The 71,177-nt window shown below is 49.3% G+C and overlaps 1 protein-coding gene across 2 annotated transcripts; it reads right to left on the bottom strand.

Annotated features, from left to right (window-relative positions):
* Positions 1 to 43,647: 43,647 nt before the first annotated feature.
* On the bottom strand, positions 43,648 to 56,168 carry Tbx3 (T-box transcription factor 3). Of its 2 annotated transcripts, XM_028878795.2 has the most exons (8): positions 55,665 to 56,168; positions 53,745 to 54,012; positions 52,770 to 52,829; positions 52,302 to 52,448; positions 50,405 to 50,481; positions 49,211 to 49,368; positions 47,159 to 47,829; positions 43,648 to 45,754 (listed from the first exon to the last, which is right to left on the bottom strand). In XM_028878795.2, exons 1-8 carry the CDS (start codon positions 56,051 to 56,053, stop codon positions 45,293 to 45,295), a joined length of 2,232 nt encoding a protein of 743 aa, XP_028734628.1. In that variant the 5' UTR covers positions 56,054 to 56,168; the 3' UTR covers positions 43,648 to 45,292. The 2 variants fall into 2 exon arrangements, with proteins under 2 accessions (XP_028734628.1, XP_028734629.1); XM_028878796.2 differs by lacking the exon at positions 52,770 to 52,829.
* Between the last annotated feature and the right edge of the window lie 15,009 nt (positions 56,169 to 71,177).

The raw sequence follows: 71,177 nt of genomic DNA, 5'->3' as shown, positions 1-71,177 counted from the left end.
AAAGAGGAGGCCAGGAGAGTCAGCTCAGTGGTTAAGAGTACTTGTCTGCTCTTCCAGAGTATTTAGATGCTGTTCCCAGCACCTACATGGTGGCTCACAACTGTCTGTAACTCCAGTTCCAGCGCATCCAACACCTTCTTCTGGCCTCTGTTATCACTAGGCACACATGTGGCACACAGACATATAGGCAGGTGAGACACCCATGCACATAAAATAAAAATAAATAAATCTTTAAAAAGAGAAAGAAAAAGAAAGGAAGGAAGGAAGGAAGGAAGGAAGGAAGGAAGAGAGAGAGGGGGGAGGGAGGGCTGGAGAGATGGCTCAGAGGTTAAGAGCACTGACTGCTCCTGAGTTCAATTCCCAGCAACCACATGGTGGCTCACAGCCATCTGTAATGAGATCTGGTGCCCTCTTCTGGCCTGCAGACATACATGCTGTATACATAATAAATAAATAAATCTTTAAAGAGAGAGAGAGAGAGAGAGAGAGAGAGAGAGAGAGAGAGAGAGAGAGATAGTGGGGCATGGTGGCACACACCTTTAATCCCAGCACTTGCAGAGGCAGGTGGATCTCTGAGTTGATGGCCAGCCTGGTCTACAGAGTGAGTTTCAGAATAGCCAGAGCTATACAAGAGAAACCCTGTCTCACACCAAAACAAACCACAGAGGAGCTCGGCTGCTTGCTCTCTGGCTCACATTCAGCCTGCTTTCTTGCAGTCTGATTGTTCTTTGCTTTATATCTAAAATTCACTTATGAGTGAGTACATACCATGTTTGTCCTTCTGGGATTGGGTTACCTCACTCAGGATGATTTTTTCTAGTTCCATCCATTTGCCTGCAAATGTCATGCTGTCACTGTTTTTCTCTGCTGAGTAGTACTCCACTGTGTAGATGTACCACATTTTCTTAGTCCATTCTTCATTTGACAGGCATCTAGGTTGTTTCCAGGTTCTGGCTATTACAAATAGTTCAGTCTGCTTTCTTATACAACCCAAGACTATCCACTCAGAGATGGTCCCATCCACAGTGGCCTAGACCCTCTACATTAATCATCAATGAAGACAGTTGCACACAGTCATGCTCACAGGCCAGTGTGATGGAGGCAATTCCCCAGCTGAGGTTCCCTCTTCCCGGGTGACTCTAGGTTGTATCCATTGGATGATAAAAACTAGCTAGCACAGGGTAGTATCACCCCATGGCCTGGGAGCATGGATAAAATTGAGGGGACAACAAAAAAAGCTGTTGGGTTCTGGCTGGCCTCTCTCTCTCTCTCCTTCCTGGGCCAATGACACATGATCCAACTCCCACACATACTCCAGCTGCTTGATATGGAGTTCCGCCCACCACTACCTGCTCTGCAACAGACTGAGATCTTCAGAAACCGTGAGCCAAATGAGCCCTCTTCTAAGGGTGTCCATCTTCTAAGATGTTTGAGTCCACCATACTCTCTTGGATATATTGATCCTACCTGCCACTGATCGCAGGGCTATTAAGGTGGCTTGGGGCTACATCATTATCCCATGCACATGCAAGGACATTAGAACAGAGAGGTGTCATGGATACCACACGATCGGGGCCAGCTGAATGGACACTCCTCACTTGTGTGTGTGTGTGAATGTAACATGAGTATGCATGTTTTTTAAAGTTATAGTCATTTATTATTGTGTGAGTGTGTGTCCCTGTACCACTCACCCACATAGAGGTCACGGAACTATTTTCAGAAATTGGTTCTCTATTTCTACCCTGCAGGTCCAGGAGATTGAACCCGGGTCATCATGTTCGGCAGCAGGTGCCTTTACCTACTGAGCCATCTCACTGGCCCCACATGTCTGTGATTTTTCCTGCTGTTGTTTGTTGGTTTTGCTTTATTGATTTTGAGACAAGGTTTCTCTGTGTAGCCCTGGCTGCCCTGGAACTCGCTCTGTAGACCAGGCTGGCCTCGAACTCACAGAGGTCCGCCTGCTTCTGCCTTCCGAGTGCTGGTATTAAACGTGTGCGCCGCCGCCGCCGCTGCCCCTGCCGCCGCCACTGTCCCATGTGTGTGCATCTTGTAAAAGACGGAGGCTCTCAAGCTAGCCGCGGCCTCGGTAAAGTGACGTATGGATTTGACACTCAGCAACTCGGCTAACACTCCGTGTTTCTCTTTTCATCTCTGTTGAAGGAATTTAATTTTCTCAGGCATGTCCCTTTCTGCCACCAGGAAACCACAAGGTGACAGAACTTTGGCAGATAGGCCTGAAGGCCCCGGTAGCTGTGACTGGTTTCAGCCTGACACCACAAAGGGCAGGGGAGTCCTGAAAGTCAGGTACAGCAGGCATCCGATGCTGGCCTCGGGCCAAAGCTCCTTGTCAAAGCCCAGGGCCCCTGTGGCTGACTCTCATCTTCCTTCCAACTGTACCCCGCTATCCATCATCGCTCCTGTCACCGGCTGCCTCTCCCCGCTCGCAGCATTCCTACCAAGTTGTCTATTCTAAATCCACCCACGCCACCCCCCACCCAAACCAATGATTCCATAATTACATAATCCATGGCCATCAGAGGAATCCAGGGCGCTCTATGAATGCTGTCAGGAAACCTCAGGCTTTCTGCTGTTCCGTGATGGTCTTCTTGGGTCGGGGGTAGCAGGGCCAGTCTATAAACCCTGAGCTCCTGCTGTGAGATGGGACAGACACTAGAAGCCTTTGGGCCAGCTAAGTGTGGTGTTCACAGCAGGCAACAGCAAATGACTCTGTCTCAGGTAAGGTAGAAGGGGAAGACCCACGTTGGAGTTGTCCTCTGACCTCCACATGGGCACCTTGGCATTCAAATTCTTTCTCTTTCTTTCTCTCTCTCTCTCTCTTTCTCTCTCTCTCTCCCTCCCTCCCTCCTCTCTCTCTCTCTCTCTCTCTCTCTCTCTCTGTCACACACACACACACACACACACACACACACACACACACACACACACAGATATGGCTCAGTTGTTAAGGGGCTTGCCTTGCACATACAAAGTCCTGGTTTTCCATTCCCAGCACTACATTCAGGCATGAAGGAGCCTCTGATCCCAGCACTCATGAGGTGGAGGCAGGAGGATCGGGAATTCAGGGTCATCCTTGACTACATATGGAATTCAAGGCTAGCCTGGGCTATGTGAGATCGTTCGTGATGTAAGGAGCATGCTGGCTCCTAGCAACTAGAAGACGTCTTGGTGGGAAGCCCTCTCTTTTTAAGACTGGGTTCTTCTAGAAAACCTACTGTCTACACACTAAAACTGTATGGAAATTGTTACCACTGTAGGTAAACAATATTCACATGTCAACAATTTCAGACAGTGTGTCCTAGGTGGACTTTTTACAAGTTGGGAGGAAGTGGTAGAAGAGTTGAGAAATGAGAAGTCGAGTCTCTTGATGGCCGGGGGAAAGTTGTTTTGCTGTGATATTTTTGCTCAGAGTCTGCAGTCCGGATGTTTCCCAATACCCCCTGTGCAGCTGCAGAAAACCCAACATTTAAACCTCAAGAAAGGAAAGACCAGTGCCTTTAAGAGTGTCACAACTTGATTTTATGTGGCCGCAACCAACCCCGAGTCAATGGTGGGGTTTTGGTGGTGGTCTGCATGCATCTTTTTTTTTTTTTTTTTTTTTTTTTGAGACAGGGTTTTTCTGTGTAGCTTTGTGCCTTTCCTCGAACTCACTTGGTAGACCAGGCTGGCCTCGAACTCACAGAGATCCGCCTGCCTCTGCCTGCCGAGTGCTGGGATTAAAGGCGAGCACTACCATGCCCCGCACACTCAGTCATTGTATACAAGATGGACATTGAATACACTGATCCCTATACCTCCTATGAACCTTTGCTTTCTCTTTTACATCCTGGAGTGAAGACTTAGAACCCCGCCCATGGGCGGTGAAAGGGTTAATGAATGGCACTGTGAGTAGGAAATGCTCAGTATAAAGGGGTTAACCATGAACTCAGCATCTGCTGTATCTGGAGCCATGGCCCAAACTTCATATGTATCTGTCTGTTACTCCTTCCAGCAACTCCATAAAGCATAAAGTTTCTCTCTGTCTCTGTCTCTGTCTCTCCCTCTCTCCCTCCCTCCCACACCCCCTCTGCTCTATGTGAAGACACTGCATTCAGAAAGGTTAAGTCGCCAGTCTGGCATCGCACAGCAAGAAGAGGACCAGCTGGCCTTTGACTCGTAGGTGAGGGTATGGCTTCCTTAGATCAATATGAACTGAATTCATCTCATCGTCTTTGTGACTCTGGGTGCCGATCCAGGGGCTCCTAAACAGTTTCTCCTGTCTGGACACACTGCCAGGTTTCCTGTTAGATGGATACAAGGTAACACTCGGGCCTTACTTTCCTCTCTCTTTTGTGGCAGGGCCAGGGATGAATCCCAGAGCCTCACACACGCTAGACAAGGGCTCTGCAGCTGAGCCCTGCCCCAACCCTTCCAACTTGATATTTTTACCACTTTCTCTGACTGGTGAGCAAAAAAATTTTTTTAAAAAAAGACCGAACCTAAACGAAGCGTGAAGGATGTCTCCATGTGTCCCCATAGTCCCATGAGAGAGCTTTGGAATGTTCTAGGGAGGAGGATTTTCAGTGGCCGTTGCCACCCGCCTGCTCTCTATGGAAAGAAAAGAAAAACCTCTAGCCTGTTGGAGAAAGTCCTAAGTCTTTATTCAGTTTGCTTTTATAAAACGAATTTTCAGAGGCGTTGGCTTGACCTAAGTGAGGTTACTCCCGACTCTGGTGTGCAAACGCAGGGCCAGGACAGTCATTAACCGAAGCTGCTCTGCCCACCGCAGTCACTAAAACAGGCAGAGATACACAAGCAAACCGCTTGCCTCAACACCCACCCCGCACATACCCCCTGCTTCTCACACCTGCAGAATTACAACCAGGAACCGTGGACTCTTAAACCACCCACACACCAAGTCAATTTCTTATGCCTACCTGTCAGACCGCCACCCCTGGTTCCCCCATCTCACCTTCCTGCAGGGACAGAAGAGGACGGAAACTCCCTTTTGGCCACCTCACTCCAAGATATATAGCATTAGAAAGGAAATCTGGTCTCCTACCATCAAAACCTTTTAGTAAGGAGAATGCCACATTCCCAGTTTTATACATGGATTTTTTTTTTAACTTCCTTCAGTGCATATTTTTATAGAGTCAGGGTCGGTTATATACACATCTGTGTGTATGTATACACACATATATAGAATTCACTGCAGTTATATATGTGTCTATAACATTAATTGGCATTATTATACATTTAGGTGTATAGTATGATAACCTGATACCCATACTTACCATGTAAGTGTAGAGTCGGGCGAACAGGAGTTCTTTGTATTAGGAAACCATGATTTCCTCTTTCCTGGTTATTTCAAGATTCATGATAAACTATTATAAGTTTAACACAGTGGTACAAACCTATAATTCCAGCAATCAGGAGCCTGAGGCAGGGGGATTGTGAGTTCAAAGGACCAAATAAATATAGAAATAATAAAACTAAAAAAGTAAATCAAAGAGAGTTTTGTTTTGTCATTTGATTTTTTTTCTTTTTCTTTTTGTTTTCCTGTTTTTTGAGATAGGATCTCTCTATACAGCCCTGGCTGTCCTAGAACTCACTAAGTAGAGCAGGCTGGCCTTGAACTCGTAGAGATCTACCTGCCTCTGCCTCCCGAGTGTTGGGATTAAAGGAGTGTGCCACCACTCCTGCCTGGGGGAGTTTTCTGTTGAAAGCGTCCATTTTTGTAACAAAAGATGCCGTAGGCACCATCCCTCTGTAGCTGCTAATACAGAAACTCCACCCAGCCACCGTCAGCAGCAACTGGCAAACTGGTTTCATGAAAACCTTAGGGTGAGCTTTGTCACGGAGTCAGACTTCTGAAATCCAAAATAAGACAACACAGTGGGTCAAGGTCCTTGCCATCAAGTCCGATGGCCTGGCTTGAGGTCCATCTCTGAGACCCACAGGGCAAGGAGGAAAGAGCCAGCTCTTCCAAGATGTCCTCTGATCGCCATGTGCATGCCTCGCGCCCCTCCCCCCCACACAAATGAATAAGAAGCGTTGTGCACACTAGCCCAGACATGTGCAATAATGATTAGCCCATACTAGCGGAAGGGTGGAAGTGAGAGTTTGCAGCAGCTGATAACCTAAAGAAGGGCGAAGGAAGTGGGTAAAGAGAATGGACTTGACCCACGAAGAAGGGGCCAGCTATTGGCTATATAAGAGTGTATCATCTTCCTCAAGGACACAGGAGATGATCAAACTCGAGGATGCTTTGTGTGGAAGGAAAAGACTCTTCTGGTCGGGGTGGGGTGGGGGTGTCTGTGTGTGCATGCATATGTACGTGTGTGCACATGCCTTTATGTGCACGGAAGCCAGATGGGAGCATCAGGGGTCCTGATCCATCCCTCTCTAGCTTATTACTCTGAGACAAGGTCTCTTCACTGAGCCTGGAGCTAGACTAGCAAGCCGAGTGAGCGATCCTCTTGTCCCCACCCACCCACAGCCCTGGGGTGACTAGCAGGACCATGCGTGACTTTTTACTAGGTGCCTGGATCCAAACTCAGGCCCTTACGGTTGTGCAGCAAGCAGGCTGTAAGCCACCGAGCTCCTCTTCCCTTTGGGGAATTCCTGATGGTGATGGTGGTGCACGTTAGCACAGAGCTATGTCACTATGAGGGCATACACCATAGAGACCGAAAGTTAGCAGCTGGACGGTTCCCAGGAGACTATGTCCACTGGGCCCCGCAACAGAGGTTCAGCTAGACCCAGCAGCATCTGCCGGCGATGCTCACCAACCATCTCCCCAACTGACTCAAGGAGACACCAGACAGAACATCCCACTGAACCTGTCCACCCACCCACCCCTTTCTCTTGGCTTTTTCTTTTCCAGCTTCCCCCACTGTGGCTTGGCTTTGGCGCTTGTGGGGACGAATCCTGTATTTAACAAACCTGTCATCGGACACGGCCTACCTTGATAGGCACCTGGGAGATGGTGGCTATCGGAGGTCACAGAGAAAAATATGAGGTTTCGGGATATGGTGGGAGTTTCTGGGCATCGTGATGGGCGAGACTCCTTCCTGGGCAGTGAACACAGGTGGGTGGATGGAGTGAGTGTTTATTTCAGGGGAGTCCTTTTTTTTTTTTTTTTTTCTCCAGGCATGAAGTTTATACAGCTTCGGAGATTTATTTAGAAGGAAACAGGACCTGCAGCCTGCTGTGCCTACGGGCCTTACCCACCTCGCTCAGCTCTGCCCAGCTATGTAAAGGAGAAGGCGTGCCCACCTCCTCGATGGACCCGCCCCCGCCAGAGCCACCACCCACCTTCACACCTCCCTAGTAAAAGCAAAGCCCGCACAGAGGCAGTTGTGCTTGCAAAGGCCTCTGTGTCACAGGCTCACGTGGCCCCAGTAAAGGATGAAAGTAACTTTCTGGAGGTGTGGACAAGTCGGAGAAGCCAGGGGGTCTGGCGGTAAGGCCGGGACACACACACTGTGGGATGCTAAGGTGGAAGAGAGATCTCATCTGCTCAGCGTCCTGCGCCTGTGGTGTGATCCTGACCCTCAGTGCTCCCCACTCAGAAACAGAACAGAGGACCGAATATTCCCCCCAAGGTTCCTCCCAACTCTCACCCTGCATTTCAGGGAAAAAAAAATCCAACAGGGGGAGGGGCAGCAAAATGGTTTGGTGAGCTAAAGGAGCTTGATGCCAGGTCTAAGGATCCGAGTTCTGTGCCCTTGACTCACATGGTAGGAGAGAGCTGACTTCTGATGAAAGCTTTCCTCTGGCTGCTACCCAATCTCTACACGGTGTCAACCTCTACACGGCTGACACACACACATACACACTCATGCACACACTCATAAATGCACACACATTCATGCATGCACACACACTCATTCTCACACATGCACATATGCACACACATACACAAATGTGCACATACACTGACTCGCTAATAAATACATAAAAACAAAAAAACCTAAGCAATTACCCCACCCCATGGAAGGCTGTTGCTCACATTTAAGGTGGATCATCAATGAACCTAATCCAGAAAATCCCTCACAGACACAGCCAGAGACTGGTCTCCAAGATGAGTCCACATCCAGTCACGTTTAGTGTTAGCCCATGACAAGCCATGCTCTGGCTTTAATTTGAATGTCCCCACCCCCCATCCCACATACACAGGCTCATGTGTTTGCACTGGGACTCTGTGGAACCTTCTGGAATTGGGGCAGTACTGGAGGAAGGGGGTCATTGGGGTCCAAACTTGTATTGCTTCTTCAAGTGTGCACTGCCTAGTTCCTCTGTTTCCCAATCCACCAAGATGTCCCAGCTCCACGCTCCAGCCCCTTGGAAACTGACATGCCTTCTTTGCCTTGATGGACGGCTGCCTCTAACCCTGAACCAGAATAAACCCTCCCTTCTCTAAGCCGCTTCCAAGTCAGGCATGTTGTCATAGCAACAAGAAGAGTCAGCTGTAGTATGCAGGACGGGCCCTCGAACACCTCCGTGTTCCTGGTTGTGAGTTGACAACACACAAATGAGGGCATCGATAGGGACATCCAGGAACCTGGCTGCTCTTGCAGAGGACCCGAGTTCTGTCCCCAACACCCCCTGGTGGCTCGGGTGATCTGCCTTGATTCCGGGAGCACAGAGACCACAGACCGCCACTCTAACTTCCGTCTCCAAACTGGTCTACCACCCCAGGATACTCCCTCTGCCTTCACATGCAGCCCTGTTCACATCTGACATCTCCAAGAGACTGAACTTGGCTTAGTCTCCCGCTCATTTTCATCTGTTGTGACTATTTTGACTGCACAGGCACATACTTGCCATAGATGAGACAGAAAACAGTCACGAAGCTAGAGCGTGGGGAAGATGACTCCTGGTCAGGTATGGCACGGTGCCACGGGCCTGTCACCCCAGTGCTCAGAGGATGAGAAAGGCCACTGTTGGGAATTTCAGGCCAGCCTGGGCTACATGGTGAGAACTTGTCGAGAGTGGGGGTGGTGGAGCAGTGTGAAGGGATAGATAACATTTTTAGAGTTCAAACCCCAGAACGCTATGAAATAAATGTCACGGCACAACCTGTGATATCAGCACTTGGGGGGTAGAGGCAGGAGAATCAGAGCGCTCCAGGTTACCCATGGTTACATAACAAGTTTGGGGCCAGCCTGAGCTACATGAGACCGTGTCTATAGAAAGGAAACTCAGATCCCAAACTCAGAGGTAAGTGTCGATAATAAAATATTTAAATCTGAATGTGCCACGTGATCCTTAGTAAAGAATGCTACGCTCTTCTTACCATATTGTGTTGGGGCTGGCCTCAAACTTGGGGTGAGCCTCCTGCCTCTGCTTCTAGGGTGCTGAGACAACAGGCCTGGACACAATACTCGACTTTTACCCAAAATTTCCTTACTTAAAAGCCAGGCAGTGGTGGTGCACGCCTTTAATCCCAGCACTCGGGAGGTGGAGGCAGGCGGATCTCTGTGAGTTTGAAGCCATCCTGGTCTACAAAGTGAGTTTCAGGACAGCCAAGGCTGCACACAGAGAAACTCTGTCTCAAATAATAATAATAATAATAATAATAATGTTTTAATAAAAAAGAAAACTGGAAGTATGTGCATGCTTTAATCCCAGCACTCGGGAGGCAGAGGCAGGTGGATCTCTGTGAATTCGAGGGAGGCCAGCCTGGTCTATAGAGCTAGTCCAGGACAGGCTCTAAAGCTACAGAGAAACCCTGTCTTGGAAAAAAAAAAAAAAAAAAAAGAAAGAAAGAAAGAAAGAAAAAAGAAAGAAAGAAAGAAAGAAAGAAAGAAAAAAGAAAAGAAATATTCTAATTGTATTCATAAGTCAGTAATTCAACTGAACAAGTTTTTTATTTCCAGCCAGTATTTCTTCTAAACAGACCCTGATAGTTTCACTTGTCCTCACCTGCTGGGCATTGTGTTGGCATCATCACCCTGTGAAACCTATGAATTCCTTTATGCGCTCCTGCCTGGGTCCTGAAGGTGGGACAGGCTAGCAGGCTGGGGGTGGGGGGGCTCTGTGGATGCTTAATGCCTAAGACTTTGATTCTGGCCCCACAGGGGCTCCCAGTTGTTGCTTGGGGACATTCTCACCTACTCTTTATAAACACCTGAGGTCAGAAAAGGGTCACCAGAAAGCCTGTCCTGATGATCCTGTTGGGGCTGGCTGACTTTTTAGAAAAGAGAAGGGGTCATTAGTCACCAATAACCTACCATTTCCTGGCGATTCCCGGCAAGCCAGCCGTAGAAAAGGCCCTGGTAGTTAATATAATGAAGAGCCTGGTGCGCTCTGTGGATGTCTCATGCAGGAAGTAAACAAATAAAGCCAGGAAAGGGAGCTTTGCCCTGGCGCTCCCCCTGCCCCGTCCTGGCACTCCCCCGCCCCCATTTTCCTCTCTGTCTACCGAGAAAGCAGGTGCCTAGATGCCTTGCCAGCCTTCCCCTCCACTGGAGGAGCTGGGTACCACCCGGGCTCCTGGACACTCTGACCCACTTCTCATGGCGCAGCCTGGATGGGAAGTGGAAATCAATCCACACGATATCCATGGAGGTGACCCAGAGCAGCCTCTCACATCGCCTCACGCTGTGTGATGCAGACAGGGCTCTCTGGAGGAAACAGAATGTCAGCCCTCTGCTCCCAGTGAGTCCAGTTCTGCAATGGATTTTTAACCCTGGGTGGTAGTGGTGTGTGTGTGTGTGTGTGTGTGTGTGTGTGTGTGTGTGCACATACAATATTCAGGAGTCGGTTTTTGCCATCTTCCACCATGGGGGTCCTGGGGACTGAACTCAGGTCACTGGTTTAGTAGCAAGTGCCTTTACCCACTGAGCCATCTCCCTGGCCTCCGATTTTTGTTTAACCTTTGGTACTTGAAACAGGGTCTCACGCAGCTCAGACTGACCTTGATTTCCCTATGAAGCCAAGGATGGCCTTGAACTTCTGATCCTCTTGCCTCTACCCCCTCCCCTAGTGTTGGGATTACAGATGTGTTGCTTTCACGCTCAGTTTATATCGTGGGGGTGATTGAACCCAGGGCCTCCTGCATTCTATGCAAGCTCTCTATCAACGGGAGCCACATCCCCAGTCCCTAAACTGCCTCTCAAACACATGGCTTTGGCATGTATGGACACACACACACACACACACACACACACACACACACACAATGATGATGATGATAATTTTTAAACTTGATATTCATCCCCTTTACTGAATCCTGGCCCATGCTGCATTCCAGGGAGACCTGTGGGAATGCTGACCCCAGCAGGCCTCAGTGACCTCTGACCTCTGCTCTTGGCTTCTTTCTCCCTCAGCAGACATCTCAGACCCTTCCACAGGGACTTGGCAAACTGCCTCTTCCTAACACAGGTCACTGGGTTCTGGTCCCTGGTCGCTCTGCAGAGGGGTAGATGTCAGGCGCCCGGCAGTAAATTCACACACAGAAAATAAATGAATGGACAGGAAGACAAAGGTTCAATGAGTGAAAACCTGCCCATGGGTTTGTGATTGAGGGTGGTAGGCACAGGGGGTGTCCTCCTCGGAACTGGAAATCTGTGAGGACAACCTTGGATGGGACAGCCTTCCAGAAGGAGTCTCAGCAAGCAGGGAATGGAATGGTGGACGTTGAGGTAACTCAAGTGAGATATCCATAGGAGAGAGAGAGAGAGAGAGAGAGAGAGAGAGAGAGAGAGAGAGAATATGAGAGCTCATGGAGACAATGAACTTATGTGAGAGACTGTGTCTCACAAACCATTCTACTAACCTGTCAATCAGAAATACACCATTAGTTAGTTCCAGCACTAGAGAGGCAGAGGGTTCCAGGACAGCCTGATCTACAAAGTGAGTTTCAGTACAGGTAGGACTACACAGAGAAATCCTGTCTCAAACAAACAAACAAGAGCCAGAGGGGTGGCTCAGAGGTTAAGAGCACTGGCTGCTCTTCCAGAGGTCCTGAGTTCAATTCCCAGCAACCACACAGTGGTTCACAAACATCTATAATGAGATCTGGCGCCCTCTTCCGGCCTGCAGGGATACATGCAGACAGAACACTGTATACACAATAAATAAATCTTTAAAAAAAAAAAAAACCAACAATAAAAGACACATCATGAAGCAACAATACAGCTTTGTTTTTGTTTATTTATTTATTTAAGGCAGACTCTCGTGCAATCCAAGCTTCTTCAAACCCACTGTATTATGCAGCCCTTGATTAATCTGAACTCTTCCTGATCCTCCTGCCTCCACCTCCCCCGGAGCGCTGGGATGGCAGGTGTCCGGCTCGAGATGGGACCCAGGGCTTGCTGTGTCCTGAGCAAGCTGTCTACGCACTGAGCTATTTCCCCGGGCCACGCAGAATTGTTTATAACCAACAACAGCAAAAGGAAGCAACCTCCATATCCATCAGCTGGGGATTTATGAAACTAACTTCAGCCTGGCCGCGTTGGGAGACACTCCCTAGGGGGTTGAATGCACTGACGTGGAAAGGTGGGTGTTATACACCATACACTAAAAAAATCACAGCTTTTGAGAAAGTAAGATTATGTAACATTTTCTATCCCTAAAGATTAAAAAAAAAAAAAATTAAGGGTTAGGGCTGTAGGTTGGTGGTACTGTGCTCATCTCACACGCGTGAGGTCCTAGGTTCCATCCTCACTCAGCACTGCCCCTCCCCAAAGGAAAGTCATTAAACACAAAGACAGTCACTCACAAAGTTAGTGACCCTTGTTTCCTCTTGGGAGTGGGGTTCTAGAATGTGGGAGAAAACGTTTCCTCGGCCCTTTGTTTTACTGGGGTTTTTTTTGTTTGTTTGTTTTGTTTGTTTGTTTTTTTTTTTTTTGTTTTTTTTTTTTTTTTTTGTTTTTTGTAGCAAGCCCTTGTTATTTTCCTGGTAAAACCAAGACAAAACCAAATCTGTAATTAAGAAATAAATAAAATGAAATGAAAACACTACGGCAGGGCATGTTGTGGGCTGAGCAGACATCTGCTCTGAGGCCAGGTGACTTCAGGTAGGAGGCAACGGATACAGGTAGCCCCCCGGCCTGTGGCTGTTGGGAAGGTGAGGGAATGTTCCATGGGCAGCAGTAGAGGACACAGCCTAAAGCCAGTGCTGACCTCCCAGCCCATCGGTGCCTCCTGCCATTGGTTTCTGGTTCCTGGTTCTCTGGGTTGGGTCTTTTCTGCAGCTCACACATCAGCTTTGACAATAAAACAACTCGATCCCCTCACTGAGAGGCAGTTTGGTGCCTAAGCAGCCTGGCTGCCTGGGAGTCTGTGAATTAGCTGTGTGATCCCCTAGGCATGTGGCTTAACCTCTCTGCACCATCTACAAGGCATAGAAGGCCGTGCTAGGCGCTTCCCATGGCTCCAAGGATGAGCTGCAGGGATATCCCCTAAACCATTTAGTGACCAGTTCACGTGTTCCAGAAACTTCTCATAGATGGCTTGTAATTTTTCTAGCTTCCCTATGAAGCAGGCGTTGTTTTATTCTTGTCTTTGAAATAAAGAAATATGTAAATGATAAAATATATGGTACATGCCTGAGTCCCCACCCTTGGGAAAGCTGAGGCAGGAGGACTGTAAGATAGAGGCTAGCCTGAGCTACATGGTGAGATCGTCAAATAGAAAAATAAATAAGGGAAAGAGAAGGGGGAAGGAGAGAGAGGGACAAAAAGGGGGGGTTAAAATAAATAAGAGGAGAAAGATGTGATGTCTCTGTCTTTCTTTGGATTTTACTAAAAGAAACATTTGTATTTTTTTCCAAGAATGGCTATACATTGTGTCACTGAGAGCCCAGAAGCAAAGAACACACAGGAAGGGGTTGGGGCAGAAGAGCCCCCAACATATGCCTCCAACACACGCCTCACCCCAGCTGGGTCCTGTCACCCACCTTCAGCCAAGTCCCCATGCCATCAGGTCATGAACCAACCCAGGGACCAAACCCTTGATTAGGTCAGAGCTCGCCCCCCTCCCTCCCCACAGCTGGATTATCTCCTGATGTGAAATCCTGACACACCCAGGGGAATCCTCAGCTAATTCCCTATGCACCTCTCAACCTGACCACGCTGAGTGACCCAAGCTAGATGGGCATAGCCATGGTGGGCAGAGTCCCTGCCTTATACACACACACACACACACACACACACACACACAAGGAAAGAGGAGTCACCACCAAGATGGCAAAAAATCCCCGAGATAATCAGTTTACAAGGACAAAAGTTTTGTTCCAAAAGGTTTCTGCTCATGATCAGGTGGTATCGTTGCTTTAGGGAAGAGCTCATGCTGTGGGAAAGCTGGTCACTCCATCTTGAGCCTGGGCACAAAGGATAGTACAGAGAGACAGAGGTCCACAATCATCGTGTGTGTGTGTGTGTGTGTGTGTGTGTGTGTGTGTGTGTGTGTGTGCGTGCGCGCGCGCTCACAGATGCACTCATGGGGTGTGTGCAGGTGTGTGCAGATGCATACATGGTGTGTATGCATGTGGTGTGCATGCATGAACATGGAAGTCAGAAGTCAGCCTTGGCTGTCCTTTCTCAGACTTATCTCCATCACAACCAAGGCCACTGATGGGGAGTCCTCAAGATGGAGTCTACAGACTTAGTCATTCACTTTCCTTGGGACTTATTCTCCCAGCTTCTGGTCAATGAAGGAACAACTTGGAGTCGTCTACACAGTAGGACTCGTTTTGGTTCCCTCACTCTACTATTCCTTGGAGAGGTCTAAGATTGTGGGAACTGGCCTTGCTGAGTGTGGGAAGACATTAGCTGGAGGCCTTAGGGCTTATGGGGATTCTGTCCTCTCTCGAGACACACAACAGTGTCCTGAGTCCCTGATATCCATGCTGATTAACCTAGAGAAAGGTTCATGGTGGGAAAACTCAACCCCAAGCATTTCCTTCTCCAGGCCACATCCTCTCCTGAACCTTGACCGTGACCTTAAAACTACTAGGGGGAAAAATAGCCTCGCGAGATAAAGTCTATTCACCAATATCAAGAACCTGCCCTGTCCCAGGACTTAGCTGAGTCACGTCAACCTTCACATCCTGGTGTGGTGATATATTGTGTACCCTTATAAAATATACCTGAAGATCAGAGAACAGAACAAGCCACTAGATTAAACGTAGAGGCCAGACAGTGGTGGCACACACCTTTAATCCTAGCACTCGGGAGGCAGAGATCCTTAGGATCTCTGTAAGTTCAAAGTCACCCTGAACTACATTAGATTGACTCAGTTTAGAACAGAAAACAGAGCCAGGTAGAGGTGGCACACACCTTTAATCCCAGTACTGGGAAGCACACACGCCTTTGATCCCAGGAAGTGATGGCTGGGCAGAGAAAGGTCTATAAGGCGTGAGGAGACAGGAACTAGAAGCCTTTTCAGCTGAGGAAGCTCATTCGGCTAGAGGCCTATTGGCTGAGCTCTTTCAAACCAAGGAGTTGTTGAGGTAAGAGGTGGTGGCTGTGACTTGCTTCTCTCATCTGTCAGCTTTCACCCCAATATCTGGCTCAGGGTTTACTTTATTATAAGACCATTTAAGATTCGAACAACATCCTGGGTGCTTGCCTTTCCTGTTTTACGCTTGGGGAAACTGAGGTTCTGAGGCTTTCGTGGTTTAACCTGAAGAGACAGCTGAGTGGGGCGGGGGCCCGCAGGGCTCTGAAACATCTGCTTTCTGAGTTGAGCGCCTCTTTTTTGAACACTATAAAACTGATTCCCTGTAGGTAAACCAGGTGAAGGGGCAAAGGGAGAAAGATACAAAACCGAGGTGGACCAGATACTAGTCTATAGAGGAAAGCCACAGTGGTGGCCCACGCCTGTCACACCGGCGCGCTCTTCAGAGTCAGAGGTGGGAAGATGAAGAGTTCGGGGCTATCCTTGGCCACTTAGGAAAAGTCAAGCCAGCCTGGGCTACACGTAACCTTGTCATAAACAAAGCACAGCGAGGACTGGAGAGATGGCCCAGAGGTTAAAACACTGGTTGCTCTCCCAGAGGTCCTGAGTTCAATTCCCACCGACCACCTGGTGGCTCACAATCATCTGTATTGAGTTCTGGTACCCTCTACTGGCCTGCAGTCACAAGTGCTGTATACATAATAAATAAATAAATCTTTAAAAAAAAAATGAAGCACAGTGAAACAAAACGTAGAGCACAGACACAGCAATGATGATGGAGAATTTATTCATTAAACCAAGGGAAAGGCTGAGTGAGTCAGGGGGACCATTACACTCAGGGCTAGCCTGCACTACACAGTGAAATCCTGTCAAACAGAAATGTAGGGGAAGCATTGCGGGGGTGGAGGGGGAGCAAATGCCAACCATTTGAAAAAAATCCATATTATTAGTATTATGATTTTGCTGTATCAGTATTGATATTCTATCTCTGTGTATGATTTGTAGGCACATCGGAGAAGACCAGTGATTGTAAGTGAAAAACAAACGAACGAAAACCCATCTTGAACAGTCTGGGAACGGCCAGGGCCTCCCTGGTTTCAGTCCAGGCAGCTTCTGCACTGTCTGCATCACTGATCTTCAGCGGAACTTCTCTGGGTCACAGCAGGCAGCACCCCCAAACTAAAAGAAGGCAGTGTTTCCCTCCAGGACCCAGGAACACAGTCCCTTGGGTGTGAGGGCCTTCCTAGAGCCAATCACAGAAGCCAGCCACAGAAAGCTTTCAGTTGGAGCCTGCAAGATGGTTCAGCAGGGAAAGGGGCTTGGTGACAAGGTGAAGGACCCCGAGTCCAATCCTCAGGACCCACACCATGAAATGGAGAGAAGAGACTTCTGTATGAACATCGTGGTGTGTGTGCACCCACGTGAATGAATGAATGAATGAAGAAATGAATAAATAAATGTAATTAATTAATTAATTAAATGTAATTAAAGAATGTTTATTCAGTTACTGTAGGCTTGTTTTTGTTTTTGTTTGACAGGGTCCCTCTGTGTAATAGCTCTGGCTGCCCTGGAACTCACAGAGATCTCTACCTGCCTCTGCTCCCCAAGTGCAGGGATTAAAGGTGCGAGCCACTATGTCCAGCTGAAAGAAAGCCTTTAATTGGCCAAATCCCAGTAACATGGAGGCTTTGGGGATGTAGCCTGGATGTTGAGTGCTGGACTTGCACCTGGGTGAATTTGCAAGTGCAATCTCAGTACAGAAAAAAACAAGCCGGGCAGTGGTGGCGAGCTTTAATCCAGCATCGGAGCAGAGGCAGCAGATCTCTGTGATTCGAGCCAGCCTGGCTACAAGTAGTCAGAAAGTGCAAAGACACAAGAGAAACCCTGTCTCGAAAAACAAAAAAAAAAAAAAAAAAAAAAAAAAAAAAAAAAAAAAAGAAAAAAAAAAAAAAAAAAGAAAAAAAAAAAAAAAAAAAACAACGGCCTGCCCCAGCAGGAACAAAGTGATACAGGTTTGTAATCCCAGCAATTTAGAGACTGAGGCAGGAGGGCTGGAGGAGTTCAAGATCAGGCTGGCCTACCTAGCTCTAAGCCAATCTGGGCTCCAAAGTGAAACCCTGTCTCCAACAAACAATAATGAAACAAGTAAGTAAATAAACAACCGTAAAAAATAACGTTTGCTCTAGCCAGCCGCGTGACCTTGAGTGACCTTGTGATTGCTGGTGTGCGGTGTCAGTGGAGGCTTCTAGAAGCAACACACTGATTTCTCTTTTTCATTCTACCCAGAGCGTGCGGACTGACGTGGCCACGCGTGGCCACCAGGGGGCAGCAGAGCCCCAGAGGCGAATGCCCGCCTCGGCCGCTGGTGGCCGCCTGTCCTCCAAGGCAGGAAATCGCAGGCGCCTCTTGGTTTAAGCAAAGCTAATTGTTCAAGAGTCCCAGACTTTTCTGGGATCAGATAAAGCTGGCTGTGTGACTTTGAACAACTCATTAACCTTTCTAAGCCCGAGCCTCCTCATCTTAAAACCACAGATAATGGCCACTGCCTACGCCAAAGGCATTGTCATAAAAGTTAGGGGACGCCGGGTAAAGGGCTGCGTGCAGAGAGGAGAGGATCCGAGAGGAACCGGTGGTCAGGACCGAGGACTTGACGTTTTTCACAAGTTCATAAAACTTAAAACAGCAGCAACAACAAAAATCTTAGTACTTGCTCAGAGACTTAAGGAAAGCAGAGTTGTTTATGGGGAAGATGGAACCTGGAGACCGGAGAAGAGGGAGACACCAACCAATGGGGTTGTTTACACTAACAACCTGAACGCCAAGGAAGGCAAGCCAAGGAAGCCGGGAAACCCTGATGCACAATGGGAATGTGCTGGATGCTGGTGTGGAGAGAAAGCAGTGGGTGTGTGTGTGTGTGTGTGTGTGTGTGTGTGTGTGTGTGTGTGCGCACATTCATGTACATTCCTTTGTGTGTAGATGTGCATTCATGCATGAGTGTGTGCAAGTGTGCACACATGTGTGTGCATCTGAGAGTGTGCATGTGCCTGTGTGTGCACAGGGGTGTGTACTTCAGATGTGGTCATCTCTCTTGCCACTTTTTGTTGACAGTCACTGTGTGGCATGCCCCAAGCTAGCTGGCCTGCAAGCTCCCCAGAATTCTCCGGTCTCTGCCCCCTCACCCTGGGGAACTGGGATTATGGACACACACCAGGCATTGTGTGGGTGCTGGGGAATTCAAACTCGGGTCTTCACCCTTACTTTACCCACTGAACCATCTCCCCAGGCTCTCTTTGTTGTTTGGGGATGGCGGCTGCTATGTACCCAGACTGGCCTCGAACTCACGGTGCTCCTTCTCTGGCCTCCTGTATGTGCAGGATTACAGACAGACACTGCCAAGCCTGGCTATGGTGGCTACTTCACAGAACTATTAGAAAGTGGATTGAGACCATCAAGGTGGGCACGCCTTTGATCCCAGGAAGAAGTTGAAGTAGGAAGCACAAAAGATCCCAAGAAAACCAAGCAATATGAGCAGAAAAATCACTGCTGGGTCCTAGCATGAGATCTCAAATGATACTACACAGAACAGCAAAAAAACAGTTTGATTCTATGTGTATAGGTGATTTGCCTTAATGGATGCCTGTGTATCATGTGCAGGCAGTGCCCAGGGGAACCAGCAGAGGGCATCAGATCCCCTGAAACTGGAGTTAACAGACAGTTGTGAGCCTACCATGTGGGTGCTGGAACTGAACACAGGTCCTCTGGAAAGAGCAGCCGGTGCTCTTAACCCCTGAGCCATCTCTCTAGCTCCCCTTCTGTTATTGTTTGTTTGTTGTTGTTTGCAACAGGGTCTCATTTTGTAGGCCTGGCTGGCTTGAACCTCGCCATATAGACCAGGCTAGCTTCAAACTCACAGAGATCTACCTGCCTCTGCCTAGACAGTGCTGGGATTAAAGTGTCTGACACCCTTTTTCGGCCTCCTCCAGCACCAGACACCCACGTGGTACACAGACATACATGCTGGCAGAAGACCCATACACATAAAATAAAATAATAATTTTTAAACATTGAAGAAATAAGACAGCACAGCAAAGGAGGTGTGGAAGCTGAGGCAGGAGGATTGTAAGAATGAGCACAGCCTGGGATACATAGGAGAGGAAATGGGAACTTATTAGACAGCAAGACGATCTTAGTTCAAATCCCAGCACCCATGTAGAAGCACCAGGAGTCAGAGACAGGAAGATGGGTCCCTTCCGACAGGAACTCGATGTCCATCCAGCCCAGCCAAAGGCAAGTCTCAAGTCCAATAAGAGACCCTCGCTCAAAACATGAGATGGAACACAATAGAGAGAGACACCTGGCCTTTCAATGAATACACAGGCTTGTACACATTCACACACACACACACACACACACACACACACACACACACAAAACACGTTGGATGGGCTGGAGAGATGGCTCAGAGGTAAGACACGAAGGTCTGAGTCAATTCAGCAACCACATGGGCTCACAACCATCTTAATGAATCTGTGCCTCATCTGTATACATAATAAATAAATCTTAAAAACAGAAATATTTAAAAAAACACATTGGATAACCACAATGATTTCTAATATAGATTGAGCTCCCTTTATATTATGAATTGATTCATTTTGTGTGTAGATGTGAGTGCGTGTGCCATGGGGCGTGGGTGGAGGTCAGAGGACATCTTTTGAGAGTCAGTTCTCTCCTCCCACCGTGTAGGTTCTGGGGATTGAACTCGGGTCCTCAGGCTTGGCGGCAAGCACCTTTACCCCCTGAGCCATCTTGCTGGCCCTGCCTGTGGAGCTGTTTTTTCCACAATGCTCTCCACCTCGTCTGCTTTGATTGCTCTTGTTTGAGCTTCTGTGTTAGGCTAGGGACAGAAGGAGGGACTCCAGACCTCAGGTACATTAGGCAAGTGCTCTGCCACTGGCCTGCAGCCCTCAGCCTCCCTTACCTCTTTGAATGTTTCCAGAGCCTTCTGTGGAGGGCCCACCTCTGAGCACGGCATTTTGCAGATGAGCGTGGATCCAGAGGATGACCTTGCTTATCCAAGGTCCCACTGTTGGGGGACAGCTGACTGGATGAAAGGCTGCCTCCCTGGATTCCAGAGGCTCAGTCCCGCTGTAAGCAGAAAAAGAAAAATTCATCCTCTCCTAGCCGATGGTGGACTGCATTTTACTCCCTGTCACTGTGAAGATTAAAAAAAAAAAAAAAAAAAAAAATTTACTTATTTTTCAGGGGCCTTGTGCTTGTTCACAGTGTTCTACCACTGAGTCACGCCTGCAACCTGGCCTTGGGATATGACTCAGGTGGTTATGGGCAGGAGACCCTAAATTCAATCCTCACCTTCACTCTTTTTTTGGGGGGGTCGGGGGAGGTTTCCGAGACAGGGTTTCTCTGTGTAGTTGTGGAGCCTCTCCTGGAACTCATTCTGTAGCCCAGGCTGGCCTCGAACTCACAGAGATCCGCCTGCTCTGCCTCTGAGTGCTGGGATTAACGGTGTGGGCCGCCGACGCCGGCAAATCCCACCTTCACTCTAGTCACGAGAAGCAGGCTCTCTCGGGTATGGGACCTTTACGAAGCCATGGTGAGTCCTAAGGAGCCCAAGCAGAGAGGGAGGACCATTGGGAAGGAATCCCCGGGAGTTACAGACTGGGGGGTGGGCAGGGTCGCGATCAGTAGTGCAGCCAGACTTTGGAGGAGAAACTGAAACAGAGAAAGTACTGAAGGTCCGGAGCCCCTGAGGCTGGAGAGGTCACCTTCCAGGCCTGCAGGAAAAGGAATTCGCCCATCTCTCTAAGACCCCGAGGCCAGACGGGAACTGTTAAGCATCAAGTGCTGGGAAATCAAGCCAGGTGCCTCCGCTTCCCACACAAATAAACAAGATTAGCATATAAAAGTCTCGGTTTCTCTCCTGCAGCGGCCATGCCCCGGGGCCTGATCCCACTAGAAATTGCTCACCACTGACATTCCAGGCTTCACGCCCTGCCCTCTCTCTGTGTGACTAGGGACAAACTACCTACTTTCTCAGTACCTCAGTTTACTCAGGCTTAAAATGGGTTGCATTGGAATGCCTGTTTTATAAACTTGTGAGGAAGAATTTAAAACAGCCGGGCAGTGGTGGTGCATGCCTTTAATCCCAGCCCTCGGGAGGCAGAGGCTGGCGGATCTCTGTGAGTTTGAGGCCAGCCAGCCAGGACTATGCAGAAAAACTTGGTCTAGAAAATCAACCAAAAGGAATTTAGAATAATGTTGACAGTTTTTCATTGAGTAGCATTTACAACTGAGTGTTAAGCACCATTCGACCTGGCTCAGGCATAGAACACTTCTCTGGAATCCTCTAGGTCTGGGTCCAAATTTCAGGGGTAGAGCACTGGCCTTGAATTCAGCAGTGAGGCTGGGGGGCTACAGGCATCTGAGGCCCTCTTCTTGGTCTCCATGGTCACATTCAAGGACACACACACACACCATGGTCACATTCAAGCACACACACACACACACACACACACACACACACACGCACGCACGCACGCACACACGCACGCACGCACGCACGCATGCATGCGCGCGCCTCTGAGCAAAGGGCTTCCTCCTGTTTTTGTGAGAAAACAAAAAAAAAAAAAAACCCCTTGAGGATCCAGGAAGACCTGCTATTCTCTCCCCAGGATAAGCAAAATCCCCAAAGGTAGGTGGCACCCCTGTTCAAGGAAATTCCTAGACCTCCCACCCCAAACCCTGGGGTACACAGGATGGGAAACCCAACGCTGTCACTTAAGGGTGTCTTTCTCCCTAGGGTAGCCTGAGCTATGTAGGATGAGCATATCTTTCTCTCCCTGCCTTCTGTATCTGTAAGGAGCAACTTGGGTGGCAGGACCCAGAGGGGGGAGAAGTTGTGGGTCGTGGTGGGAAGGTGTCAATCCGCCCTCTGCCAGCAGCCTCTTACTCGCTCACTTCCTGTTTCTGTTTCTGGTCTTTAGTAAAGGGAGCAGCAGAGACCCAAATATGTCTATCTAGACAGGCAGTGCCCATAGGGCGAGATTGTTCTGGAATCAGTGGTTTGAGCCTGTGAGCTCTGCCTCTGGGCTTAGAGCTTTTACAAACGCAGTGATTTTTATAAATGTGAGCGCCCACTCGGGTTGAGGAGACAAAGCTAGGGAGATAAAATTCTGGACCCTGGGGCTTTGGGAACCCACAGATCGCACAAGATTCTAAGAGGACTTAATCTCCAGGTGGCAAAGACCAGAGTTTGAACTCAGTCTCCAGGAAATGCTGTGTACTCTTAGGGCGATGACTTAACCTCTCTGCGTCCCGTGTTTCCTTCTGAAAGTAAATAAAGAGGAATCACGAGGACTTGATAACTGTAACAGTGGAACAAATAAGGAAGGAAGGTGTTCTCTCACCTGACACCAATGCCGGGAGGGGGTGAGGACATCGTCCCTTTCCTCATTGGCTGTGCAAGGACCTAGTCCGTCTCTGACAGAAGGAAGGCTCAAAGAAAGACATCACAATTAAATGGGGGAGGGAGGGTCTCATTACTTTGATGTGGTTTTGAGGAGGTTTTTTTTTTTTTTTTTTTTTGTCTTCACCAACTGGTGGGCTGGCTCGTGACACCCCACCTTTAACCCCTGGGGTCCACCAGCCATTGTTTTAAGAGATTTCCAAGGGGTGGGATGGCTTTCCTGGGTCAAGGTGTCATTTTGCATATCTAAACCCAAGGCTCAAAAGGTAGCTTTCCTCACGTGACCTACTGGCCGGGGGAGCTTGCCCAACCTCAGGTCAACAAAGTGCAGCTTCATTTCATGGTGCCTACTCACTCATTCATCCAAATGCAACTGTAGCCTGGAGAGGCCCTGCCCTCCTGTAATTCCAGCATGCTCGGAAGAGGGTGCAAAGTTGGGGGCCAGCCTGAGCTACAGAGTAACCCACTGTCTCCAAACAACACAAACAAACCATAGTTTGGTACATTTTCAAGACAAAGGGGTGGGGGGTCTCCAAAGTCAGAATGATTAAGACAGACATAATATTGTGTGTATGTGTGTATGTATGTATATATGTATGTGTATGTGTGTGTATACACGTGTGATGCCTAAAAATAATGACAATTGTGAAGCTGACTGATAGACATTGGGTGGGAGCCTGTCATTATGTTTGGACACGTTCCCAAATTTTATGGTCCCAGTTCCAGGCTGGCAGGCATCCTTTGAAGGGGGTTTGAATTCCTGGTTTGAAGACTCCCTCCCAGCCACTTCCTCCGATCGCTCAATCTTGAGGTGGTTCAGGATCTTTGCAGACAACCCGAAGAATGAGTAAACAAATGTTTGTTTTCGCCTCTTTTAAAATTCCTGGAGGCACGAGGCAGTCAATGAATACGTGAACAAGTCTTTGGCCCCAGTGGCCCCAAAGCGGCTGCTGGCTCCGGCAGTCTCTGTCCTTTGTTTTCCTAAGACTCTGGACTGTTGTCCTCACCGGTTAAAAAGCCATCCCGGGCCCTGCTTTCAAAGACAGCCGGTTGCATTTCAATGTCCCCTTCCCAGGCGGGGATTCCCCGACGCGGTGGCGTCTAGCAGTCCTGAAAAAGACGCGAAATCATTAGCCCTAATTAAGTCCTCCCGGGCTGGCTGGCGGGGTCGGCGACTGCATTCCCAGCCTCCTCAGAAGGAAAGAGGGTGAGGGGGGCGGAGGTGGCTGGAGAAAGGGCTCCCCAGCTTTCTCCTTTGCGGTTAGTGGGAGCAAGAAGCCGGGAAAGGCAATTTGGGGGCCAGGGTCTTAACCACGGGCTTGTCTCCGATCTGCGCAGGCTTTGGAGGGGAGTTATCCCTAAAATAGGGGAACCCGGCTGAGAGGAGGGATGTGTAAAGAGCGGAACATCTGCCCGCTACAACGAAAATGAAACAACCGTTCATTTCCCCGGAGAGCAGGCTGAAGGAGCCACACAGGGCAACATTTTGCTAGATTTTACAGGTTTTTAAATAGGTCAAGGAGGGCATTGTAGATATGGGGGCACAAAAAGACAACAAGTTAACGTTATAAATAAAAAATCAATTACAAAATGGTGAGTGGTATGGGTTTTTTTGTTTATTTGTTTTTGTTTGAGACAGGGTATCATGTAGCCCAGGCTAGCCCTGAACGCCAGTGTCGCTAAGGATGACCTTGAACGTCTGATATTCCTACCTCTGCAACCGCAGTGCAGGGATCCCAGGTGTGCACCACCACACCCAGTTTTGATTTTTTTTTTTTATTAACAATGAAAATATAGGGAGCTGGGGGGTTGGCTCAGTTGTTCAGCACATATACAGGTCTTGCAGAGCACCTGAGTTTGATTCCCAGCACCCCCCTGGTGGCTCACAAGGGCCTGTGACGCCAGAGCCAGGGAGATCAGATGTCTCTGGCCTGTGAGGGCACCTGCACAAAACTTCCACACAGACTCACACATATGCATAATTTAAAACAACAAAATAAATCTTAGCATATACATATATGTGTAAAACAAAATACATATTTGGTTAGCCAGTGTCTTAGCGAATGAGCTGCTGACCAAGCCTGATGACCTGACTGCATTCCCTGAGTCCACAAGGTAGAAAGGAGAATGGACTCCCGGGAGCGGAGCCATCATGAGCATGCTGGAACACATACAAATAAAACAAATAAATGCAAAGATATTAAAATTAAATATAGGATTCACTTTGGTAAGGATGACATGAAGATATATGGAGTTTTTTGTTTGTTTGTTTTTAATTTTTAAAGAGGTATTTTTTTTTAGGTTTATGTGTATAGGTGTCTTGTCTGTGTATGAGTGCCTGGTGCCCAAGAGGCCAGAAGAGGTCTTTGGATCCCCTCAGACTGGAGTTACAGACAGTTGTGAGCCACCATGTGGGTGCTGGGAATTGAAACCTGGTCCTCTGGAAGAGCAGCCAGTGCCCTTAACCATTGAGCCATCTCTCCAGCCATGTGTTCTGTATTTTAAATAACAGGAAACAAAATAAAATCTAGCTGGGTGTGGTAGCACAATACCTGTAATCGCAACACCTGGGAGGCTGAAATAGGCGATTACTGTGAATTTGAGGCCAGCCAGGGCTGGAGTGAGTGAATGAATGGCCAGGTGTGTAAAGGGCTATTAGTACAGATAATAGCCGATCTAAGTAGGGGTAGGAGTAGTTTACCCAGCACGAAAGATGAATAAGAAAGCACACACCTTTGAGCCCAGCACTAGCTTTGAAGCAGTCAAGAAGATCTCTGTGAGTTTGAGGCCAGCCTAGTGAGTTCCAGGACAGCCAAGGCAACACAGAGAACCCCTGTCTTGAAAAGCTTAATAGATAGATAGATAGATAGATAGATAGATAGATAGATAGATGATAAAGTGATTAAAACTGGGTATAGTGGTGTACACCTTGAATCCCAGCACTTGGGAGGCAGAGGTAAGCAGATCTCTATGAGTTCAAGGCCAACCTGGTCTATATAGAGAATTCCAGGACAGCCAGAGCTACACTCTGGGAAGGGAGAGTCATATTTTTCCTTGTGTTTATGACCCCTGGTTGGTTGCCCATGTTCCAGTGGATGGCCTCACACCCATGTGCACATAGGGAGCACTAGTTAGACTCTGTGGTTTATTTAAAAAAAAAAAAAAAAAAGAGGGGTGGTGTGCTGAAGAGATGGCTCAGTGGTTAAGAGCACTGGCTGCTCTTGCAGAGGACCCAGGTTCGATTCCCAGCACCCACATGGTGGCTCACAACTGCCTGTAGCTCCAGTTCCTGGGGATCCAACACCCTCATCTAGCCTCTGCGGGGACTACACACAGGTAGTACACAAACATGCACGCAGGCAAAACACTCATGCGCGTACAGAAATCTAAAAAGCAAATTTTCAATAAGAGCCAACAGGGAAGATTCTGAATGTCAAAGTGTCTCTGCGTAGATTGCATTTTGACATAAAAAGAGTAAGATTTTTTTGGCACATTCCCCGACAAGGGGAATATATATATATATATATATATATATATATATATAAAGAGAGAGAGAGAGAGAGAGAGAGAGAGAGAGAATATATACTCAAACTACTCCATCCACAGACTATCCACTGCCCCATCCTGCTGCTCATCTAGTTCGAGGGGTCCAAGGAGAGCTACTGTGTCATCCTCACCCCCCCCCGCAGTCAATGGCTTCCAAAAGGTGTTGTGTCTGATGTCACGATCAGTATTTCTGCTCACATAGCCCTGTTTGTCAGTTCTACTAGCCATTCATCATATCCCAGATGATGGGAGTGGAGGGAACCCGTCTTCCAAAATGAAGTCGATGCGCTTATTTATTTAATTACAGATTCTTCTTGCTTCCTGGCCCTGCTGGCAGCTGGAGCCCAATTGTGATGGTACCTGCTTTCCACTTACTTCAACAATCCCTAGAATGCTAGGTCTGTCTGAAGTAGTCCACAGACATCGACAGAGGTCCACTTGAGCCTCCCAGCAGGCACAATGACCCTGCATTCTTATCCTGTTTCTGCTGGCTGGGGCCCTCTTCTGACCCTCAGGAAAGGATGCGATAACAAGTTTTACTGGAGGGTTCTGTGGCTTTGTGGTCTCCCAGAGTGGAGACCACACCTCCTCACCAGCTCTCAGATACTTCCTCTCAACTGTATGGACTGATGTTGGCTCCAGAAAGTTTAGAGGAGTTCAGAGTATATGGTATGAGTCCCTGGGGTGGAGGAGGAAGAGTCTACCACCCAAGGGACGGAAATGCATTGAGACCCCATCTCAGCCCCTATCAGGACTCCACTCCCAGCTCCTACTGTTCAAGAACAAAGTAGGGCGAGGCATCTGCTGTCTGTTCTGAGCTTGTAAAGTGAATCCTGCCTCGGGAAGGAAGTGGATGGCTCATGTGTTTTGAAACTCAAGGGGAAGAACAGGTGGGGTCCTTGGACTATAAATGGACACTTGTTTTTCTCAGAGGACCCCATGGCTCTCAGATGATTAATAACTATGTAGTTCAAGTAGTGGGCACGCTAACCATGAGACATCTTCTAGAAAGAACAATGAAATATGTAAGATGCTTGGCCTTGAGATGCTGTTACCAAGGGCCTTGATGATGTCACTGGGCCAAAGAGAAAATAGAGGACCCCAAGTCAGGCCTGATAGTGAAGTCTCACTATACCAGGTGGGCTTGAACTCAGAGATCTACCCACCCCTGCCTCTGCTGAGGTCACAAACATGCATAGCCACACCCAGCCAGTACTGGAGAGTGAGTCCAGCGCCTCATTTGTGCTAGGCAATCACTATACCACTGAGGTATATTACCAGCTCATTTCTGAGCTTTTATTTTGAGATGGGACTTTACTAACTAATACAAGCTGGCCTTGAACTTGCTATGCTTGAGTGGCTACATTAAGATGCTTTTACCACTAGCCCTGGATACTTTGCTCATTTTCTTATTTAAAGAGTCCTTGCCCCGGCTGGGCATGGTGGCACACACCTTTGATCCTAGCAGGTAGATCTCTGAGTTCAAGGCCAGTCTGGTCTACAAAGTGAATATCAGGCCAGCTAAGGCTACATAGTGAGCAACCTTGTCTCAAAAAACCATTATAACAACAATAATGAAAGTAAATAAGTACTCTCTCTTCCTGAGACTATGAAGGCCATGAGCTCAAGGATGGACCTCCATTGGATATGTTTGTGTTTGAGGTGCTGGGAATAGAACCCAGTGCCTCTTACACGTGTTAAACACTATACCACTGAGCTACATCTCTAGGCTCACCTCTGTGTTCTTTTTTCTTTCTTCCTTCTTTACTTATTTTTTTGAGACAGGGTTTCATATAGCCCAGGCTGGCCTCAAACCCAAGGTGTGTGTGTGTGTGTGTGTGTGTGTGTGTGTGTGTATGTATATGAGTGTGTGTGTGTGTGTGTGTGTGTGTGTATCCAAGGATAATCTTGAACTTCTGATCCTCCTGTCTCAACCTCCCAGTACCAGGATTACAGACATGTACCATCATACCCTGATTACATGGAGCTGGGGACCAAACCCAGGACCTCATGCAAGCTAGGTAAGCACTCTACCAAGGGAGTCACATCCTCAGTGCCCACTCCCCAGACTTTTGCCATGTACCATAGGCTTAGCACAGAAGAGAAAGTGGGTTAGTGTCAGTCAACAATGCAAGGCTGGAGATGGAGCTTGGAGGGGCAGCCTGTGCTCAGCTGGAGCAAGACCGGTTGCTCTCTCCTAGCAGTGGAACAAAACAGCAGATGACACCAGAAGTAAAAGGGCTACATAGTGGGTTTCCGGGCTAGCCTGGGCTACATGAAACCCTAACTGAAAAAAAAAATTACCAGACAAGATGCTTAGTTATCTCAGGGCCTTATGTCCTACATAATCCATGCACTGTGTGATCATGTAATTTGCGAGCAGCATGATGATGCAATCTATGTGCATGCGTGGCATAGCTATGTGAGTCCATATGCACATATGTGAGGAAAACCTATAAAAGTGGGTTCCACTTATTCCTCCCCTCTTTTCCTGCATGGTCATTCCATAGGCCTATGCACACCCCTTCTATTCCCTTCCCTTAATAAACTCTTATAGTGGGTTTTGTTGTGCCTCGTGGCTTCTCTCGAATGGTAAACAGCACCGCTTAATAAATAATGGTGTGCCACTTAATAAGTAGCACATCCCCCACCAAAAAAAAAGCCCAAAGATGTCAGAGGAAACCCAGAGGACCATGGAACCTTAAGAAATGAGGATGGAAATACATTTCAAGGACACATGGGGCCAATGGAGAATAGAAGGACCCTAGAAAGTGACCTTGTGACCTTGAGCAGTTTGGGCATGGTGCCATCTTCATGGCAGGGATGTGGGGCTATGAGTCTCATTCTTAGCCTCTTAATGTCTCTCTTGTACTAGATTTGTTTTTGTTGCTGCTATAATGGTGACTTCTCAACTTTTAGTGGAAAGGAGGTATTGTTACATATTTACTCTGAAAAAGCAATTGATGGGAACCCTGAGTCATCTGGCCAGATCATTACACATCTACATGCTGCCAGCAGACTCATGGACCACTGCAGAGGACCAGGGCCCTGAGAAGCAGATCCCAGGTAAGCCTTCTGATAACCCCAAATTCAGGACTGGATCTCACTGACTGTTCTATTCAAAGTGGAGGGGATTGGTTGTATCTTCCCATTGCTTGTTTTGTGCATGTGTGTTTGCAGGTGCATGTGGAGGTCCAAGGTCAATCTTGGGTGTAAATCTTCAGTGGTTTCACTGTTTTGTTTGCTTTTGAGGTAGAGTCTTTCACTGGCTTGTCTTTGAGGCAGGGTCTCTCACTGGCTTGTCTTTGAGGAAGGGTCTCTCACTGGCTTGTCCTTGAGGCAGGGTCTCTCACTGGCTTGTCCTTGAGGCAGGGTCTCTCACTGGCTTGTCCTTGAGGCAGGTCTCTCACTGGCTTGTCTTTGAGGCAGGGTCTCTCACTGGCTTGACTTTGAGGCAGGGTCTCTCACTGGCTTGTCTTTGAGGCAAGGTCTCTTACTGGTTTGAAACTCCAGGGTAGGTTAGACTGACTGATCAGTGAGCTCCAGAGATTCACCTGTTTCTGTCTCCCCAGTGCTAGGGTTACAAATGCCTGGTACCAGACCCAGATATTTTAAGTAGATTCTGGGGCTCAAACTCAAGTCTCCATGTTTACAAGGCACCTACTTTACTGAGGGAACCATTTACCCTAATTTTTGTAGGTTCTTCTCTTTTCTTCTCTCTCTCTTTCTTCTTCTTCTTCCTCCTCCTCCTTTTGTTCCTTTCCTTTTCTATTTTTTTTCTTTTAGACAGAATCTTCCATGTAGCCTAGACTGGCCTCCAACTCACAGTTCTCCTGTGCTGCCTCCCTTGTGCTAGAATTTGAGGTATATGCCCCCATGCCTGGATACTTTTCATTTTTTTCACTCCTAAAAATGACTTCTAATTCCTGTGGGCTGGTGAGATGGCTAAGTAGTTAGAGATGCTTACCACCAAGGCTGACAACCTGAGTTAATCTCCAGGACCCACATGGTGAAAGGGAAGAACTAACTCTTGCAAATTGTCCTCTGACCTCCATAAGCCTGTCATACTATGTGCACATATACACACCGTGCATGTACAAATAAATAAATGTAATAAAAAAATCACTTAAAATGATATTACATGAGTAGCTTGTATGCATTAATAATAGTTACAGATGGTTCCAAGTGTGCCCAAACTTTTGACTTTGTCATCTACAGAGTTCACACTTGAGAACTATACCACATCAAGATATAAACAAACAAACATGGGACTAGGGAGAAGACTCAGGGATTAAAGCATCTGTCACTCAAGTCTGAGGATCAGAGATCAGAACTCCAGCATCCATGTAAAAGCCAGGCGGCTGTGGTAGCTGCCTACAATCCCAGCATTCAGAAGGCAGAGACAAGAGATCCACAGGCAAGAACTGTTGTGTGCTGGGTCTCATGAGAGACTCTGTCTGCCTCAATAGGTAAAATGGAGATCAATTAAGGAACAAACCCATCTTCAAATTTGGGTTTGTACACACATACACACACACACACACACACACACACACACACACACACGTGAGCCCACACACATGCAAACATGTTTACACACAGACACACACAAGCAAACTCTCTTAAACTTTATTCAGTTTATCATCTTATATTGGGGCACACTCACAGCTGTCCTTGGCCACTGTGTACTACAAGGCAGACACACCTATCTTTGGAGTCCCATGTAGGACTTTTAATTTTTATTTTGTGTGTGTATGAGAGAGAGAGACAGAGACAGAGACAGAGAGACAGGAAGACAGAGACAGAAGGGGTAGGGAATGAATATCACAAAAGATAACTTTTGGGAATGAGTTCTTGTTTTCCAAGTACTTTGAGGCAGAGTCTCTCTCATTTCTGCTTGCTGGGCTGTATACATAAGGACAGCTGGCCCAAGATCTTCCAAATGAATCTCTCCCATTTCTGCCTCCCATTTAATCCTAGGAGTGCTGGGATTACAGATGTGGGTTCCTGCACTTGTTTTTTTGCATGGGTTAAGGGACCCCAACTGAGGTCATCAGGCTAGTGCTTTTTCACTTCCCCAAGAAATCAGAATGCTCTGTCCCTGCAGTTCCTCCCTCCCAATCTATGATTCAACAGGCCTGGGTGCAGCCCAAGGCAGAACCCTTGAATTCCCCAGGTGAATCTGAGGGGAACTAGGATCAAGAATGCCTCACACATCTCCTGCTTCCTCTTCCTCTTCTCTTTTTAAGACTGAGAGTCACATTGCCTGGGCTGACTTGAACTCCTGATCCTCCTGACTCTACGACCTCTGTACTGTGACTCCATGCCCAGCTTCATAATGGCAGTACTAGATGGAGCCTAGCCCTCCCGTCCTTCCATGTCCTTATCTCTGCCATGAACAAGCCTGCCAACTAGGAGTGATGGTCATAAAAAACAGGGACACCAAGTATGTGCACTTTGGGGCTCCAGGCTCAGTTTGCTGTCATCAGATGTCACCAGCATGATGCTTTTTGAACGAGGTCTATAAAATCATGGACTGACCATTGTTCTTGTGTCCATGGGGGCCCCAACCTTGCTTCCCCACAGCCTGCTGACCAGGAAAGAAATGAGGTGGAGGGCAAGGGGAAGGGGGGTGGCAGGACTGTTTCTGGGTGGCATGTGACCATTTTCAGCAGAGATTCAGGCCCACAACTACAACAACAACAGTTTGCATTGGACTCCCTGGACACCAATCCCAGGCTCTGGGCTCTATCCATGACACCTCCCTACACCCCTATAAAGCAAAGATGGTTTTATTAACCCCCCAGTGTTGAAGATTAAACCCAGGAGTTTTTTCAGGCCTGGTGAGCTCCTGCCCTGAGTTACACCCCAACTTGGGCAGTCTTGTTTCAAGAGAAAAGAATTGAAGGCTTTAGAGAGTATAAGTGCTTTCCAGGGTCACACAAATCAAAAGCAAACTGGGGGTTTTGAAAGACACCAGTGTCTGACTCCAAGGCATAAATAACACCAGCTCTGGGGAAGCAGAGGGGAGGGGAGAGAGCTCTGGGCTAGCCTGGGTTACACAGGGAGACAGTGACTTCCACCAGGCAAGACCGAACAAAAACCTGAGCCCCTCCCCCAGTTTTCCTCTCTTTTGCTGAGAAATCACAGAAGGCTTTTTCAGATCCCCGTCTTAGTGTCGATCTGCTTAGTTTTAATCTCAGCATCCACACGCGCCCGTTGTCGCTTTGATATTTTGCATGTCAGGCAGTGTTTTCGAAGCGCAGACACATGAGGGGCTGAGTGAACCCCCTGGAAGGGGTTTGTGGAAGCACAAAGGTTAATGACCTACAACACAAATTGGCTGGCTGGAGTCCGGCCTGCCTCTCTGCCTCTAGGGGCTTTGTTCTTGCCTCCTCTGCTTAGCTACCAAGACCTTGTTCTGTGGGGACAAAACAAACAGGGGCTGTCAGGACCGAATTGGTCTCTTCAGCCACACAATGAGAAGTGGGAGTGGAAACAATTACTCCCGACACAGCCCCGAGGTTTACCTAAATTATCTGGGTAATTGCCTCCATTTTCAGCTTGGATTTGGGCTCTGAAAATCCCGGAGCTTCAAAATGATAAATAATGAGGTTCTCATTGAGGCCAAAGTCGAGAGGGAGCCAGGGGCACAGAGGGACCGAGGGGCAGGCTGGGGGAACTTGTGATGAGGTCATGCTTGGGTGGGAAGGCTTGGATGATTCATGGAGCGTTCTAGCCTTGGTTTCCCTGGGTTGGTCCTCAAAGGGATGGCTGTTATTTGGAACAGGGGAGGGGAGAAGAGAGAAAGAAGGGGGGGAGAGAAAGGAGATGAATGTTACCAGGGAGGAGAGGGGAGGAGAAAAGGAGACAGGAAGGAATGGAGGGGATGAAGGAAGGAGGAGAGAGGGATGGAGGGGATGAAGGAAGGAGGAGAGAGGGATGGAAAGGATGAAGGAAGGAGGAGAGAGGGATAGAGAAGGAGCTCTGAAGAAGTCGGCAAAAGCTCTTTGTGTGCTCTGACGTTGGGTAGGGTGAATTATAAACTTCAGAAAGGAATAAACACGACCTCCTGAATCCTCCGCTCAACCTAAAGAAAAGTGCTCGCTCTGCTAGTGCACACACACACACACACACACACACACATACACACACACACATACACACACACATATACACACACATATACACATACACACACACATATATACACACACACATACACAAACATATACACATACACACCCACATACACACACATACACACATACATACATACCCACACGCATATACACATATACACATACACACATACATACACACACACAAACATACACACACACACACACACACACACACACACACACACACACACCAGGAACCTCAGCCTTTGTCTCCCTGCTTTAGGCTAAACTAAGTACCTCCCTTCAGTTTTCTTCCATTTTCTACACTCTCTTCTTAACCTTTGGCTGTGTTGTTATAAACAGGGTACAGCATACAAATATATGGGCGTGGTCCCATTTCATTTAAACTTGATTGAGGAGTTCTAAAATGTGTACTGTCCATTTAAAAATTTTCCCCCATGTGGTGCATGCCTTTAATCCCTGAATTTAGGAGGCAGAGGGAGGAGGATCTCTGTGAGTTCAAGGCTAGCCTGGTCTACAAAGGGAGTCCAGGACTACAAAGAGAGACTCTGCCTTACAAAGGCAAAACAAAATTAATATCCCCCATACATTTGGAAGAGTAAAGCTAAAGCTTAGATTGAGGCCAGCTGGGCAGCAGAGAGAGAGAGAGATACAGTCTCCAAAATGAAAACTGCTAGGGTACAGTTTTAACTTGATCTATGGCCCCTGAATAAAAACAAAACAGTAAGAGAAGGACTGGGGACTCAGTCAGTAAAGTGCTTGCCTAGCCCTGGCATGAGCAAAGCCCTGGGTTCCATCCCCAGCATCACATAAAAACAGGGTGTGGAAGCAAATGCCTGTTATGCTAGCTCTCAAGACATGGAAGCAGGAAGATCAAGAGTTCAAGGTCATCCCCAGGCACATATCAAATCTGAGGCCAGCCTCAACTATGGGAGACCTTGCCTTTAAACCAACCAAGCAACTAACCAAATATAACCTTCTTTATCACATGTGAAAGCAAGTGGTAGGTATCCTTGGCCTGTAGGTCATGCTCTGTCTATCCTGTCAATTCCTCCTTGTGCCCACAGGGAGGACAGCAGAGCATGCTAGAGGGATATGTGGAAACATTTTCAAATGACCTGATGGTTTGAAGCAAGAGATACATTGAGGGACTGGAGAAATGGCTTAGAGGTTAAGAGCACCGACTGCTCTTCCAGAGGTCCTGAGTTCAATTCCCAGCAACCACATGGCTCACAACCATCTTAAAACTGGTCCCCTGCATACATGCAACATAAAAAAAAAAAAAAAAAAAAGAGAGAGAGATACATTGAGGACAGATGTGGAGGGCAGGCTTGCCCCATAACGTACACTCCTACAGGAAGCCATTACTGTTAGCACATTATGAGCAAGGCATCTCAGCTCATTCCTGAGGTTCAGCAAGAGCATTCTGGATGGCACTGATGTCCCCAAGGGGAGGTGCTGGAGGGACACAGACTAAGGCAGTGGTTCTTAACCAGCACTGCAACATGGTTCATGGCAACATCTGGAGACATCTTAGCTTGTCTCCTGTGGCAAAGATGCTTCTGGCATTTAGTGGGCAGACGCCAGAGCTAAAGGGTGCTACCCCTCCCTGAATGCACTGACAGGACAGCCCTGAACTCACAGAACCAGCCAGTTGACAATGTCACCAGTGCCCAAGTTTTGAAACCTAGGCTGAGGGAGCATCCTCATGGGGAGTTGGGAGAAGGAAGGTGGCAATTTGGCCTGTATAGTTTGCTTTTGAGGAATCAGGTGAAGCTGGGCGGTGGTGGCGCATGCCTTTAATCCCAGCACTTGGGAGGCAGAGCCAAGTGGATCTCTGTGAGTTCAAGGCCAGCCTGGTCTACAGAGCGAATTCCAAGACAGGCACCAAAGCTACACAGAGAAACCCTGTCTCGAAAAAAAAACAAAAACAAGAAAAAGAATCAGGTGAACAGCTGTTGGGAAAGAAGGGGAAGCCTGCCTGCCCAAGGAGACTGTGGAAAGCGACACTGTTCTATGACCACTGTAGCATGAATCTTAAAAGTTCTTATTAATAAAATCAAGCCTGAGGTCAGTCATTGGGGTGAATACTGGAAGATCAGAGAGACAGAACAGGCCACAGCCTCCTCACCTCACCAGTTCCTCAGCTGATTCTGTTTTCTCAGCCTGGAAGCCTCTCAGTTCTCATCCAGAATGGCTCTCAGCTGAACTGCTACTCACAGCCTAGAATCTTAACCAGCCAAATGCTGCTAGTTCCTGGTCCTTACGCCTTATATACCTTTCTGCTTTCTGCCATCACCCCCTGGGATTAAAGTCTCACTTTCTGGGATTAAAGGCGTGAGTCACCATGCTTGTCTGTATCCTTGAACAGACGGGTTTCTGCCTCTGGAATGCTAGGATTAAAGGCGTGTGCTAACCACTACCTATCCTCATATTTAATATTGTGGCTGTTCTGTCTCTGACCCAGATAAGTTTATTAGGGTGCACAATATTTTGGGGAACACAATACCACCACAGACCACAGGAGTTTTTGAAACATACCTTTCATCAGGGCTTTGGGATCAGTCCCACTGTTGGGTAAACTGGTAGATGTGAGGTAAGGTGGATGGCAAACTTAGTGAACTTTAGAGACTAGGATTATGGAAGATGAAGTGTCGGGGATAATTAGGACCATCCACAGGAACCTTGTGGTCCAAGGAAGGACCTAGAGATGGTGATGAGGAAGTCACCTGCACATCAACTCATTCTACAAGACCCCCATCCTCACAAGGCCTCAGAAAATTCTCGGCCACGGAGTTACATCCTGGACCTTGGGCTATTTTAATTAATTAATAAAAACAATTAGCCAATCAACGAGTGAGTGTATTGTGCATGAGTATGAGCGCACACAATGGCGTGCGTATGTAGCTCTGAGGACAGCTTCCGGGTTGGTGATCTCCTTCCACCTTCTGGAGACAGCTGTTTCTGCTTAACTGAGGACCCCAGGCTGGCTGGACTGTGAGCTTCAGGTAGTTCCACCCCATCTCCCCACAGGAGTGCCGTGATTGCAGATACATGCCGCCTCACCCGGCTTTTAAAAACATGTCTTCTGGGGTCAAACTCAGGTTGCCGGGCTTGCTCAGCCGGTACTTCACACACTCCTCCACTTCATGGCCCAAGAGAAATTATGCAACTTACCGAAGGTACCAGGCACATGAATAAGCCAGGACTCTGGTCCTCCACATTGCAGCTTTCTGCCTTGGCCCCGTGTTCCCTCTTTCCCTTACTTTAGTTTTGAGGAACTGGGCATAGAATCCAGGCTCATGCTACGCTAGTCCTGTCTCATACACTTTTCCAGAGAATTGTTCCAGGCAGTCGAAAAACTCCCGCGCTTCTCGGATGCCACCAGCAGATGGCAGCAAAGGAGCGGCCTAGCGAAGCCCTGGGCCCCTGCCTGGCTCAGACTGGCTGCAGCTTGCTCTCTGGCTTTTTCCCAGGGGAGGAACCCAGAAACAGCACAGGTAGAGTGAGGTTGGGGGGGGGGGGGGGGCTGTTTTGACCGGAAGGCGAATGCGTAGGAAGAAATCGAGAAGCACCGTCACCGGAAGATGATCACTGAGATGCCAGCCACCTCTAACGTGATCCTGTTTAAGGACAGAGCAAAGGCCCTGTGCGCTCAGCTTCCAGGCAGGCAGACATCCATTCTTGTATGACGTGCCTTCGAGAAAATCCTGGGGGCAGGCTTGGAGTGGACTAGAGGATGGTGTGGAATCTGTCTTGAGGGGCTGGAATGGGGTGTCTGGTGGCAGGCTGGAGACTCTTATGTCAAGCAGGCAGCTTCCTAGTTCACATTTCACGGATGGTCTTGTTTGTAATAAGTCTCGTGGCTGAGCAAGTAGGGTTCACTGAGGCTTGGCTCACTTTTGGGGTGGTAGAGGGGGGCCTCCCCAGTTGCCAGTAATCAGAAGGAAATAAAGAAAAATGAACGATGGCCCCTCTGCTTCTTAATCCTTCCACCAGTGCCTAGGGTGTTTCAAGTAGGTTTGCTTGGACGAAAGCGGAAAAAGACACAGGATGGGAGAAAGGTAGAAAAATGTCCCCAAGCCAATCTCCGCCCTCCAAATGAGAGGGGTCCCTGGACGTGTATAGACTGGACCCATGCACAGGTCTGGGGCAGGTGCCTGCTTAGTTTCTAGGCAACAAAGGTTGAAAGGAATGACGTCCTATTGACAGGATCCTAGCTTTTTTTCTTTCTCATCTTTGCACAGAGGATGCCCCCAGGCCCCAAAGTAACCTGCCCCCAAGACGCACACAAGTATCTCCCCCCAAACCAAACCCAGTACACATCTCAGTGGCAAACGTTTTGGGGGCCCAGAACTCTGACACAAGAGAATAGAGATGTTGGGGTCCACCTGGGCTACGCAGGGCATGGCTGTCACAAGCAAGAAGATGCCGAACAGAAAATTTGAATTTCCCCCGAGGACAAGAAAAGCGGAGGAACTTGCTCTACCCTAACCTTGTCACTGTGATTGGACAGAAGCCAAGTCCCTCCCCCAGATGTGACCCCAACAGTCCTCCCCCATCAAAAAGACCTCCCCTGCAGTTAGTTCCCTATGCCCTCCCTCCATCCTGGCATCTATCTAGTAAAAAGTAATTTTGTTTTATGAAAAGTAGTTGCCTTTTATTGCCTGTGATCGCTCAGGGAGGGTGCCCCTCCCAACAGGAAATTAACCCAGAACTCATTGGGGGTGATAATGATGGCTCATAATCATTTGGCTGATAAGTTAATATAATTGATTAATCAACTGATTATATGGTGCCTGAATAGACCCAGTCCCCCAGCCTTAGCTTCAAAATAGGCAAGGGTGTGGGAGGGTGAGGAGGAGGAGAAAGTTAAATTCATTTTAGGCAAAACCAGGGCTGCAAGGGACTGTCTATCTCTTGAGTCTTCAAATATCCCCAGACTCATCACTTATTGTCCCCGGGGCAGAGAGTGGGTCTTTCTTTAGACTCACACATCTCTGAGAATCTGAAATTCTAGTGTCCTTTTGAAAAGCTATGCACATCTGCAAAATACATTTTGTGTATGATTTCAGGGGATCCTTGACAGATCCCCCTAGAGAATGGCCAGAGCATTCAGCGCAGCTGGCCCTGGGGAGAATGGGATGGGCTGGGATGGGCGGGTAGGGGGTTGTTTGTCCTGTGCCTGAGCTATTTGGATATGATACCCTGGTCACGGGCCTTTCAGAACTACCTCCCCAAGGCTCTCTGTCCGGGAGGCAGCTAGAGCTACTATGGAGATAAAGAATGCCTCTTCTGAGCACAAAGAGATTGAGATAATAAAAATAAAAAACAAAAAACAAAAACAAAATGAATGTCCAAGATGCTGGTGCTGGGGGCTGAGGTAAATGACAACCTGCAAAGGTAACAGGAAGGAGGGTCCCTCCCGAGTGTCAGTTCAGTACCCGAAATGTCCTTGACTCTTGGGGACTTTGGAGGGGGCAGAAAAACTCTGATGGGAAGGAACACAAGTCTAGGTTTGGCTCTGCGGGGGTGGGAGCCAAACCAAACTGCTGCTTTGGGGACCAGACAACTCGGCAATCCGAAACCAGAGCCCAGGTCACTAGCAGAAAACCAAAGCGCTGGGGAATCGCATTTCTAAAATGCCAGTACTGCACCGGGGCAGCTGAGGGGGGTGTGTGTATGGGGGGGTGAGGGTGGAGTGGGTGTGGAAAGCGGGACCGAACCGTCCGTCGGTACCGGGTTCCAAGGACCCTTCCCAGCCCTCCTGTTTTCATCTCCTGTTCCGGAAGCTAAACCGAAGCTGGGAAACCCAGGATAAAAAGTCCTCGGTTTGGGTGCCCGGCACCTTATGCTCAGAGCTCAGGCTGTATCCCCCACCAGGCAAGCGGTTTGTTTACAAAGCTAGCCAGGCTGCAAAGGACCTGGACCTAGGCTCTTTGAGTGCGTGTGGCCTATGGTTGCCCTGGGGCCGGTCCTCTGCCCAGGATCTCTGGCTTCTCAGCAGAACCCCCGGGCCTCTACTCCCTTTCCTCCGCTTCCAATTGGAGTCGCTTAGAAGACCTGAAAAACTGCTTAGCAGAGGTTTCTAGAAACCTAACAGGATGAACCAGCAGAAAGCAAACACTGTCCTCTACGAATCCCCACCTGCAGCGTCCATCCAGTCCCTGGGCCTTTGCTCCTGGCTGGAGAGAATGATTGCAGACACTGGAGATTCCAGGGGAACTGGGGCTGGGAGCCTGAGACACACAGATTGTCCCCGGACCTGGCAGGAGAAGGAAGCCAGGTTGTTAGCGCTGCGCCTGCTCAGTTAACCGCTCTAGTGTTTGGCTGAGGACGGATTAAGCGCGCGTGGGATTCCATCTACGTGGAATCGTAGGCCCTCACCCTAAAGTCTTCACCTGGTGGGAAGAAGTCGACATTCCAGATCAAAGCCATGCTTTGACATCACACCACAGATTTACACCAACATTGACAATACTGCCCTCTGAAGAATGGAAGCGCCCAATCCCAAACACACCCACGATTTCTCCGCACCCGGGACCGCAGGTAGTGGTGACACCTGAATTACCAATGACGGTTGCTTTGGTTGGTTGATGTTCGGGTTCCCTCCATCCACCGGAGCTCGGGCAATGACTTAATCATTGTGTCTGCTTTGTACCACGGGGTTGGAAATCAATCGAACGCACTTTACAGGGTTAATTGCGAGAGCGACTAAGGTCACTGGATGGGGTGCTTTCCTCAGAGTGCCAGGGCCCAGCGCCGCCGCACCCCCCCCCCCACCAGCTCTGCCAGCACACGCGAGCGCGAGCGCCCCTTTGCACGCCATCGATTTCTATCGTGGTTATTATGTGCGCTTTGAACGCCCACATCTGCAACATATATTTCTTGATTATACGCATCTTGATTATAAAACAAGCAAGTGCATTTTACATCCGGAACTGTCTTGCGAATGAAACTTCTAAATCCAAATTGGAAGAGACGTCCACAGATGGAGCACACACAAGTACACGCAAACACACACATGGTTCTCTAACACCTGTGGCTCCTGGCCGCAGAGTATCAGCACCCCGCAGATCCTTCTAGGTACTGCGGCTACATCTAAAAGAGTCCAAGCCACCACTGGGGAGGGGGGGGGCAAATACTAACCCCCTCCCCATAGCCATTCTCTTGGCTGGCTGCCAAGAGGCCAAATTTAGAAACCAGCGAGGCAGAAAGTGTGCTGATGGGAAGGTTACAAGTCTCAGAGAGCCCCAAGGAGCCTGTGTCTAGGCTTAGGGGAAAAGTCGGAACTAGGGTTTTCCTTGAATGGAATTTTTTTTTTTGAAAGGCCTACACATATTTCGGGACGTATGAAAAGGTGGGTCTCAGGACAGTTCGGGTTCAGAAACAGACTCCGTGCGAACCTACACACCCGTGCAAACACCCCTCACTACTTCAGGACATTTTAGACACGGGAGCTTGGGGGTGGGGGGCAGTGGGACGAGATGCAGCAAGGTCGCGACCCCTGCCTGTGCCCAAGCACGCCCTTCGGCCCCTGCAATTAGCGCCGGGAGGTCAGGAAGAACTCGGACGCCTCTACCCGCAGCTCAAAGACCAGCAAAGGTGACCCCGGCCCCTCCCGTCGGGTCTCAGACGCCAGCGCAGCCTGGAGCCGATCTTCCCTACGGGCGGGCCGGCGGGCGGGCGGGCGCCCAGAGGGCTCTGGCCAGCTCCCGCATTCATCACCATATACCCACCGATCTGCAAGTTGCTCAGCCCTTCAGGCCGCAACAGCTGACCACTGCCGGGGGGCCAAGAAGGCCTGGTGGTTCCAGGAGCTCTGGCCTTCCTTTGTCCCTGCAGACGCGGCCAGGAGAAAGAAAAAAAAAAAGAAAGAAAGACAAACCCCCAAATTAGGAGTTTGTATAGTACAAAAGCGAACACCTCCGCAAAGGGAAGCTGGTTCGAGTTGTGTCTATGTGGGTAGAGTTCGGGGTGGGTGTGGGGTTTCTTTTTTATCTGCTGCTCTTCAATCCAGGTTCCCCTCTCCAGTGTCTACACATTTCTAGCCAGAGAATAAGGAACCACGGTCCTCTCGTTGAATTTCCAAAAATCCCTTGGAAATCTCATCTGAGGCCCAAACAGGGATGAAAGGATTGGCTCTTCTTCCGAAAGGGCTGAGGAGGTGAGGTGGGGAAGGGGCGGGGTGTCCGCGGGGGAGAGTAGGTCAGATTATGGGTGCTTCCGTGAGAAAGGGGTGCATCGGTGAAGCCCTCAAGTTCCAGACTCCCCAAGTCTCTGGAGTACCCAGTCAGCCACTGTTAGGCAGGGCGCAGTCGTGGGTCAGACAGATAGGTGGCACTCGAAGCCTGAGAGAGAGAGGGAGGGAAAAAAAAAAAAAAAAAAAAAGACCCAGGCGCCGGCCCCTTGTGGCCTCGGCAGCCGCCGCCACCACCACCATAAAGCCCGCGGCGAGATTGCGACCGGCGCCAGGTGAGTAATAGGCACAGAAATCCAGAGAGATTGCGAGCGGGTCACCCCCGGTCCATCAGCGCCACAAGAGTTATACATTAACAGCACAATATATAAATAAGATACAGAGGAGATTATAAAGAAGACGAAAAGAAAAGAACTTGAAAAGAAGGGAGGGAGGAAGCTCTTAGGAGGGGCCCGGGGACAGGTTCGGGCACTATCCCCAAATTTGGGGGATGGAGAAGGGAAAGAGAAAGAGGAAATCTGACTGAGAAAGCCAAACAAATTCTGTTTGGTTTGGTTCGGTTTCTGCTTTTCTCCTCATTTGAAACCCAGCTATTTTCTCCCCCATTTGGGAGCTCGCGCAGCGGGAGGCCGTGAGCCAACTGCACCTTCCCCAAGCGGACGGCCCAGAGTTTTGGTCCAGCGGAGGGCCGGCCTCTCGGGTCCCCGGGTCCCCTAAGCACTCTCCAGTCACTAGTCTTCTCCCTCCTCCCTAGACGGCTGGCGGGGGTGGGGAGGGGGGGAAGCAATGGGGGTCCCCACGTGCCTAGGCTCGAAAAGGGGTTTTTGCCCACCCCTCCACAAGGTCTAGAGCTAGGTCCTCTTCCAAACCCCGGAGGAGGGAGGGGAGGGGCCCCCCTCGTGACCGGCCGCCGTTCAAGAGGCCTGAAGGTGACAGAGACGTCAGTCCGGGCTGGCGGGCTCCCGGGTGGGGGTTGGGGGGGGGCCCGTCAGCCGCCAGGCAGGCTCCGGCAGGGTCTTTGAGTCAAGGCCCCCAGGGCATGTAAGTCCTAAGGGCTAACTGTAGAGAACATTCCCCTCGCCCGCCCCCAGAGGAGCCTGGAGGGTGGGGAGACCGAAAGACAGACAGTGAGTGGCTCCATCTTTTTTTTTTTTTTTTGGATTGAAAGATTCAAAGATAAATTGAACTTCAAAAAGGTAACTTGCTTAACTGCCTCGGCACCTTAAGGTTAAGAGTGTGTGGGGGAGTGATGTCAGCTTCCTGGGTGACTTCTGCCTTGGAGGTCCCATGTGGGCTTCTGAATTAAGTGTGCCCAACTGTGGGATGGGTATCCTCCCTGGCCTTGTCCCAAGCCTGATGTCCGTGGGCAAAGAGACACGGCTGAGCCTTTTCCCGTGCCAGATTCGCGGGTGTAAGAATTTTTATTTTGTAATTCATGTCAAAAAAAAAAAAAAAAAAAAAAAAAAGGAAAGACGAATTAAAACCGAAAACCCTCCCTTGCGCTCCCAGCTTATTGCTGGTCGGATTCCTGTGGGGGAAAGCCGACTTTGAACACAGAGTAAATCTTCCCCTATTAAAACTGAAGTATATGAAGTTCCTATTTACGAAATTTAATCAGGCCCTTCTCCTCTCCGGCTCCCTAAATTAAAGGGAAAATACTTTCAGATCGATGTGGCCCCCTTCGCAGGAGCAAGGGACTTTTGTTTTTTGCTTTGTAATTTGAGTGACATCTCATTTTGGTTTGCTGGGGGGTGGGGTGGTCTTAATTATTATTTAAAGACGAAAGGAAAGAGCAGGCTGGAAGATCATCCCCCTTCTAGTTTTCCAAGAGACACTCTTGAAGAAACCATTAACACGACTTCAAACTCATTTCAATAGAAATTTATTGAAATTTCACTGATGTTTTTAAGGAGGGGGAGGGATTACAGAAAACTCATCAAGAACTAAACACAAAATATGCCTTCATGGATTTTTTTTTTTTTTTAGTTTTTGCTTTTTTTGTTTTGCCTTTCATGGTTGTTTGAATGAGTACCTCTCTGTACACCAAATCCAGAACAGCATCAAGATGAATAATAGCAAGAAAACCTCACTTGGATTAGAAGATTCCAGAGCCCAGTGAGTTTGAAAAATTAGAACAGTTAAATGGCCGCCTCTGCTCCCACGAACCTCAACCTCTCCCAGGGTGCCAGAGTTTAGGGAATTTCAAGTGGAGCCTGGAAGGGCCAATACCTCCCCAATTTTGGTGAAAATAGGAAACAGTATTCCCAATCCCACCCACCTCCCCCTCCACCAGCTCTTGGACATTTAAAAAAAAATGCAGTCAGCTCTACTTGAAAGCGTGTAGATGGAGGTACAGAAGCCTATGCTTGTTAGTGTGAATTAAGCCATCTCCTGACCTGAATTAAACCAAAAGGCAAAACAAGAATAAAACCTGACAGACACACTCCTATTTACATCCAGCTTATGTACAAGTCAATAAATTAAAGTTTAACTTTCTGAGCGGTCATATTCCACCTATTTACAAGAGATATCAAATAATTACATAAATACTTTGTCCAATAGTCGTGTTTTCCTCTTTTATTATTTCTTTTAAAACCTTGTTATTGCATATACAGTTAAGAGAACTTAGAGTCCAACAGGCACACGAAGCCCCTCTACAGCGCTTAGGTAAAATAAACTCCGTTGACTTCACCCCCCCCCATCACTTCCCTCTACTCTCACCCCTCCCCCCACTTCCTCGGGGTTGCCGATGTGAGCGGGCTTGAGGATGACGGGTGGTGGGGGGGTTGTTGTTGTTTTTTTCTTCCGTAAAAGCCAAAAAACATCCAAAATAAAACCCAGAAAACTGTAACATGCACAAAAAAAAAAAAAAAAAAAAGACCGGTATCCTCCTTTCAAACTTCAAGATATTAAAAAGACACGGGATTCCTTTAATATAGACCAGGCCAGGGCAAGGCCTTCTCCCTTCCCCAGCAAAGGTACTCAGCAAATGATTGAGTTTTCAGTCTTCATAGACAGTTCCACGGGGACTTCGCTTGTCCCAGTGCGGGGTTGGTTTGTTAGTTTGTTTAGGGAAAATAATTATTTTTGTTTCCACTTGATACACACACAAGAAAGGGGCGGGGGGAGAAAGAGATTCGGGTGTAGTCTCTCAAACACCCACTCTTGTGGCCGGCGGCCTGGCTACCTTGTTCTTCAGCCACAGCTTCCACACCAGCCTCCACAGAAGTCGCTCTAGAAACAAAAGCCAGTTTGCCCCCCCACCCCACCCCCGCGTCTCAATGCAGCCTGTTTCCACGGCCCAAGGAGACAAGAGCGCATTCTGTGGGCTCCAGCGCATTCTCTGGAGAGAGCGTGGTGCTCCTTCCCAGACAAAATTGAAAGGGTGGGGATCACCCCCACGTGGAAAGCCTGTGGTTTATTTTACATCCAACAAAGTGCACTGGCAGATTTGACCGAACTGGAATGGAGAGACCTTTGGGGGAGCGGTTTGTTTTGTTGTTTTTGTTTTTAAGGGGACCCGCTGCAGGACCTGTCCGGCTTGGCTTCCAAGCCACTGACCAGCCGCTGGATGCTCTGCAGTTCACTGGTAGCCGCCTCCTTCTCTGAGCAGAGTTTGGGTGACAAGGACACGGAGCTGGAGGAGAGCGTGGAGGAGCGGCTGTTCAGTTCCGAGCCCGAGTCCACGGCCACGGAGGCCGGGCTAGCCGCCAGGGCGGCTGCCTTGCCGTCTAGGGGCCCCGCGGCGGAAGCCATGGATGGCAACGCAGTGGCCAGCAGGCTGCTGCTGTCAGGCACTGGAACGGGGATGGAATATGGACTGTAGCGCAGCCGGGGACGCATGCTGTTCAAGTTGAGGAACGGGTGGCGGTGCACGGAGCTGGAGGCGGCCGCTGAGGAGGCCGCAGCTGCTGCAGCCATGTACGTGTAGGGGTAAGGGAACAGGCTTCCAAAAGGCGACATAGCCAAGCCCTGGGGAAGGAAGAGAAGAAACATGGGCGTCAGAGGATGGGGGATCCCTCTCATCCACTGCCTGCTATCTGGGGCAAACCACCTCTCTTGGAGGAGTTGGGGGTAGGGGAACAAACAGTACTTTCCACTCAGCTCTGTCACCCTAGGCCACAGATCTCTTGCATGCTAAACCAAGGGGTTAACATACTGGGAACTTCGAAGCTATTAAATCTTCTGCAATATGTCATCCATGGTGCCTGACCCTCGGGGCTATTAGCAAGTTCCCATGAGGGTGACTAGCTGCACCTGTTGAGTGGACTCAGGGAGGGCCTCCACAAAAGGGGCTAGAGTTAAACTCTGGTGCACACATTATCGTGAAATCTTCAGTCTTGTCCTTTTAGATCTTTCCCAAGTAGGAAAAAATAAGGATGATGTTAAAGGAAATGGGAGGGGGGTTGAAAATGTGTTAATAATTAATATAAAGCCAACAAGCTCGTCCCAGGTGGGAGACTGAGGCAGAAACCCAAACAGAAGCAGAATTTGTACACAAGAGCACAGGGCATGTGCCCTTCCCTTGGAGATGCCTCTACACTTACTTGTCTGTTCAGGCTCACCCCCTTTCACCTGTCTGTCTGGGGGAGACTGGAGGTAAGTTAGAAGTTTAGCCCTTTTTCTAGACTTCCTCCTCCCCCACGGGGGAGGACTGTGTGCCTTTTGGCTCAAGCAAGGGAGACGAATGTGCTCAGACAAAACAAAAGGTCGGAGTAGGCCGAAAAAAAAAACCCAGAGAGGCTTCCCACCGGGTTCAGAGCCTTCTTCTCCCCAGCCTCTCAGTGCCCAGGCACAGCTGTCTGAACCACACACACACAGGCCTGCCACAGCCAGGACCTCTCTCTTTTGACATTTCCCACGTGTGCACAACCCGTTAACCCTTTGGAGATAGGCGGCCTGTTTGGAGTGGGGGTGGGGGAGAAAAGCTTTGAACTAGGTGGAAGGCTGGCTGACTCCAGACCAAATTCTCACCCAGGGAGCCAGCCACTTCCCCTCCCCACACCTCAGTCCCTTCCTGGGGGGCTACGAGCCTCCAGAGGAACAAGTTGGCTAGCTAGAAGATGAAATCCAAGAGGCCCCGGTGAGTCAGACAAGGCTCAGCTCCACCAGGGGACCGTCTAGCTGTGTGACCTGAGCCAAGGGATTCAACGTCTCTGGGCCAGAGATGATACATCAACTGATTCAAACTTGTCACAATGTTAAGTAGTGTGTGGAGCTTGGCCACGCACAGCCTAACCTACCGGAAGCAGTTTAAAGGGGACTTGGTCAGTCAATAAAATAGTACAATGGTTACTAGCACGGTTACTAAGCAAGGGACTGGGATTCAGAGAGGCTGGAGTGAGCCGGGAATGGAAAGGCGGGCAGGAGTATTACCTGGGAGGCCAGGACATGTTGTTGAAGGTGGAAGGGCAGGGTGGCAGCCGATGCCCCGGACAGTCCCTGCGCTGCGGCAGCAGAGGCCATGGCTGTGGAATCTAGGCCGGAGACGCCGGTGGATGCCCCGGATACTGTGGCCAGCAGGGGCCCCATGCCCGCAGCCATGCTGGAGAAGGCGCCGCCCATGGCGAACTGGCCCGGGTGCAAGAAGAGAGGATGCCCGTTGAAGAACTGCTGGCCAGCCAGGCCTGGGGCGAAGCCCAAGCCGGGAAGGGGCCCCTGCGCCAGGTGCGCGGCGGCGTCCGTCTGCACCGACAGTGGCGTGAAGGCGTCCTTGGCGGGCAGCGGACGCACCTCATCCACCTTGACAGCGCCCGGACCCTCGCGTCCGGGGCTCCTGCGCTCGTCGGCTCCCGGGACGCGAGTGCTGGATGAGATGGTGGCCGGGCTGTGGCGCGAATCAGGCGATGCCTTGTCCAGGCGCGCAGTGTCTCGGGCTCGACCGGGTTCCGCGGGGAACAGCTGCGCCCTGGTGGCCGGGCTGCCCTTGTCTCGGCCTGGCTCCTCGGCGGTGGTGGTGGAAATCTTAGCGGCGTCGCAGGCCTCGGGGCCCTGCTCCTCCTTGCTTTCGGCCTCGGCGTCACTTTCAGCTTCGCTGGGACACAAATCTTGGGGAGGAGAGGAAAACGCCAGGGGTAAACCGGCGATCAGTCTTGTTTCCGCTTAAACCCCACCTCCCAGCCCGGCGCGGTGGCGCAATGCCTGGCATGCCACTACTGAGGCATCAGAGACAGGAGGACAGCCTGAAGCACAGAGGGAGACTATCTCAAAAACGAGATTCCCAATTGGGAGTTTATTGGCTATGTAACCCCGGTGCAAGCCCCTCTGCACAGTTAAATCCAAGAAAAATCTCAAGGGTTAAGACTCGGCTCAACCTCCTCCAGCCAGGCCCCCAACGCGCAGCTTTTCTTATTGTAATGATTCTCCTTTAAAACAAAACAAAACCAGAAAGAAAGCTCCTACGGAGTCAAAACTTTCTCTCACAGTTCTCCCATTGGATTGCAAATTCGCTTTTTAAAGATGAAAGCTCAGAACTCTGCTGGAATATATTCCTGTCACCTTCAGAGTCTTTGGCTCCCAGGGGGGTGGAGGTCAGGCGCTTCCACAAATTGGTGACTATTTTGGATTTGTTTGGAAAGAATCCTGACATCTGAATGGGCACAAGAAAAACCTAGCACCCTCCCTCCCCAGGAGCCTTCCATGTTCGCCCCAGTTCCTACAAAGATGGGTGGTGGACCATCAGATCCCTTTTATTTATTTATTTGGGTCTCTCTTCCACCACACCCTCCTCTGTGGGTGTCCTACCGAACCAAAAAAGAAAGAAAGATGAACCCCACTTTATGTTAAAAGCTTAAATGGATTGAAGACAGAAAGAACTTTCCATTTTATTTCACTTAAAAACAGGTTTCTTCCCGTTGAGAGCTGTCTTTCTAAATAAATGCTACTTGCTCTTTAAACAGAAAACTGGCTCAAGATTCAAACCATTTTTTCTACTTATACCCCTACCTCCCAAAGCTGATCCCCAAGGGCTCCTCCCCCAGTCAGCTGTGGCTTTTCCTCGACCACCTCCCCTGTACCAGGTGGCTGAGAATCCCCGGCCTTCTCCCAGCCCAACGCATTTTCACCCAGAATTCAGTTGGAGGTTGACCAGCAGCTGGTTATTGTTGATTGGAAAGAGGAGACCAGAGGGAGTTGAGAATAAGGGACAGACAGAGAAATAGAAGAGTGTTTCAGGTGCTTTGTGCAACTGCCCTTGCCAAGAACACACACACACACACACACACACACACACACACACACACACACACGCCGCATGGGATTATGGGGCAGGTGTTCCAAATTCTCCTATGTTACCCCCACTTTCACATAACTCTTGCTTGCAGCTTCTAGAAGGGTCTGCATCTTCTAAAGTGAATCTGCTGGCTCAGGATCTTTCCTTACTTGGAAGGCCTCAGGGCCAAGAAGACAGAGGATGCCGGGCATACTTACCTTTGAGGTTGGATGTCCCCACCGTGGACACGGCTGGAGAGGAGGCCTGGGCGAAGCAGTTGAAGGCTGCCTGCTCACTGGAGGACTCGTCTGAGGTCCCAGTCTCCTTCTTGTGTCTCTCATCAAATACCCTCATGGACTGCAGGGTGAGCTGCTTTCTGAGATAGAGGCCCACACCCATCATTAGAGAATGCCACATACACTTCCCTTCTTTGTTTTCTTCCCCCCACTTTCCGGAGTGGCATGCACCTCACCCCACTGGCCAACATGAAGTCTGTGAAATGTGCTGGCCCCAGGGTGACCACACAACACAGACCCCAGCATTGTTCTTGACTAGTTTAACTGGGAGGAGGCCTATGCATTAGGAGAGAACTTGGCTTGGGAAATCTTATTTAAAACTTTGGGACAGAGGCTAGAGTTGGCCAGAGACAGTTACACTACTGGTCGGTCTTATTGGGGAGGGGCATGCTGTGTACACCCAGCTCGACAAACCCCTGCATGGGCACTAAGATGGGCAGGAAGCGTTCATTACATGGTACACCCAACCGTAACCAGTTCCCCAACACATGAATTGGCGTTTAAATGTATTTCAATGCTAGAAATTATTTTTAATGCACAGCCCCATGGAGATAAACTTAAAAAATTGGTAGGTGATTTTTCTGGATGGTAGAAAATCTTTGAAAAGGGGTGTAGAGGTGCACAGCTTTTTCTCTGGTCTATTTATAGCAAAAAAAAAAAAAAAAAAAAAAAAATGGATGCGGATACCCAGGAATGAAGGAGGAGGGGGGAAGGTGCCCTGGATTTCTCAAGGGGCCTCAGCTCCAGTCTGGTGCTATCTGAGAGACGAGGTTGCAAGACTCAAGAAGAATTTGTGAATGGCTTGGTCCCTTCTTGGGTCTTGCTCAGGACAAATACCAATTAACTAACAATTAATGGGCATCCTTGTCACCTGTTACCCCTGAGACCATTTTCTGGTCAGAACCCCAGCTGTGGCCGCCTTAGTTCCCTAAAGAACAAGCAACACAGAATATTCTCTACCTGGGCCACCACAGAGCAAGCGAGAAGACGTTGACTCCCCCCCACACCCACACACTCAATCCAAGTCTCTTGCACCTTGTCTCTAATACTTCCAAGTTCAAGCCCAAGAAAATAACTTCCCCCAATTATCTCCCGAAATTAAAAGTCTCAGCTCACCTTTTTTCTCTCCTGCCGTTCCCAGTGTCCCGAAAACCCTTTGCAAAAGGATTGTTGTCTATTTTTAACTGAGTTATCTAGAGAAAACACACAAGCAAGACAGACTTTAGCTTCACTTTCTAGAATGTTCTAAATGTGCCCCCCCCCACTCCTCAGTCTCTGTGTCTCTGTCTCTCTCTCCCCTAGAGATGCAGGCAGTCACAGGGATGGACCAATTAAAAGCCAGAGGGGAGATGGTGGCAGAGAGCTAGGAAGGGGCTGAAACATCCAAACAGATTGTAGCAACATTTAACATTTCTGGGAGCCAAGCAAGGATTCCACACTGAAATTATCCAAAGAAATTCCCTCTTTCGGACACTTTAGATTTAGGCACAGCCTAAAGATCTGAGTTAGTAGGCTTCTGTTTTGATTTTTTTTCTTTATACAGCACAGTTAATTATAAAGTATGTTAAAATGCAATTTCCTGCTGCTTTCCAACCCTCATCACATATAGGTATGTGTACACACACACACACACACACACACACACACCCTATACACGAAAACCTTTTCTGTGAATCTAATTAAAGTTAATTATGGGATTTCGCTACCTTGTACTACAGTGACACCCCCCCCCACACACACACACACACCCCAGGCAAGAGTGGAGTTGGAAGAATTATAATACTGAGGACTTGAAGATTTAAAAGAAAGAAACATCACTGGTAATATTTGTTTTCATTTATGTTACTTTGTTGTTTTTTCCCCCACCACCATTAGGTAGAGCAGGACCTCAGCCTCTGATTTGTTTAAAGTCATTAAAGTAACAATCTAATTGATGTAACTTTCACAGGATTCTGGGTCTAAGAGCCAGGCTTGAAGATTGTTATCTTTAAAAAAATCTCTCTGGTAGAGAAACTATGTATCCAGTTACTAGGAGGTAGAAACCTGTGCTTTGGTTTAGGGTCCTGTTCTTTAAAGGATGTCAGACACCAGGTTTTACATGAGACATGGAGAAGAGCGGGTGGTGACTTAGCATTCACGCTAGGAAATGTGACAGGGACCAGGGACTGACCATGAGTTCAAAGTACAAGGTGTTGCCAGGTGAGGTGGACTCTCCCTGAGGTCCAGGGCTCAAGGGAAGAGCCCACAGGGGTCCTCACCCCCTTCCCCACCCACCCACAGTCGCCAAGCTCCATGCTGGGGAACCACCATCAATGGACACTCTTCGCTGGGCCCCTGTGTTCAGTTCCCCTGACCTTCAGGTCAGGAGAACTGCAGGTCCCAGGTGTGGCCTCATTCAGGAGCCCTTTTTAATCCCCAGCTTCAGGCCCAAGGGAGCAAAACCTTAAGATGAACTAGTGACTATGAGATAGTGACTATTCCTAACTTTAAGAGTGAAGCCTCAGACAGCTCAATTAACATAACCCTGCAATAGAGTGCATCTTTACACACCACCACCACCACCACCACCAGCAAGAGCAAAAGTAATTAAAACCAATCATGTATTCAGGATCTCTGGCTATGAGAGGAGCTCCCATCTCTACTCAGAGTCTCTAGTCAAGGTCCTAGACACTGTCCATCTTAAATTGCTACCTGGTTCCTTTCAGTACTGAATTTTTTTTTTTTTTTTTGATCCTTCCCCCTGAAGAGGATGAACTAGAAAACATTAGGAGACAAGCCCCTGGGGCCCCAGCAGGGAATGGAAAAGCAGTTTAATACAAGTTTAAGAGCCCCAGCTGAGAGGGGAGTTTTGCCACCCCCCACCCCCCCACCCCCGCCCCAGGAATCAGCCTTCTCTCCCCAAGAAGGTCAAAACACACAATGAAATTCCAGACTTTCTGTCCAATGCCCTAATAACTTTCTCATTGATAGCAAGCAAGCTTAAAGGGGTAGAGGAAAATGCCCTGTGGGTTACCTTGTCATTTTGGTAGGCAGTCACGGCAATGAATTCCGTTTCCGGGAACAGGTATGTGCGAAATGTACTATAAGGCAGCTTCAAAATATCATTGGCTCTGACGATGTGGAACCGGGGCTGGTACTTATGCATAGAGTTGAGTATGGTCTGTAGAGTGGGGGAGGGGGGATGACGACGATGACACACACATTAAAAGAAAGAAAGAAAGAAAGAAAGAAAGAAAGAAAGAAAGAAAGAAAGAAAGAAAGAAGGAAAATGATTTAACAGGACAAATGAGATCTCAGGTCCCCTGCCAAGCCGACATCGTGTCCCCACTGTTGGGTCCAAAACCCCACCTCCTTGGGTACATTTCACACCACAGGATCTATCTTCTGGAGACTTTCAAATTGTTCCTCAGCTTCTAAAGCGTGCCCCCCCACCCCACCCTCACCATCTACATATTCATTCGTACCTTGAACCCTAGCCTACCTGGGTCCCAAAACTATAATTCCCCTGCCACGTTGCGTGATCGCTTGGGAAGGCCAAAGTCTTAAAAGATAGAGAAAAACATGCATTTTAATTTACAAAATGATTCAGTACTTTTAAGCGCCCACTAATTGACAAGCCCAATCCACTTAAGGCCTTGAGAGGCTGCGCTCTAGAGAGGAATATTTATGCCCTAATCAAATCAAGGGCTTCAAATGCAATCCCTGTCCGCTTTAGATATTTCCGAACCATTCGCGTCTTCCTGGGCCTAATCTTTCTGCTTATCCCTCGCTTATCACTTTGTTTATTCTATTGAAATGCTGGGGAGGGGCAGAGGACAGGCAAAGGTCCCCTGGCCTGACTTTCACAGGCGACCCAAGTCTATCCTTAAAGTCTGTAAGCACATTCACTCACAGAATCCACATGCATTCCCCAGGACACACACCGTTTCTCTCTTAACACCACAGATTGAAGCTTGTTCCTATTACACCTGACTTTCACCCAAGCCCAGATCACTTTCAGCAAAAGAAAATACACTTTAAAAAATGTAGCCACAGCCTTGGACCAACACAGTAAAGGCTTCGAACTTTCAACTTGCCCAAGATATGGCATGGCTGATTTCAAAGAAATAAAATAATATTTCTAAGCAAAATGAACCCTGTCCAAGTACAAAACTTTAAAAATTGATTCATAACTTTTTATTCCTAGTATTACTCTACACGTCCAGGTCCAGCACCCACCCAGGACACCTATTGCTAATCGGGTAAATTCTTCTAGAATGTCAGGCCTTCCATTATCCAGGAAGCAAGACACCCCCCACCCCCCCAATCCCGAAATCCACTCTGCAACTAGGTTGCAAATTGAACAAAGTTGGCTATGTGTGGCAACCAGCAGCTAGAGAGGGGTCCAGGCCCAAATTCAGTTTACCAGGAAGCCATACTTCCCGGGAGAGTCTTACTGATAGTCAATGAAACTTACAAATCCATGTTTATCCGATATGTTGTTGGTGAGTTTCAGTTTGTGGAAAGTGACGACTTTGGACATCCACTGCTCCCCCGTGGCGGGGCTGTCCGGGTGTATGTACATTCTCTTTGGCATTTCGGGGTCCGCCTTACCGGCCACCATCCACCGAGAATTGTGAAATTTGTATCGACAGTCGTCAGCAGCTATAATGTCCATCAGTAAAATATACTTGGCTTTTTTATCCAGCCCAGAGCACCTCACTTTAAATGGAGGGAACATTCTCCTACAAAGAGCAAAGCACACACAAAAAAAGGGAAATAAATAAATAAGATGGGGTAAATGGCTCAGGACCTCGGACTTGGCTTCCAAGCTGTTTGGCACCATCTAAAAGCATAAGGCTTTCTGCCTGGACCAGGCAACTCTGAGTCAAATTGTTTACTTCCACACTGACATTAAAAATGCTCAATTTCCCATTGTTTTTCTATCCCAAGCCTCAAGTCAAATTAATTACAGCAACCTCTTGTCTCTTAAAAGGACCTACTATTTCTTAACAAAAAAAACAAAAACACGTTTGCCTGTGTGGCTGTTTAGATTGCCCTCTGTAAAGAGGAATGAATTCTTACCTAAGTTTTTTTCTTTCTTTCTTTCTCAGTGTATCTAGTTTGAATCAGCTAGAGGTAAGTAGGGCTCTAAGAAACAGTGGTTCATAAAGGCTAGGCTTTCTACTCTCCCATTGATGAGAAAACATTAAAGCTTATCGAGGAAATAAATACCCAGTTACGGCGTGAACGGGTAAGCCCGAGGCTGGCAGAGTATTACAGTGAGTTCTCAGAACGGAGGTTGGAGGCAGGCAAGCACCCGGGCCTGGTAACCCATCCGTGATTTAAGCTATAAACCGCATTCCTCTACTCTGTAGGCCACTGCAAGATCCTGCTGTTTAATCTCACAGAAGTGCTGGCTTTCTGTACTTTTGACTTAAAAGGAAGTACTCAGTTATGAAAACCAACTAAATGTCTTGTGGGTTGGAGAAAGATCTGAGGCCAAACTTCGGCCTCAAGTAGTTTGGAGGGAGACGGATAAGTGTGTGTGTGGGGGGGGTATTTTCATGCCCTCTCAACTGGTATCCTGATAAACCTCAATACTACAGACATTTTTTTCTTTTCTTCAAACAGTGGTTTTAAATGCTGGTCCTGGGGTCCTCTCTTAGAAGCTTGTTTCGGTCAGGCAAGGACGCCAAACGTTATGTAAAGTATTAATATTCAAACACAAAAACAGGGTACACAACCTCCTGGGCTCCTTGGGTCTACACACATAACCTTAATTATCAAGAGTGCCTGCTCTGCTCCGTTGTCCCAGGACTTGCAGACCTGCTAGACGGCAATGGGAAAGGAAACCCAAACGTCCTTCGCCCTTCCATTGATTTCTCTCTGTCCCAGACCAGGCAGGTTTAGGCCCCCTTCAGCGCCAGTAACTAAGCTGAAGGGGAGAAGAGGCCGGAGAGACTACCGTACAAGAGGGGGCTGTAAGTGTCTGTCCTGGGAAACACAACCAAACAGACAAAAAAAACGAAACAGAAATAAAGATATTTTAGAATGGCTTTACAAACGGGATTTCTGCAACAGGGTGCTTTTCTCGATTGCTACAGAAGTCAGCGTGCGTCTCCTTCAAAGGAAAACACCCTCTATCCTGTAGGGAACTCCAGATACAGGTCCCCAAGAACTCTGCAGTGGGCCCAGGTAGGCTGAAATATCCTGACCCTCAGGCAGGGCCCAGGAGTCTCTACAGTTTTTTTTTGTGGGGGTGGAGGGGTCGGGAGGAGAGGAAGTTTTCGTCCTAAACGTAACAATCAGGCAGAATCTACGGTTTTTAGAGACAGACAAAAGACATGAAAAACTTTAGATCGTTTGGGGAGGAGGATCCCCACTGATCTCTTACCTCCCCGACTTCGTAATGACCATCTCTGTACCCCGCTTGTGAAACTGGTCCCAAAGTTCCTTGGCCTCCAGGTGCACTTTGGGGTCGTCTTCCACGTCCTCTTCGGGTTCCATGGTCTTCAGAGGCCTCAGATGTGCCTGAGGTCCCAGGGATGAGAAAGGAATGCCGGTCTCCGCGGCCCCCACCAACTGATCCATGATGGGCTTGGCCAGGGCTCCCGGCAGGGAAAGCGCTGCAGCGCCGTTGGGAGGCAGCGTTAGCGCGGGGAAGAAAGGCGGCTGGTGGCCCAGCACCGCGCTCATGGCGAAGTCCGGCGCCCGGTGAGGTAGGAACGGATGATAGGCCATGCTTGTCCCAGGGATAACCGGATCTCTCATGGAGAGGCTCATCCACTCCAGACAGGGAACCAGTCCGCAGCTGCTGGCTTGGCTCCGCTTTTGTGTTTGCTTTTCAAAAACAATAATAAAAAAAAAATTCAACAGCAACACATAGTTTTGTTTTGTTTAAAATTAAAAAAAAAAAAGGGAACAAATCAGAACTAAAGCCTTTGAAAGGGAAGGGGGAAGTGTCTTTGGGGGAAGAGAACGCGGCTTTTAAAGAGGGCACGGAGGCGACAGCTCGGGAAACATTGCCGCTGCAGGGGCTGTCCTGGCGCGTGGAGTGTGTTTGAAAAGCCGCTCCTGGAAGTCGGTTTCAGTAGGGCCAGCAGCGAGCAGAGGCTCGACTGGCGCCCGAGCCCTGTGGCTTAGCTGGAAATAGACACACAGCCTTTTCCCGGGGTGGCTCCCCGGCTCCCACGCTCTTTGTTGCCAAAGCGCAAGGTTCTCCGAGACTTTCTTTCTTTCTTTCTTTTTTAAACCTTTTTTTCGTCTCCTTCCCCCGCCCCCTAGCTCTTCTCTGGCTTTCTCGCAGGAGGCGTCTTAGTTGAGCTACATAGACTCTTGCTTTCACAGGCAGCGAGATCAAGGGGGAGGAAAAGTCTCTCCTTTAAAAAAAAAAAAAAACTGATTTAAGCCCCTTTCCAGCGACGTTATCAAAACTCGTAACTACGAAGCTGGCTTCGGTTCGCGCTCCTCCTCTTCTCTCTGGCTCCGAGCTGCGCACAGTGTCTGGGTGGTGATCCGAGGAGTTCCTGCGATCTTCTGCCTCCGGGACTCGGCTGTCTTCCTTATGCTAAAAAAACGTGAGCGAAATCGCTTTCCTAAAAATAATAAATTAAAAAAAATCAGCGTCCGGGAGCGCAGGGCGAGCGAGGATCGAGAAAACGGGTGCAAAAAAAAAAAAAAATAGGAAAGGAGGAAGAGACGGGAGTGATTGGGAGCTGGAGTAGGCGAGTAGAGGGAGGGAGAGAGAAAGAGAGTGAGCGAGCACCTCGCCACCCTCCTCCGCCTCTAGAATTCCCCGGGCGTCTGCTCGGCGGCTCTGGACGGTCGGGCTGCGCTGTGGGCTGCGGGAGCCCGAGGCTTGTTGATTGGCTCTTTGACGCTTTCGGACCAATTGTGTGGCTGCATAGGCGTGGTTTTCACAGGTCGAGTGCTGGGGGAATAGAGCCGAGTTATAAAAAGAAGGTGTCGGAAACTGGAACGTCGCTGCGCAGCGCGGTACTACGGCCTGTCCTGCGTTTATGTCAACATGATCAGAGGGGAGGGCGGGGAGCCACCAGGGCGCCGCGCGCGCACCCAAGTCGCCTCTAGGTGGCTGTTCCAGAAGAGAGTTCTCAGCAGCCAGAGGAGCTCGCCCCGGCTCCTTCTCAGCTCAGCCCACGTCTGAAAGGCCTCAGCCATCCAAGCCCCGGGGATCCGGGGAGGAGGCAGGGCTAGGGAGGAAGGGGGAGGGAGCGAGGGCGGGAGTCAGGCAGCCTGCCCGGCAACCGAGGCGCCGAGCAGGGGCGCTCGCCTCTCGCGCGCTCCGAGCGCTGCAGCTCAAGCCCGCTGCCGCTTCTCGGTGCAGATCTGCAGCTTCTTCCCTTTGCCGGGCCCCGGGCTAGTCAAGCCGGCCGCGGAGCCTCCCCTTCGGCCAATGCGCGTGAACAAAAGCTCCAGGCTTGCGCGGCTCTGCAGCCCCACGTGGAGACGCCTAGCCGCCTCTAAGTCCAGTCCTTTAGCTCGCGTGCCCGGGTACTCCGGGTTCCCAAGCTACGGGCGCGTGGGATCCCACAAATCTTCCTCTCTCTCCGAAACGTGCTCCCCACCCGCAGGCACGTCAGAGACCCACACGCCCCCTGGGTGTCTGTACCTGAACCCGCGCCCACACACTGGGACCAAGTCCCACGCGGAAAAACACACGCAAACACGTACAAGGCCTGCGCGCCCGGCCCAATCTAAACTCGCTCTGCTATATGGACTACGTTTTTTTTTTGTTTGTTTGTTTTTCTCTTCGTTTTTTAAAAATGTATTTACTGACCCTTTTGAGCCCAGTCCTCTTCCATTCGAATGCGGATACCAGAGTTCCACCCGGATGGGGGTGTGGGTGTAGAGAGAACGAAGCCGCTGGAACAAGTGAGTGCAGAGACTGCAGGCCTGACTTCTTCAAGCCTCTGTCCTCACCTCCGGGCCAGCTCGGCGGGGAGCTGCCGACCTGGGTGAGGAGAGTTGGTTGGGGGAGGTGCACCAGTCTGGTATCTTCCCTAGGCATCGCACTTATCTCTTGGTGCCTCGATTCCTTCTCCACCCCGGGGGACTTATCTTGGCAGAAGTCGGGGGCGAATTTGTAAAACAAACCGTGAAACGCACCCCTCTACCCCAGAGGTCGGGAGACTGGGTCCCTGCTCATCCCAGGGTGGGGAGGGAGGCAGACTGACTGCTGGGACTTTGATCTGGTAACCCTGTTACCGCAGCCCTTGCTGGGGTCAGAGGAGTCTCCGCCAAACCCATAGTCCTTGAAGGTGGAGGAGCTGGGCCACCCCAGTTTAAGTAGAGGGCAATCTTTGCAGATTTTTTTTTTTTTTTTTCGTTTTCCTGGGACAAGACCTTCTTTGCCTGGAGAGGGAACAGAAAAAGGGCTGGTTTCCGGGCCTAGAGATTAAGTTTTGAGTGTTTTTTTGTGTGAACCATTTGCGCCTAGATTTTTTTTTCCCTTGAGGATCCCCCTATCCCAGTACACCCTCTCCAACTGCAGGTCCGAACTGGCAGCTGCTGGGTGAATAGGCAGTTCCCTCTCCCAGATAGGGAAGAACGTTTGAGGCCACGAGCTTTTCCAGTCTCGCATATTTTGATGTACAAGGTTAAGAGCGTTCGGCGCCAGCCCTGAGTTTTCCTGATGCGGCCAATGAGAACAGAGTCGTTCTGTGAACTTGGTCTGACTCGCCATCTCGCCCCCTTTCTTTCCCCTTCTTAGCGGTCTGTCTGTCTCCTGTGTCCACGGTCGAGAAGGAAGGGAGAGGGGGAGAGAAACGAAAGAGGAGGTGATACCCCAGGCGGTGGCTCATAACACCCCTTCCCCGGTCTCCTGTTCCAGATCACCGAGGGTGCAAGAGGCCAGGCCAGGCCCCTCTCTGCACGGGCCACGGAGGTCACCGCTGATTCTCGGCAAGCAGAAGGCTCCCCTCCCCCTCCGCGCCTGGCCACTCTAGCCAGAGCAGCCCCTAGAACCCAGAGATCCGCTTTGCCTGCTAACCTCGGTGCGCCCGCGTGGAGTGCAGGAAAATAGTTGTGCAACTGTGGTGTGTTTGACCCTTCCTGGTCACCCACGCGGTGCCCTAAGGTTCCACGGGCTAGCCAGAGAGACCTTGGCAACGGATACCCAGCCTTCTGGCCTCGGGGGTCTGCCCTGCAAACGCGAGGCGAGCTCGCTGACTTTGCATGCAAATATCTGGCCTTGTTTTTTTGGCTCCGGCGTGGACCCAGAGCAATTTCTGACCCTCACGTCACCCCCCACACAAACACCCTTCAGTCGCCTATTTTTGACTGTAGCTCTAACTTAACCCTGGGGTCACCCCAGTTTGCCGCTTCTGGCTTCCACCCCTCACTCCAGTGCGCTAGGGAAAGGAGGGCGGGGGGCGGGGGGGGGCGGTGTGTGTGGAGGAAAGTTTGCGGGATTCTGAATCGAAAATGTCTACATGTTGCTAATGGTCTACAAACTTCCGCCAATTACGACTGACCTCCCAGACGCTGCCCCTGGAGGCTCGTGTTCTGTTAGGGAGGCCGCGGCGATGGAAGAAGGATCAAAAGCCACAAGGTGCGAACTCCTCTTCGTCTTTGCGTGCCGCCGCGCCCCCCTCCTAGTGGGTGATAAACCCACTCTGGCGCCGGCCGTGCGCTGGGTGATTAATTTGCGAACAAACAAAAGGGGCCTGGTGGCCACTGCATTAGGGTTAAACATTGGCCAGCGCCTTCCTCGGGCTTATGGCAGGCCTGGCCTCCCGGAGAAGCCACAAGGTTAGCGCGCCTTGATCCCCCTCGTGAGCCTGCAGCGGCTGACCCTCGGTGTGGGCTCATCCTCTTTCTAGACTCCTTGATTAAATTTAGCCAGTTTTTTTTTTTTTTCTACAGACCTGGGGAAAGAATGGAATCCGGTGTCCCTAGAAGAAATGTGCCCCCCCCCCACACACACCTTTAGCGATAGGAAGTTTTTTTTACCCCCTTTACACTATAGGGACTGGGATTTTGAACAAGATAAAAATTTTGCAGCTTTTGAGGCAAAAGAGGAGATACGGGGCTTCAAAGTGTGTGTGTGTGTGTGTGTGTGTGTGTGTGTGTGTGTGTGTGTGTGTGTGGTGGCGGGGGTGAGACAGGAATCACACGCCTCAGCCAACTGTCCCGGCGGCGGCAGGCATTAGCGAGCCCCAGAAATAGGAAGGCGTCTCTGCAATATTCCATTTTCCCTGTGGCACCTCCTGCCTCACACTCTAAAGGGGACACACTGACCCTTTGTGACCGAATGGTGTTTATCTGAAATTTACACACACACACACACACACACACACACACACACACACACACACTGCACGGAGCGGAGAGGGGAAGGAGAGGGTGTGGGTGGGGTGATTGTCTTCGGTAACTTTTGCTTTGCTTGCGTGAGGTCTGGCGGGGACTCCGTGAGACACACTCTTACACTCTTAAACATTCGCCCTCGGTTCACCATGCAGCTTTATGCAGTCCGAGGTGTCGCTACATTGGACGTCTTGTTGACAGGAGAGCAAGGAGCTTCACCTGGGGAGTCCGAGGCCTGATTATGAAATTGGAAGAAGTCAAGATTATTAACTTGACGGGGGAAGGAGTTCTTGGTAGTCTGGCAGGGTGGAAATGGCTTTTTGGGGCCCTGATGCCCTGGCTGATTTGATCCTGGGGTCTCAGCCTCCTTTTCCATTCTCCTGTGGGGAGAAGAGGTTTCCTTATGGTAAGCCTTATGGTCCAGCCTGGTCTCTTTGGACACCTGGACTACCTTAACCCTTCAGGGCCGCTCCCCACTAGCACCACTTATACACACGTGAGGGCTCAGTCTACTTCAGCTGCACACTTTCGTCTTAGAAGAAGCCTGGATTCAAGGTCTTCCTTATCTCTGGTTCCCCCAAACTTGCTGGAAGAGCTTGGTGTTCTCTGGCCTGGGGGCTTGGTCCCTTCCGGAAGGGGCACATTATTTTTCTTGACACTTTGTCAAGGCAGAAAATACCACCTCGCTCTTCTTTCCCTCCCTCTAGCTTCTCTGTCTTTCCCTTCCTCCCTCTCTCCCTCCCTCCCTCTCCCTCTCTTCCCTCTTCTTTTTCCTCCTTCCTTCTTTTCTTTCTTTCTTCTTTTCTCTCTTCCTTCCCTCCTTCCCTCCCTCCCTTCTTTCTTTCTTTCTTTCTTTCTTTCTTTCTTTCTTTCTTTCTTTCTTTCTTTCTTTCTTCTTGTCTCCCTTTTTATCTCCTCTCTCTGTTCCTGTCCACTCTGAGTTCTTTGAATGCACACATGTGAGCTTTCTCTACATTTCCTTGCATGACCCTGCTTTTCTCATCCTTGTGAATCTCATGTTCCATTTCTCTCTCTCTCTATCACCCAGCCCTTGCTTCTCTTGTTTCCTCATGGGTTTTAGTTTTTAATTTGCTATCTTGTCTACTATTTCTTTCTTTCTCTTTTCCCTGGCTGTCTTGGGTCTTTCTAAATTCCTCCCTGTTATTCTACAATGCACCCCTCCCCCGCACCCCCCTTTTCCAGTTACCTTGACAGACTAGAGGGACCTCTTCCCCTGGATCCTAACAAACACCATTGCCTCCCTGCTTTGGCTGGGAGAGATGAAAACACTGGCTTGGCCCATTAGCTTTTACCTTTCTTCTTCTCTTCTTAACTTCTCAAAAGTCATCATTTTCTCCATTTGACCATTATCCCTGATCCCTATGTCCTGGGGTTCCCTCCCCAACTCTAGGACAAGAGCTCAAGGTGAGGGGCTGCAGGCCAGGCTCTAAAGCCCAGCTCCTCCTCACTACTTGCTCCACCAGGACATGGCTTTCCTGTAAGGCGTTTTCCTCTGTCCTCTGACATCCTTTTAAATTATTGATCACGGAGATCCAGTACAAGAGTCTGAGGCAGTGAGTGAGATAGACAATGGTCAGCACTCTCCAGGCTTGCATGGGTGCCGGTTGGTTTGTGCTGTTTCTAGGGTGTGATTCTTTATGTATTTATTTACTCCGTGTTATCCTGTTAATGTAGATATGGTTCTGGCAGAGATTTCAAGCTCCCCATTATTCTTATTAGCACCCACTTCCCATCAAAGAGGATCATCTCCGCAAAATGGTGAATTTGGACACAGTTAGTAATCCAGATAAGCGGATGTGGGGGCAGTAAGGAGGGAAATGAAGGTAGCTGGAGAGATGACGCTTCTTACACATCTTCGAATGCCTCCCACTTGAGAAAAGGAACTGATTGCGGCTTCCTAATTTCAAGCCCACTAGCATCTTCTAGATGTGTGTGTGTGTGTGTGTTGTGTGTGTGTGTGTGTTTTACCCAATTTTTAAAAAAGGTAAAACAATGGAAATTACTTACTCTAGCAGAAATGAATTCACAGGGAAAGAGCTGGGAATTTTTTCTTTCCTTTCTTTCTTATTTTAATCTAACCTAGAATCTTACAAGATACAGGCCAGAGCTGACTCTTAGCCCCTAGGCATTTTGACCACCCCACACCCACCTCTCTTTCTTCAATACCATCTTTCCAGATTAGGATGTAAACAGTTCTTCACTGATCCATGCATGCCAGTGTGTGTGTGTGTGTGTGTGTGTGTGTGTGTGTGTGTGTGTGTGGCCTTTTAAGAGAATGAAAGGGAAACCAGCACATGCTCCAGCCTTCACCTGGAGACTGGAGGTGGCATTCAGGAGAGCTCACTTTGTCTTGCTTCCTCTGCTGTTGCTTCTGTCATTAAATGCCAGGGTTATGGAGGTCTTGGAGTCTTACCCCCTGGGAGCAGATGGGGCAGAGGGGACCAGAGAGGACTGTAAGGGAGAGAGCATGGCGAATTCAATGGCTGCTACTGTCAGGAAGGTTGACAGGCCCGAGAAAGATGCGTGCCTCCAAATCTGCTGAACTAACTGTCCCCTGGTTGCCTGGGACACGTTTTCTTAATCTGAACACAATATCCATTACTGTGCTCCCCCCTCCCTTTCCTGGGTTTCAATTATACAGGGCCAGAGCTCAGAGTTCATGGGTGCCCAGAGCTACATCATTTATCTCTCAGCAGGACAGGAACGAAAGCAGCAGAGGGTCTTATGTCCTCACCCAGCTTGCCCAGGGACCCAAAGGCAAGGGCTGTGTGACCACAGAGCAGGATAGTCTGTGACACCACGAAAGCCCCCAAAGATGGAGTTGTATCCTAGGTTAATCACAGCTTCAGGAATGAGATGGGCACAGTCATCTGAAGGGTCCCACTAAAGACCCATCTGGTCTTTCTCCCTTGCATTTTGCCTATGAAAATTATCATCATCATCATCATCATCATCATCATCTTTCCCAAAGTTATCTTTTTGTAGTCCTGAGGCAAAATAGTTGTGAGCCCTGGCTTGCTGATATGCCTGGCAGGTAGGGCCTGGAAAAATGACTTAGATTTAAGATCCTCCGTGTTCCAGGCCTGCCTTGTCCAGAAACAGCTCTCCCAAAGCCAGACAAACTGGCCATACTTACTCCTCACAAACACGGAATCAAGCAGCAGCCCCAGGCCACCTTCGCTGTCTATGCCAATGGACACTGTTCAGCAAGGGGAGAGTCACATGCAGATCTTGGGTGAGACTTACCCCCCTAACAATGTTTTTCACACATGCTCCTCCCCCCCCCCCCCACCTCCCCCCGCCGCAAGAACTAGGGTCCTCTACAATGTGTTGTTATTTTCACCTGGCCACCTGTGTATTTTAGCTGCCCTACATTTCGTGTGGTTTGGAAGGAATGAGCAGTCCCTACTGGAGGCCTTAGACAAGATCCTAGAATCCCTTAAAGGTTTTAGCTGGTTTGAGGTTTGAATACACACACACACACACACACACACACACACAACACACACACACAGCCTAGAGAACTTTCTCATTTCTTCCTTCTTGGGGGAAGGGGGTTGTCATTTATCTTTTAGAGGAAGAAGAGGGAAGTGGATCCATAAGAGAATGTTGGGACTTGTGGGGGAAACCCATAGATTCCGTCTCCTGCTGCTGAGAGGAACCTGTGCGCTCTTTCCTGTCTCCTCCCTAGGGAGAGTCTGTGGGTGAAGCAAAGCACCCCAGAAGCGACTTTCAATAGTTTTTGTCGAAGGTGGGGGGCTTTACCGAAGCCCCCCCCCACCTCCTTACTCAGGCTCCCAGCTCAGTAGGGAAGGTACACCGGACTCGGTGCAGATGCAGGCCTTGCAGAACGCGGTCCCAGAAAAACACTCCGTCTCGGATTCCAGCTACACCCGAGGGTGGAGCCGGGGGCCTTGGCTCTCTCCCCAAAAGCTATTTTGATACGTAGAGGGGCCACAGCACCTAGCAGGCCTTCCCCAGTGCCTCCGATCGCGACAAGGTCCAGATGGGCCAGGGAACCCGCACAGGTGACTAGCTGCGCAGTGTACCTGCTTGGTCCCTACAGCCGCGGCGCAGCCGGCACCAGCTCTCATCAGCCTGGTAAACTGGTCTCTTTTTTTTAATCCTTGGGAACAAAAAGCGACATTGCAGTGATACAGTGGGAAGCCTCCCCCAAAGACTGTTATCATTTTTTTTTAAAAATCATTTATTTCAATTGTTTTCCCCTTTTCTTGTTTGACTCCAACCTCCGCTTGCAAAGAACAAGTCGGGGTTGAGTGGGAAATATCTTGCAGGGTGGGGAGGTGCGATAATTAAAAGAAAATACTGGAAGAAATACAGGATCTCCAGGCTCTCAAAGTATTGGATAAGCAACCATCCCGTGGATAGAGACGAACTGGGGTCGGGAGAGAGCCGAATGAACCGCAGAGTGGGGGCGAGCAGGGAGGGAGCGTCCTTGCCCCGCTGCTGCTGCTGGGTGCTTTTACGTTTTTTGTTTTTGTGTTTTTGGAGGCCGATAATTCGAGAAGCAAGCCATCCTTACAGCCGGAATCCCAATAGTTGCTGTATAGACGCCCCTAGATCCGTGCTCTCTGGCCCCCACCCCCACCCCAGCCAAAGGTGCAGAGGGAGAAGGGAGAAAGGGCCGCCGCCCCTGCTTTTGGCTTTGCTTTTGAAACATCTCGTGGTCTTCCGTCCCAGGTCTCCACGTGTCTGATGGTGCCTCCAGCTTGGTTTGGGAAGGGGGGCAGGGATGGCTGCTCTAATTACCTCTGAGCTGGGTGGGGGTGGGGCGGGGGGGGGATTGTCTCTTTTCAGCTAGGCCTTGATGGGGGTGCCCGGACGCATTATTAATCCCAGACGCACGGGGTTCAGGAGTTGGGGCCATGAGGAAAAGATTTACAATTAAACCAATTGGGGCCGAATACAAGCATCCAAAGTTCGCAGGTGTAAATATCGCCTCGTTTTTTTTTTTTTTTTTTCTTCTCTTTTCATTCCAAGTGGCTTGCCCTCCCCCGTCCGCATGTCCACCCCCACCCCCGCACACACTGTAGTTCTTTTGAAAACAGGAGGAAGAGGAGGAAACACGGTCCAGTGGAGTTAAGATTTTTCTATTAGACAAGTTAAAATATGACGGGTTTTGTTCACTTTTATGTTCGTGCATTCATGCCCCGAATAACCCCATCAGGCTTCTCTATTTCATTTCTCCATCTAGAATTTAAGAATTGTTGAAGTGGGTGAAAGGCCTTTTGACTGTAGGCTATGATGTTTTTTGAAGAACTGGAATAGATTTTTTTTTTTAATATAACAGATATTAGAGTGAAAGACAAACTTTTGAAACTTGCATTTATTTATTTATTTTTGGTGGCAGAAACGGGTGAGAATGGAGCCTTCCTGGGCAGGAATGAAGACAGCGGGGATTGGGGATCAGGAGAATTCTCCTTGGTCGGGATATCAGGCTAAGGCTTCAGATTCAAATCTAGAGCAGCAGCGAGTCTGGCTTTCGGAGTCTGCATCCTTCTGGAACTTCAGTGTAGATATGCCTAATGCATGCGGAGTTTAACCAAGACGCGCTTCGGTGCATCTGGCGGCTTGTGTTCCATGGCGCTATCTAAACGTCCACATCTGTATTTCTCAAGTTCTTTGTGGGTACAAGTGTATACATATGGGCTTTCTAAGTAGCTCAGAATATGAAATTAAATCTCTGATTAAAAAAGCTCATTGCAATCTCACCCCCACGGGCACACGCCTATTTGATCCATCTAGACGGAGTTAAATTAACGCTGTAACTACACACTTACTCTCTCTCTCTCGGAGCAATAAAGTCTGTCTGTTACAAATTACCAGGGAATTGGAGAATATGCCCTCCTCGCCGACCGTTCGATGTTAAGTCTCCTTCTAACCCGCTCAATAATATATGTAATGTGTGTGTGCCTAGGCACGTTTCCAAAAAAATTAGCGATAACATCCCTCATGTATGAAAGTAGTGTTTTTCCGCTTTGGCTTTGGGCATTAGGTGCGGGGAGAAGCTGCCTTTTGGGAAGCGCTGGAGCAGGGGCATGAAGTTTTCCCAGTCTGCATTGCGTGTAAGGGCAGGGCGTCTAGGCGCCCGACTTCAGCCAGTAGAAGGTCATAGGTGTTATAATTATGAAGACAAGACTTAACCTGTCCTCGGTGCCGGGAGCTGCAAGCGTCACCCAGCCCAGGCTGAATCCCCCAGCTGTCACAGGGAAGTCTCTAGGGTGTGGTGTTGCAAACACTTTTTTACCCCTTCCTTTGAACCATTCCCTGCCGGCTGTACACATTGGGTGTAAATAATAGGGGAAACTTGAACGCGCGGTGAACCCCAATCAGCCCTAGGCAGAGCAAAGACCGAAGTACCTTACTTCAGGGGAGAGGAGAAGGCAAGAAGCCGGTGCCCACTGGGGACCACCTTCTCTTTTTGCTCCTGGAGAGGATCTGAGGACCTCAGAAGAAGGTGCCCTAGCTGCGCCGCCGCTGGATGGCGCTAGGGAAAACGTGGCGGGTCTCCTGGTGCCTCCCGGGGACTGAGCGAATCACCCGGGACACCCTGAGTTGTGGGGAAAGGCCTCACGTTTGAGCCTCCCCAACGGCTGTTTTAGAGGCCAAAGCCAGGAAGGCCACGAAGGAGGAGGGTCATCTAGTGAGTGACAGATCTGGAAAGTGAATCCTCTGAGGAGTTGGAAAATGCACGGAATGGGGGGGTACTGGAAATATACCTGGTCCCTGAGAGACTCTACCTGCAGTAGTTGCACTCGGTCGAATGGTGAGGGAGAGTGAATGGTGAGGAGAAGAGGCACTTACTTTCCCAGAACACTACAGTCTTTTTGCAAAATTTGATTCCCCCCGCCCCTCCTCACTTCCTACCTCTGGGCAGAAGTGAGGGATCCACATGAGGTGTGTCAGGAAAGTGGAGGGAACCAGAGGGGACAGGAGGGACGGGAGGGACGCTGGACTGAGTGCACCCACTCCAAACTCGGGACTCCTGAGGGATCTAGGATGTCTTGGGGTCTGAACACTGCGGGTTGCCAGGTGGCTTCAGTGGTCCTAGAAACGAGACTCCCTCAAAGTGATGAAAATCTCAGACTATATGCTGGCCAGATGGCTCAGTGGCAAAGAGCACTCTTTGCTCTTGCAAAGGACTCGGGTTTGGTTCCCAGCACCCACAGGATGGCTCGCAACAAAGATGTCTAGGGGACCTGACATCTTTGTCATAGAACCCTACATACATGCAGGCAAAGCACTCATACGCATGAAAAAAATAAGTAAACAAATAAATCAATATTAAAAGAAACGTTTTTAAACCTCTAGCTAAGCTAAGGGTGGCAATCCTCTTGCAATCCCAGCACTCAAGAAGCAGGGTCAGGAGATTCCTTACAAGGTCTTGGTCAGCCTAGTCTACACAGGGACTTTAAAACCAGCCAGGGCTGCACATCAAGACCCTGTCACAAAACCTCAGCTGCTTCACGTGAAGAGGGAAGCTAGGTCTACCACACTGGAAAGACTTCCTAAGCATGTGCAGAGCATCCGGTACTTTCTCGGACTTGAAGTCAAAAGGGATTTAAAGAGCAGGAGAGAGACAATCGCCCTCACTATATGCGGTTCTATTTCCTGTGGTCTGGGGTGGGGAGACCTGGCTTTCCTATTTCAACAGTTTCATCAGAGCCGGGTCTCAGCATTGGCCCTTGGTAAGGTAAGTATTTAGTAAGTGGCCATTTGGTGCTAGAATGAAAGTCAAGGTAGAGGGAGAGGAGAGGAGAGGAGAGGAGAGAGAGAGGAGAGAGAGAGAGAGAGAGAGAGAGAGAGAGAGAGAGAGAGAGAGAGAGAGAGAAGGGGGCGGCTAAAGGGGGAATTCTCCTTTGGGTTACTCGTGGTGCTCCAAGATCCATTCTCAAAATAAATAAATAAACAAACAGCAGCACCAACAACAAAAACAATAAAAGGTCAATGTCTCATTCCAAAATGCATTTTAAGGGAATTAGTACTAAACTATTATGGATTTCTCCAAATGGTTTTTAACGTGCAAAACAAGACTAGGAAAAGCAGACCTATTCTAAGATGGTAAAGAGAAATGAAGAAGCTTGTTATATGGGATGGAAAAACCCACCAGAACGTTCCACAAGTGTTCGCTGAGCAGAATCAAAGTCCCAGACACTTCACTTCACACCGTTGTTCTGGAAGCTCTCAGGCACAAGGCTTCCTATGATGTTTGCCATCCTGAGCTTTGTTTGCTGGGGTTAAAAAGAAATACATCTCTTAGCCCCTTTTGAAAATGAGGGAATGGGGGGGGGCTTGGGAGTGGAAGGGTACTTTCTGTCCAAGGTCTGAAGAAAGGCAGCCCTAGATTCTGGAGAGGTGAGGCTGCTTGGTTTTCACTCCTGGGGAAGATAGCTTCTGGGAACTTCCGGAAACTGGGTCCAGCAGCCAGGTCCCCACAAAGCGCAAGGCATTAGCAGATGCCACAGCACAGACTTTCCCAGAGCGGCTTGCCCCCAGACTTGAGCTCGAAATGCCCTTCCACCCACCGTGTGCACTTTGCTTACGCAGTGGCTTTTCATTAGTGGATTGAGACCTTCTTCTCGATGTCTAAGGAGGCTCACCCCACAGCACACTGTTAAAATAGCAAAGGAGTTCCCCTAACCCTCTCCCCACTCCCCATCGGAGCCCCAATGCCTTAGAGCAACCTCTAGCATAGGTGACACGATCCTCAGATATTTGTCGATAGACCAAATAGACAAATTCTTCTTTAATTTTTGTTTTAGATAACAGATGGTAGTTTTTAAATGAATGAATAAGAGTGAACTATGATGGTTAAGGAAGAAGTGATTTTGATGCCCTCGGTGACTGGTCGCGGCCACTTCCCAACAGCTTTGGGAAGGAAGGCATTTTGACTTCCTTTGTCTATGTTTTTATCCTAGACTTGGTTAGGAGTGATGGATGAAGGAGACAGACCACCCCACTGTGAGGTCAGCCTAATAGACTGGGACCTTCTCGCTCCACTGAGAAACCGATAGATCTTCCTCATGGCTGCCTGCTGAGTTCCACCCAAAAGGTGGCTTTTCAAGTCTAGCTCCCAGGTAGCTGAGTGTCTAGCCCCATTCTGAGCTTTTAAGGCAGCCAACGCTGGGAAATCACACACCTTGCTTCCACTCTGGGCAAAGGGCTTCAATGTACCCCCGGGTCCTGAGGCCTCCCAAGCATCCCTGTAGAGTCCCTTCCTGGACCGTCCCTTGGCATCTCAGCTCCCAGTTGCTCACCCCAGAAGTCGGTTTGCAAGTGCCAACTATTTGAGCAATCCTCATGAGAATGGGAATGGTCTCAGTTTCCTCACATCCCTGACACATTTGGTGGTCCTTGGAGGAGGCAGGTAACTTCGTGGTGAAGCTCATTTGTCCCAGGTGACCAAATGGACATAGTGGGGCACCGAGATAAATCCCATCCCAGAGCTGCATAACCAATCTGTTTCCGGAGTCTTTTTTTTTTTTTTTAAACCTCAATGGCTTTTGCTTATCTGATAATGATTGGGCATTCCTCCAGTGGCCTTAGAATCACTCACTATACAGCAAACTTGAACTTCTGATCCCTCTGCCATCTCCTCAGCGCTGGAGATCAAACCTGGGGAGTCCCCTGCAACCTAGGCAAGCAGTCTATCAATGGAACGACACCCCAATCCTGTCTCACTAGTTCGTGCATCACCCAACATGGTGATGGAATTGGTGGGGGTCAGGCACGCGGCAGGAGGAAAAATCTAAATTTTGAAAGTGGAGATCTTCCAAGATCTTTTTTAAATGGAAAGAAAAGTGTGTGTGTGTGTGTGTGTGTGTGTGTGTGTGTGTGTGTGTGTATGCGCGCGCGCTCACTCGCTCGCACAATCAATATAGCCCAGACAACCCTTCACAAAGGGGCTCCAGGCGGCGCCTCCTCAGCACAGCCTCTCCCCACCGCCCGCGGCGAATTAATTGAGCCCTGAAAGAAGGGACTACGGAGCTTCAGATAATTAGTCAAGAAATGAATCAAGCCTCAGCGGTCTGGCCAGGACTCCTGGGGCGCTGGTTTTGTGCGAGCCGAATGGGTCAATGGGTTGATGGGGAGCTGGTTTGGGGCCGGGTGGGGCACGGCGGGAAGCTCGGCTTGGACGCCTGAGCCCGGCGCCCTGCGCGCAGCGCTCCTCCTTCCGTCTGTCTGTTTCGGTCTGTTTCTCCCCTGGCTTCTTTCTTCCTCTCTGATCTTGGCCATCGCCACCTCGCTCTCCTTTCCGGTTCTCTCCAGTTCCCCGGACACGATCGGGATTATCTTCTCCTTGCCCTGGTCCCTTTCCCAAACTCCTCTCTCTCAGTCCTCAGCCCTAGCCCAGAGGCACCTGAGGCTACGAGATGGAGCAGAACGCTGGAGATAGTTACCCCAGCTCCCTGAGAGGGACTAATGGTAATGGTCCCCCCATCTCCTCCAGCTTTGTATGCCAGAGCATGCTATTTGTCCCTTTTTTTTTGTTTTTCAAGACAAGGTTTCTATTTGTAGCTTTGCGCCTTTCCTGGATCTC

The sequence above is a fragment of the Peromyscus leucopus genome, chromosome 23 (genome assembly GCF_004664715.2).
Source record: "Peromyscus leucopus breed LL Stock chromosome 23, UCI_PerLeu_2.1, whole genome shotgun sequence".
Taxonomy (NCBI): domain Eukaryota; kingdom Metazoa; phylum Chordata; class Mammalia; order Rodentia; family Cricetidae; genus Peromyscus; species Peromyscus leucopus.
Note: the sequence above shows the minus strand (reverse complement) of the source record. Positions and strands in the feature narration are given on the sequence as shown.

Coding starts and splice junctions, on each gene's coding strand:
- Tbx3 (XM_028878795.2), bottom strand. CDS start 56,053: ATGAGCCTCTCCATGAGAGATCCGGTTATCCCTGGGACAAGCATGGCC. Junction 54,013..55,664: donor GTCATTACGAAGTCGGGGAG/GTAAGAGATCAG, acceptor TGCTCTTTGTAG/GAGAATGTTCCCTCCATTTA. Junction 49,369..50,404: donor AACGGCAGGAGAGAAAAAAG/GTGAGCTGAGAC, acceptor CCTCTATCTCAG/AAAGCAGCTCACCCTGCAGT.